General features: G+C 42.9%; 1 protein-coding gene across 1 annotated transcript; it reads right to left on the bottom strand.

Annotated features, from left to right (window-relative positions):
* Nucleotides 1-24084: 24084 nt before the first annotated feature.
* Nucleotides 24085-64481, bottom strand: YPEL2 (yippee-like 2 (Drosophila)). Its single transcript, XM_004684429.2, has 4 exons — nucleotides 64173-64481; nucleotides 34061-34104; nucleotides 32997-33105; nucleotides 24085-28704 (listed from the first exon to the last, which is right to left on the bottom strand). The coding sequence occupies exons 1-4, from the start codon at nucleotides 64287-64289 to the stop codon at nucleotides 28615-28617; spliced, it is 360 nt and encodes a 119-aa protein (XP_004684486.1). The 5' UTR covers nucleotides 64290-64481; the 3' UTR covers nucleotides 24085-28614.
* Between the last annotated feature and the right edge of the window lie 7608 nt (nucleotides 64482-72089).

The following is a 72089-nucleotide window of genomic DNA, read 5'->3' as shown; positions in this document are numbered from 1 at the left end:
ATATGTACATATGGAGGGACATTATTTAGCCTTCAGGAGGAAGAAAATTCAGAAACATGCTACATTATGGAGGGACTTTGAAGATACTATGTTACAGAAAAAAAGCATTACAGCAGCGGGTAATCTCCATTTTAAAAGGGAGGCTCCCTGTTCCACTTTATGAAAGGTGGGGCTGAGGGTGAGGGGAAGCTAGAGAAGACTCTGAAGAGAAGACATGGAAGGAGACACAGAGGAGAGGACTTGGAGGAGGCATAGGAGGCAGAGAAACAGGTGCTAAAGTCCCACTTACCTCCCACTGCATTTGCACAGGGACTTGGGGACATGGAAGGTGACCCATGGCAATATGTAGAGACACTTGGAAGTGAGGAGAGACCACTGGGAAGGCTAATATTATCAGCTGTTACTTTAATTTTGTATCTTGATTTTGTTCCTTTCATCCCAGACTTGCCTGCCCTCTTGGGTCCCTTTCTGAAGGTTCCCTGCTAGAAGGTGCTTTAGACTTGTGGCAAGCTTTTGGGGCTCAGCAGTCCTGTTTTAGCCCAATCCTGTCTGGCTGGGCATTTACCCACAGGGGATGGGTAACTTTGGATGTTTCATTAGGAAACCATTATCCTTTCTTCTCTTCTCTATGTTCACTGTCCTACTGAAGTTCTTTCACACTAAGAGTATCATTTGTCTTTATGCAGCAATGGCAGAGCCTCTATAGAGAACACATGTTCGGGGGTCTTGGAGGGGGTGCTCTCAGTTCTGTACACTCACAATTGTGAATGAAACAAACCAGTCACAAAAGGACAAATACTATACGATTCCACTAACGTGACATACTTAGAGAGTTAAGTTCATAATTGCCAGGCACTGACGGAAAGGATATGGGAGTCAAATGGATACAGAGCTTCAATATGGGAAGATGACGAAATGTAGATTTAAAAATGATTAAGATGGTAAATTTATACTATATTGTGTTTATTTTACCAGAATAGGAAAAGGAAAAGAATGATGTGTTTGCCATTCCGACAGAGAACAGCCCTCTATTTAAAGGATGTCAACATTATTGGCTCCAAGGAGATTTCTTGGAGATGCTTAGTAGAGCTCAAAAGGCTTAACTCCTGATTAAGTTTACTTTTGGACATGAATTCATAATTATAGAGATTGACAAACTAATTACATATTAATCAGCCATGCAATACAACATAAATTGCAACATAAGGTTTACCAGCTGAACAGTTTTCCTCCTTTGTAGACCAAGACTTGAATATGTATGGAATTACCCAGGCATCTTGTTAATAATGTAGATTCTCATTTAGTAGGTTTGGGGTGTTATTTGAGATTCTATTTGTCTAACCTGCTCTCAGGTGGTGTTGATTCTGCTGAACCTCATTTTAAGTAGCAAAGGGTAGACCTCTTTTAAGATTCGTGTCCACACCCTGGAGATAACAAACCCTTGATTAAAACTGAACACAACCATCTAGTTAAAGTATAAAGGGAGTCTGTGAGCAATATGAATGATTTCTTGAATCCTCTCACTTGGCTTCTTACTTGCATCAGAAGTCAGGTCTCTAGTAACGTCTATAACTCCTTTTTCTCTAGCCCAAGTATGGGCAAAGCATAAGTAAATCTCTTGCCTGGCCTTTTATATGTAGGCCAGATCAGCTACAATTTCCAAAAGAATGCTTATCGGAAGAAAGGTGGGAGAGGAGAAAGAGAAGTGGAAATAAGTATGTATCTTAAATATCGTCTTAATAAGAATCCGTCAACTTATGAGCTTTCAAGATAAAAGTCAGACTTTTAGTCTCCCAGCTGAACTAAATGCTATTCCCTGCCACACGTTCTGTGTTGAGTCATGATGAAATCTAGTCTTCATTCCTTTACAGTTGCTCTTCTCTAAACCTGGAACCTCATCTCCTTCTTGTATCATCATCTCCTTATATCACTGTCTCTTCTGGAAAGACTTCTCCAACCATGTGCCCACCCTCATTTCTTCCACTCTGTGTTGGTGTGTCCATCCCTGTCTTCAATTGAACAAGCGCCTACCTACATCATCCTATTGCACAATACACATTATTTTATTCCTTGGTCTGTGTCCAGCACTGGATTGTGTTGAGAGATATAAAGATGTCTTTTGTCCCTAGGACAATGCTTACAACATATGAAGCGCTCAAACTTTTGTTGAAAGAAAGAGCAAATGCAAAAGAACTGTGTCATTGTGTGACATTTTTAGATGACATTGATTAGTTCCTATAACAGCATGAAGTTTCCCTTGGAATGACTTTTCTAAAGGTCAAATACATTTACTCTAATTTCTGTGTTCCAGCAACCACAACTGAACTCCCTTATTCTGATAAACTGTATTTCCCCCCAGCTTCTTCATTTTTGTAGTATTCATCATATATCTTCTCTGGAAGATCGAATGCAAAGAAACACAAGATAAGAACTATAGTTTTTAAAGGGAGCAGGGAGAATAGAGCCTCCTTGAAGTTAAGCATGCTAGTGATACTCTTCTTATCGCTAATTTGACCCTAAAATAAGTCTATAAAATTGTGGTGGCTGAAAATTTAAGGTCTCTGGGCCTCTATTACTATCAATCTCCAATGTATATTTGTATGTGTATAAATACAATATAATATATAAATTTATATGTGTATAAGTATATTTATATATGTATAAATATAGCATATAGCTTGGTACATGCTTGACACATCTAGGTAGTGCCTACTTAATCAAAAAGCTGTGCAAGGACTGTGGGGATTATCAAGTTCCTCCTTTCAGAAGCTTTGTCTGAGAGTGGTCTGTTCTGTGCTATTAATTCCCTGACTTCAGCACCTACCTGTCTCCCGAAGAGCCTCTAGCCTGCATTTCTCTAGATAGCTATTTCTAACAGCTGGTTAAGCTTACCCACTTGAATGTCATGTGGGCACCTTAAATGCAGCATACTATTATCTTTTCTTACCTACTATGGTTAATGGAACCTCATTTTCTTAGCTGCTATCAATTTCCTTAACTTTTTCCTTTCTCCATCATCTCCCATTATTCATTTCCCAAGTCTAGTATATTCTCTCAATTTTTCCTTGAAGCCATTCTACCCTCTCCCCTTTTAATCAAGACATTATCACTTCTCACCTAGATTACTGAAATAATCTTGTTTCTTTCTTTCCCTCCAATCTCTTTCCACTAAAACTTTGTTCATAGTACCATCAGAATGTTTAAAGCCCAACCCCAATATTATCCCTACTCTGTTAAAAATCCCTTTATCTATAAAATAAAGTCCAAAGCCCACAGAGGTTCGTGTGACTTACCTTTGGTCACAGTCTTTCAACATCCTCTTCTGATACTCTCCCTACAAACCTTAGGATCACTCCAGTTGAAATTCCGTATCATTTCCTCAGTACATAGGCTGGCTCTTTCTTTAGAGACTTTCCAGATACTTTGGAATTTCAGCCTAGAAAACACCTGTTATCTTCAAGATCCGCTCAAATGTTACCTTTTTGTGATGATTTCACCTGTAAGTACTCAACATGTGCTTCTATTATAGCACCTTTCATGCTCTATAAAAATTTTTATATGCCTCTTTACCCCGTGGACTGAGCTTCTTGAATGTTTTGTAGCCTGACCTGTGACCCAGTACTGTGTATGTCTAGTCCTATGAGAGACTGACCAAATAATTGAATGAATAAATACATGACTGTTATCCATGTCAGAATAAGAGCAATAAAAAAGGTGCAAGCAAACTAGTACTGTAGGGTGTTCAGAGGACCAAGTCATATTTTTTTTGGGAGACCAGAAAGGACTGCAATTAATTCCTTACAGTCCCTTACTGTAGCCTTAGGTATTTATTGATGCCTTAATGCAAGATTCACTCAGCTCCAGGCACGGACACTCCTCCAACTTCCACTCCAAAATGAAATTAGTATTATTTCTGTCTCTGGTATAATAGTATATCTTTAGTTCATTTGAGCTTTGTACATAGTAATCTGGTTACTTAGTATAATCTGCCTATTTGTAAACAGAGATGCCTGTGTTTTCTAAAAAGGATTTAATTAGTTTCATAGCTGATTTTGTGTTCTTGCTATAGTTTCTTGCATAAAAGTTACCCAATAAATGTTTGTTGATTAAAGAAGTAAAGAATTGCTCAGGCCACACTGGTAATTTGAATAGCTTGCAAGGAGTATTAGCTCTTGAAAATTAGCTGTGGTTCTTAGCTGGAACATTCTCCTTACCCTCACAGTTGACTGTATTTCTGTATATTTTCAATTTATTTGGGTTATATCTTGTTTCACACAGATCTTTTGAACTTAGGACACCAAGGGCCTGTGTATCTTCATGGCTCATTGCTCCTGTAGTGCTGATCTGCACTGGTGCGGTTAATATTTAGCTCCAGGCTGAATGTCCTTAAATCTGAAAGAATAGCAAACACATACCAATGATCATGTGGGTTTATTTGGTGACAGGTACTTTATAAATATCACCTCAGTTATCTTTTCAACTTCCCTCTCAAGTACATATTATCTTCCTTTCCAAAAAGAGAAAAGGTATCACAAAGCAGGAGACCCCAAAAAAAGGCAACAGCAAGAGCAAGAGGCAACATCTACTAACTGCAGACTGTTCCTGCAGACTGTTCTGAATTTCTGGTTCCCAGTCCTGTGCTTGACTCACCAGGTAATAACCAGATGGGCACATTTCCTGTAGGCTGAATTGTTCCCTCAGAGCAGAATTATCATTTTATTTATTATCTTATCCATCCATCAGGACACTTACTGATTGCTCCACCTCTCTCTTCCTAATAGACAAATTGTTGTGTTATATAAAAAGAATGCACTTTTCTTCATCCAAGGATGAAACCCCAGTGGGTTTAAACCCATCAGCATATTCCATTACACTGAGCTCAGTCCTTGCTTTAGGGCGGGCTGTGACTTAAGATGGTCTAATCAGTAGTTCGCAGGGAGCAGCCTGGTAAGTGTCTGTGTCTGCTGCAGCCATAGTGGGAAGCTAGCAGTTGCCAGGAGATAGGAGGTTTGTATCATGAATTCCAACCAGAGGAAACAGAACTAAGAAATGGATTCCTGGTGCTTACGTACTGGATCAAATTGTCCCCGGATCCTGAATGAACACATACATTCTCTTTATTGCTTTGACTTGGAGTTGTTTGATTTCCCTTGGAATGTTAACTTTTCTCGAAGATACTCCCTAAATTAGATTATAAATAGTGCGACAGCAGAGACTGAGTTTATTTTGCGCACCATTGTACCCTCTCCACATAGTAGGCATTCAGCAAATATACTGTGAAGGGGTCATTTTAGCTTGAAGAACACTCTCCTTTAGTCTCTTGACAACAAAGTAAACTGGCATTGTATAGGAAAGCATGATGTGGATTGGAAGGCATACTCTCACCCTAACATAAGGCTTTTTTCTAACCTCCAGAAAGTCTCCCAGTAAATATGTTGGGGTCTTTGAAGAGGCTCAAGAATAGCAGTACCCCCGCCTTCTCTGTGTCTTGAACTGAATCAGAATATAGCAAGCAGTAAGCTAGATGAGAATTATCTGTGACTAATTAATAAAGCTTTATTAACTTTGTTACTAATTTGTTTTATTTATTACTAATCAATTATTATCTTATAGCTGATATTATTCCTAATATTATTACTAACATATCCCAATGTCAGCTTAGAGCTTAGAAAATGCAGCTTAGCCCATCAGACAAATGAGCTTCCCAATACTCAAACTCAGAATTAGAGTTGGCCATTCACGGACAGGAGCTGAGCCAGGAGGGCCTCCCCTGCCCCGCAGGCAGCAGAGCTGGTTTCCAAGTGGAAACCAAGAGAAGGCACAGTCTCAACTTCCAAACTCACACCGGTCCCATTAAACCACTCCTCCTTCCCAGGAGACACTGAGTAGCCAGGAGTGTGATTTGGGCTTCTTTCAGAAGGAAGAAAACATAAGACTGGGGAAACCCACTCTACCTAACTCACAAGTTGGCCAGTTGATTCTGCATCATTTGTAATCAAAATGGGTTATTTGTCAAAATCGTGGAATTTGTTTTCTGTGTCAAACATCATCCTCCATGGAATAATTCACATACCATGGTAATATCAAAGTCCCCCCAAAGTTGAAGATCTTTATTAAAGTCATGCAAAATTCAAGGGAGGAAACAAGAATTCACGACAAAATTACACAATCAGGGGCACTAGGTGGCAATAACCCTCATACTCACTCACCATACCCATCAAAGGCATTTCAAGAGCACTGAAATCTCACACGCTTCCCACGCCGACTGTCAGTTTCTTTCTCGCTGATCTCAGAGCCACCCGGTGCCTATTAGTCACCCAGAGAGCAGAGCCAAAGTTTAACTCCTTGGTGGCACAGGAGAAATGACATTGAATTAGAGTCCAGGAAATCTAGGGGAATAATAGAGTAGAAGTCTGGTACCATGTTCCCACTATCCCCGATGTCAAGGCTGGAAGCCACTTTCAAAACAAATTGCCAGTCCAACTATGTAACTGTCTGCTACATGCTTTTGGTTTTATTCATCAGGGCACTTTTTCCTGCTTCAGTTTTGTTTTGTTTTGTTTTGTTTTTAAGGAAAGCCTTTCAGGAATTTCCCCCCACCCCCACCCCCCCCAAAAAACAAAAAACCCAAAAACAAAAACATTATTCATTTGAAATTTGGTGGACAAAATAATGACCAGATCAACTGGACACTAACAACCCCATATTAGCCAACAGCACTTTAAAATTCCAGACTGAAAATGGTGGCTGCTGTTTAATGTGACTCTGAGCATGGCCACAGTATGCCCTGACCTCAAGGTGGCTCTTACCTGGTCTGGCTGCTAAGACAAAGCTTTGATCTAACCTGCCCCGCTCCCTGGTAGACTTCTGCTGCCAGTCACTAGGCAGGCTTAGTTGGCCAGGCCTGAAAGAGAACCCAGGCTAACCACAGAAACTCACAACTGAGCAGATGGAGACAATGTGTTCCCATTCTCTCTTCTCAAATGCAAAACTATTTTCTCATCTGTAACCTTCCTCTGCTCTTATGGTCAGAAGCTCTCCAGTGCCATTTTAGCTATCAATAATTGGCAGTGAGTATTGCATTTGCAGCTGTCCAGAACCAATTCCAGGGAACTGTACCAAAACCACTTCCAAAAAAGAAGATTTGGGGATTACTCAGCTCTTTACCTGTCCTCCAATCATTTTCTTACCCTACACGTCATCTGAGGGGAAAACCTGGAAACTTGAACCCTGTGCCTAAATGCCCAGTGCTGAGTATGTGATAAGACAGTCAAGAAATATTCTGATCGATGGGTGACTTATTGATGTGTACCTAGAGGAAAGGGATGGTCAGTCCCGTGGAATTATTGTGCAATTCCTGATGAAGAGAGTTTTGCTGACTCCTAACTCCTTTTTTACTTCAAGCCAAAGACCCCAGGGAAAGATCTGGGTAAGAACTGAGCCTCAGGGAAAAAAAATCACTGAAGTCTGTTTCTCCCAGAAGATTAGCAAAGGGAACCGCCAACTGTGATGGACACATCTCAGACTTTGCTGGTTTAATCTCATGCATCAAAAGGACCAAGGAGGGCCCTCTGAAGATGAGCTGCCCCCTCATTCCAGCCAGTAGGAGGCCAGACCTGAGGCTGTGGTGAACTTCTCACAGCTTCTGCTCATCTATGCCATGGAGTGAGCCAGTTTGCTCACTATGACCGCTGACCTCTGACCCCTAGCCATTGCCAATAGACAAGACCAATTACTTGAGAGCCAGGAGATATATATTTTTAGAGACATGGTGTGATCTGGGCAGTCTTGAGGGTTTTGTTTTGTTTTGTTTTGCTTTGTTTTGTTTTCCTCAGCTCCTGACCTGGTAAGTCTGGGGCAAGAAACCCTCCAAGAGCCACAACCTTGGAAGCTTGCTTGCTAGGACCAGAGGGAGGGCAAGGAGAACAGCCAGCTGGAGCTTAGAGCTACTCAAGCTTCTGGAAGCCTCCGAGTGCTCCGGCAGAGATTTATGGGCCTGCCTTTCCCTCGTGAGTCCACATTGTGTGTCTTTAAATCAGCCTCCACCGAGCAGCTATCCCGGGGCCTGGTGTTTACAGCAGAGGCAGAGATAACAGAGCCATGGAGATGCTACCCCTGTTTGTATACTGACCCAGTGGTCAGGGAATCATCTCCTGGGCCCAAGGGCAAGCTTTGTTCTGTCTCCTCTGTGCAAAATGCCAGCATGCCTCTGCCTCGAAGAGGTCGACTCTGTTGTCAGCTGTGGGAAAAAACAGCCAGAGTTGCTATTTACACCCTGAACTGCAAGCTGGGTAAAAATAGCACTAGCAGCTTGGTCCAGCTTCAAACCCCAGTGCAGAAAGAGATTATTTTTGGAAGAGAAGCTTTTCTTCCCCCCAAGATCTGAAAACGGTCACCTCCCCAGAGGAAGGGAGACAACCCCATGCAGAGGTGAAGCATATCCCTTTCTCCACCCACTGCCCAAGACAGCACAGCAAGAGTTGGATTCGTATCCACCCCCCGCCCCCCCCCAGCCAGGTCACCCCAAGCACAGGCCTGCAGGCGACCTAGTTCAAGGTAGAGAGGGAATTAATTAACTTTGACTACAGTGAGGAGGCTGCTGTCTGAATCTCCATGCTGCCACTATCCTGTTATTGCTGCTTGGTTGTTTGTTTGCCTTGGAAAAGGAAGAAAAAAAGAATTGGCCATAAGACCCAAAAATAATAGTCTAGATTATCTGCTTCCTGAGGGCTTGGAAAATACTCCCCAGCCTTTGCAGGACTGTTCAGCAATGTGACTATAACATGAATGAATCTCCATAGCTTGGCTGGTCCCCCAGGTGTTTGAGGCCTTCTAACAGCTGGGGGCTGAAACTCTGATGGACTTGCTAGAACTTAGGGCTTGCTGTTTAAAAGATCCTGGATCTCTTAAGGTTCAGGGAGTGACCCATATGACATCCAGTGGAAGGAAAGTCACATGTCACTTGTTTCTTTTCTGTGAAAAGATATTGGATAGATGCATAGGTTTTGGTACCTGGATAACTCAGCAATTACATTCATCTGGGCACTTCTTATTTCATGGGCATGTGTTAAGCTCATATGGAAAATAACAGAAAAATATCAGCTCACTACCCAGGCCACCTGATGCTAGCCCAGTAGGTGTTTAATAAAGATTTTTAGGAAGGAAGGGGGATATCTCCCAAGCCCAATCTCTACCTGAACCTCCTTTTTTCAGAGATCCAGAAACCAAAACTAATCTTCCACTTTGTGGAAAAGTTCCCAGGTAGCCACCAACTAAAACAAAGGTGAGAACATCCAGCCTGTCACCTCCTAACTTGCTCAGCACCTCCCAGCAGTGCACCCAGATCTCAGTGTGGGTGCTGGATTAGCAGTGAGGGGGGGGACAGCAGGTCCAGGAAGAACAGACACGCCTCAGGTACAAAGGCAGTTCATTGACTTGCCACTGGCCTCAAAAGACCCAGGTTTTGGTCCTACCTATCTTTGTCTAGTTATGTGACCAGGGCACTTTACCTTTTGGACCACATTTTTCCCCTCTGAGAAGAGAGTGGGTAATACTGCAGGGGCTGGTGAGGACTCAACGTGTGTTCAGGGACTGGCACAGAATAAGAAACCGTGAACCCTGTATACAGAAGCAGGTCTCTAGCTTTCCTGCAGCTCATGGGCCTGATACTGGAATCTAGTCTGCTTCCAGCAGCCAGATGCTGGTGAACAGTCTTAACTCCCTGAGAAAAGCACTGCATTTACAAAAATGACTGAACTTTCACCCACATTCTCAGGCCTTTCTGCATCATGTCCTTAATTTTCTGGGGACCTTCACCTCTCTGCTTCCACCTTTCTGTAACACCACTTCCTCAGCATTATCAAGAAGCCAGAAATAGAATCTCCCAACTCAGACGTCTCTGCTAAGGGGAGCTCTGTCCAGCTGAGGGCTGGGTCAGCACTGGCTCCTCTGTTGAGGGAGGTCACAGATATGTCCCGGAGTCCTGACTGTTGTCGAATTAACTGGTGACATTGAGAGGGAAGAGCTGCTATTCTGCTGAATGACAGCTGTTTAAACTGTTTGCATTCTGGGCCTTTTGACTTCCAAAAGACTTGGGAAATGCAGCTATGTGTCCTTTTAATCAGGACTGCTTCAGTTTCCTATTTCCAAAGTTGAGAAATTCTGAAAATGCCCACTCTGATCCAGGGACCAAATGAGCAAATAATTGAGCTCAGGCCTGGCCCCCACACCCACAGCTCTTGTCTAGGATTGTAGGCCAAGGTGGCCCGTCTCTCCCCTTCAGCCTAAATCAGCTTCTCCCTGAGTCAGCTTTCTTCACCTGTCTATAAATAGTCACTGCTTTGGCGGAGTTCACTCACAATATGATTACAGTTTAATAATACATCTCAGATAAGAGAGCAGCAAACTTCCTGGAGCTGGGCTGCTGAGGGGTGCTGGAGCTCAGGCTCCATCCCAGCGGGCAGGAGCTGGGACTGTTTTTATGCAGAAGGAGCAGTTAGATAGAGATGGGGGTGACTAAGTCATTGGCCTATGAGACAAGTCACTGGTTTAGGGTTTCTGTCCTGCTGAGCTGTCCCTGGTTTAGTCTGGAGGCTGATTTTCATTTTATTGGAGTATTTATTCTTACTGATATTCCTGGGCAGAACTAAAAATGTAGGTGACGCCTACCCACTGAGAGCTACTCTGGATCAAAGTTCTGGTCCAAGTTAGGGTTCGTGGCTACCACGGTCACTTTCCACACAGCAGTGACAGGTGCCCTACCAAGGAGGCTTGGATTGCCTGGAGGGGACAGAGTGTCAGAAACAATTGAACCCCAGCAAGTTTTTTTTCATACTATCTCCCCCTCTTTGACTCTTCAGGTAAAAGCAGATGCACTATAAATCTTTAGTTACACTCATACTGATAAGCAGTGTTGTTTTGATCACCTGTAATCTGTTCCAACATTGTTGTTCCTCCCTAGGTAGGAAGAATACACAAATTAGGAGCCAGACATCCCAAGTTTGAGTTCTGTTTTGAGCCTTTTTGATGAAATGGCGTAGTAAAGTCATTCTAGTTTTCTGACCATCCATGTTCTCATGTATATAAAAGGAATAGTCCATTCCAAAATGGTTCTACCGCATGAAATTTGACAACTTTGGGGAATATGCCTCGTACAGTGCCGGGAATCCAGGTTGTTATCAATAAGCTGTCCTAATTTGCTTTCCAGAAAATAAAAGGCAGGGAATTGTGAGAGAATATCAAGGTCATTTAAGCCCCTGACACTAGAGGGGAAATGACTTGTATTTCTAAGTGTGCAGACCCATGACATAAACAGCTCTGATATAAGTAGAGATGGGATCAAGTAGAATTTTTGATCCCCTTCTCCAGATTCATACCATTTATAATAGAGATCCCTAGGAGAGCCCCAATCTGGACTGTGACACATTTTACTATAGTCACACTCCTGGCTCCATTTATCTTCCCTAAGACATTTACCAGAACTCTACTAGAAGCTAGCCTCAAGAAGAATGGGGAGTGACGGGTAGAGAACGGCATTCTCCTCTGTTCCACCACTGTGTGCTTATCTACATCTCAAGGTCCCCTTAAAAAAAAAAGTCAATTAGGCCTTGAGTGAACTCTGCTATCAGCAAGGCCAAAGAAGAAACCAAATATCATGCATACCCTGCTTTTCAACCTGCTGAGAAATAATCTGCCCCCCAAACACCTGCTTATTAGATGGCAAATAATGGTCTCTTTTAACCCAGTACTAGCTGGCCTCCCTTCCTCAACTACTTCAAACCTGGAGGGTGGGGAACTCTGTTCCTGCTACAGCTTGCTTCCTTCTGCTTGCCAACAGCCGGCATATATCTGATGGGAGCCAGCCAGAGCTCCTGGCTGCACAAAGTGGGGCAAGCCCCAGCATGACCTGCTCCCCACCGGGCACCGGCTGAGGTCTGGGGCAGGGGGAGGAGAGAATTGGAATTAAACTGACTGAGGATCATTTTCATAAAAGCAACCCAGGATTCCTTTGCTTCAGTAGCCGAGGGGCAGGACCTTCCCTGCCACTCTTGCGGACGTATTTCCGTTTGGATGTATCCTTGGTATTAGGTATAACCTGATTGTATCTGTATGTAAATGTATGCAAATTAAGCACACTCTAATGTAATTATATGCCACAAAGACCACTACCTAAATTAAGGATCAGCCACAGGGACATGGTTCCCCCCATTGGCCCCTCAACAAGTAGCTTTTGATTATTTACCTCTTTCCCAGCACTGTTCTAGATTTTGAATACATACTGGTGAGTAAAATAAAGATGCTCTCTACCCTCAGGGGAGAGCCAGAAGGTGAATTTGAAGATGAAATAAGAAGCATGTTATTACAATCTGGGACATGTTCTCAAGAGAAGTGCTCAGGTATAGTAACAGAATAATGGTGACGATGGCACATCTGACATGAGAAAGCAGGGAAGGCTTCTCTGAGGAGGCGACATTTAAGGACGTGCTGGGTTTCAGAGGCAGTTATCAGTGAAGATCTCCCCTCATGGTTCAGTTAGGTTCCCTTTTACCCTAATGAAAATCTCTAAGAAGGATGAAAGGACACCTCAGTCAGGGTGGCAGTGAAGAATATTCAGAAAGAAGGAAATTTTCCCAAATTTCTTGCAGTGGTTACATTTTCTTCTCTCCCCTGACTTCCTTCCTCTGCCCCCCACTTATATGCCTTCTGCCCAGGACCTTTCCGCCACACTTATTTTCCTACAACTCTCCGTGTTACTGTACCTAAGTATGTTCTCTCACTGTGAGAATAGTGCCCACCCTGGGGCACCCCAGAAAAACTCTTCATGGGCTCATTGTTTTTGAAAATATTTTTGTCCTCAAGGCCTCTCTACAATCCTGCCCTTGAATCTCTGGAAGACAAACAGTTTCAACCTGCAGGGGATAAAACTTACCATTCCTGCTGTGCCAGCGCCTAATTACAGTCTTCTTTCTATACATCTTTATCTCAGAATTGTTTACCTAAATTACAATTAGTTGGGTTGATATCACTGCCATCCACCCCTAGATAAGGTGTGGGACCTTTAAGCTGCGGGGGAACCAGCCCAGACATCTGTGGAGCCAGGCAGACCTGGGTTTGTCTTCCTCTGTGACCAATTTTGTGACCTCGCGTAAGTCGGGCATCTTCTCTGGGCCTCTCTGGGTTTCTTACATGCATGATGAGGAGGAGGATACCTGCTCTGCTGAGATGGTATAAGAACTAGCCAAGATGTATGCACAGTAGGTGCATGTGAATGGAAGTCAGTATTATTACTATATCAGCTATGAAATAACCGGAGTAGAATTTTGGCAGTGCCTATTTTTAGGAAGGCAATTGATGGTTCTGTGAAAGATGGTGGCCAGATGTCCACTTCACCAACCCCTTGGCCATACTAGTTCTTTACTCTGGGTATCGCCGAGAACCAGGTGAAAAGGAAGATACATGAAGGCATGGACCCAGAATCTCAGATTGGAAGTAATTCTAAGCAAATTCTAGTCCAAGTCTTCGCTATCAGATAGGGCTGAATTTAAATCTCAGACAGAGGAAAATCATTTCTAATATAAATTTAAGTAGTTGTCACCAACGCTGCCCCAGTGGACGGCTTCTATGATCACATACACTTTTTTGCAATTACTTCACTCCTCAGTCATTCAGTCAGTAATGAAGGGAATACATGGTTACCAGGATAGAGAGCCAGGGTAGGGGCAGGGGTCACGAGACGAAGAGAAAGGCCTCTCAAGGATATGACACTCAAGCAGACACCTGATGGAGGAGAGGGAATCGGATATGGGAGGGACGGGAAGAATGTGCTAAGCAGAGGAGACCTCAGAGCAAAGTCCCAACAGCAGAAACAAGCACTCGAAGCACAAAAAGAATGTCCATGGAGTTGAAGGTGGTGAATCTGCACGTGCCAGTGTATGCAGGGCCTTGAGGGTTAAATTTTATTCTATTGCAGTATTTTAAGCAGAGACCAGCGAGGTCTGATTTATGCTTTGAAAAGTTCCTGTGTTTATTCTTGGAAACGTACTTTTCAGGGAATGAATGAATGTTAAGGAAGTTGTTGCAGGAATTCAGGTAAGGATGGGCAGATGGTGGTTTGAGCCAGGTCAAGCACAGCAGATGGTGAAAACTGGTGAACTGAGATCTCTTTTGGGCGTTGAACTAACAGGACTTGCCTGTGGATTAGCTGTAAGGGTGAGGTTGACAGAAAGAGAGGAATCAAAGTTGACTTCTAGATTCTGAATTTAATCAACTGGGAGGATCCTAGTGCCACTTAGTGAGATGAGACTATTTGGGAGAAATCCCCCTAAATCATGTAGAGTATTGTAAACCAATGTTACCTCCATAGTAATTAAAAAGTAAAATAAAAGATTATCACAACTTATTCCAAGCAGTCTTCTTCTAGACCACAAGTTCCATGAAGGCCTCTTAACTCTTCTATTCACTGCTGTATGCTCAGTGCCTGGCACACCCATCCTATGGAATAATAAAAGCAGTTACAAATGATTGCATTAGGTATTTAGTACATATCCTCACATTGTGTTCCACCCTTTATTTTGTTTCATTTAATCCTCCCAAGGTAGCTGTCAGAAAATAATGTGTTTGAATTCTCATTTTACAAACAAGGAATGAGGTTCAGAGTGTTATATGACAGGCTCAAGAAGGATGAAGTTTTATTAAGTATGTAAAACTTGCCTGGCTCCAAATTTCACCATCATAGTATGAGGTCAAGTAGTCTGGGTGGGTAAATGACCCGTGGACCAGTGGAGGATGAAGGGATGGAGGGATGGGTGGATGGATGGAAGGCAACATCGCCTGCTGGAAATCATTTGTAACACAGTCTCTGAAAAGAGCAAGCTTCAAATGGAAAGAGTTCAGAAAGGAAAAAAAATAGAAAAGTCAAGGATAAATTCCCATCAGGGTTATTCCCAGGAATTCCAAGGGGTAAAGAAGTCCCTTGGAGGTGAAACAAAAATGTTCTAAAAAGACTTGGTTAAATTTTTTAAAACCTTGAAAATTTAAAGGTTTTCTTTTTAGGGAGCATTTCCTGGTGCTTTTCTCAATGATCTGGGATTACTTTAAGAGCATTAGGATCACATGAAATATTTTTGATGTTTGAAAAATATCTTCTGGGAACCTTGATCCAAATAAAGGCAGAAAATGTTGCCTTGAGCTGGACAGACCAGACCCTGGAGCTCCTTAGGAGTGTCACTTAATACTTCCACAGATGAAAAAGCACATCAAATCTTTGGCCCAGCCATTTAAGATAATTTCGTTGATCTCTAGTGGGAGTTCTGTGGAACTGCAGTATTCCTGCGGAAGGCATCTGCAGCCAGTCACAATACCATGGTCTGGGATCAAGAACCTAGGCTCAACCAGGATCTCACACTCTTACTGAAATGACGAAAGCAAAAAGTTTGTTAAGCACTTACTGTGCCAGACACATTTCTAAAACATTCATTTATTTATGCATATAAGAGCTGAGGCATAGCTCTGGGGGGTGGTGGTGGGGGTGAAAGGATTTTGACTGAGTGGGGAGCAGAACAGGCAAGCTGACTGAAATACACTGCTGAGAGGGGGCAGCAGGTGGGACTCAAGCCTACTGGCTGGTGATCGTTTGCTAGTGCTGAGACTTAACCCCTGCGCCACCAAGGAGGCCTGCCAGACACTTTCCTAAACACCTGGGTCACATCTGCCCTTTACCACACCTCTATGCTGTAAATACTGCGATCACCCCCACTTTGCAAATGAGGAGACCAGGGCTGATGGATTAAGTAACTTGGCCAAGTCACACTGACAGGGAATGTATGGATCCAATGTGGTCTGGAATCACTGCTTATGCAATTTAACCACTCAGAGTGAAACGATCTTCAAATCCCACACTTTCTGCCCTTTATTGATGGAGGGGGGATAAATACATAGGTTTTTCCCTTACCATTTATTTTATTTTGATACACCACTAGTCACTTTTGTACAATATCTGATTTCTCCCCGCAGGTGAACTCTGCCTTCTTCATCATACTCTCACTTGCCTCACCCTCTGTCCCTGTGAGCCTCGACTGCCCTGAGTTAGGGCTGCAGCCTTTCTCGTCTGCAATATTGCTACATCTTCCTCCATTACTTCCCTGCTCCCATCTTGCCTTTCTGCCTTGCTCCTGCCATAACTGCCCACCTTGGAATTTGATGCCCATCTGCCACCAAATCCTTTGGTGACTTCTTGTTGCCTGTGAGTTAGAGCTGAATTCCTTACAAGGTCCGATGAGACCTGGCTTTGCCCTTCATGGCCAACGTCATTCTCCTCTCTGCTATTTCTCTTGAGTCTGTGTTCCCGGATTTAACACACGTGTTCCTTCATATTTGAGTACTGAGTCTGCCCAGAATGCTTCTTCCTTTTCTCCTCTGTGCAGCAACCCCACACCCCAGCCACTGCACGTGTGCCTATCAGTGCACTTGCACACACACGTGCTCACCTCATCCACTCAGTGATTCCTCTTTATTCTTTCACACTCAGCTCCTGCGATGCCATCTCTATAAATCTCTCACAATCAGATTTAGGTGCTGCTTCCTCCTCTCTGGCACCGCCTTTTCATACTTGTGAAGAAACACATCTTTTTTTAATTGGGATTTTCTCTTTGCAAAATATCTTTCAGATGGTAAGGTCCACAAGGCAGGAAACAGTTATTTTGCTACTGTTGCATCCTAGATTCTGTAGAAATTCATAAATCTTTGTTAAGTGAATAAGTGAATGGCTTATTGAAATGAATCGCCTTTCAAAGTAGATTTCACAGTCTGGGAAACATTTTGTCCTCATTTCTTCCCACTGTGAGAGTCATCTACCTAGAGATTTGTGCTGCAATGGCGCATTAGTGGGAGGCAGACTCTATGGTAGTTAATAATGAAGACTCTGGAGTCATAGTTCCTGGGTTTAAAACTAATCGTTGCTAAGTAAAATAAAGCTAAGCTTTGCCATCTGCTAGCAGAGGATCCTTAGGAAGTCATCATCTCACTAAGCCATAGGCTTCTGTACAATAAGCTGAGTTCACAACAACCTTATAGGGTTAATGTGAATAACGAAATAAAGTACATGTGGAGCCTTTGATGGCTGGCACAGAGCCAGTGTTCACTCCGCATGAGCTATTATTAGTAGCTATTTTCCTGACAGCTTCATTTGACCCCAATGTGTCACCATTACTTTTTAAACCAAATGTCTGGAGTCTGGTTCTCAAATGCGGGTACTCAATCTCAGCAGGTTTTGCTTGTGCCTCATTAGTGGGTCACCCTGGATACAGGGCCTTGGGGATTGTGGAAGCACCGGGTGTCTAAAACCAGAAGTAGCCCTTTGGCTTGTAAATCATAATTTGTTGCCTAGAAACCACAAGTAAACATTACCAACAAGCTGGCTGGCAGATTATTGAATTCTTCAAAATTCTCACCCTCTCCATTGCATTTGGTAGAAGGGGTGATCGGTGTGGGCAGTTTGGATCCACAGAGCCTTTCCTTGGAGGAAAGGAAGTGGGATGGAAAACTTGGGGAAGGTTGTGGGGTGTTTTGTTCCTGCTGTTGACTGCACAAAAGTACAGAAGAAGCAATCTCAAGTAAAAACCAGATCTCCATGTCCCACATAGGCTGAAAGAAATGCCTTCCTTTCAACTGTCATGCACAATAAGAGGGTTGTAATCTTTATTTCAGACTTGAGTTTTCTAGATCTGGATCTAAGCAGCTCCTTTTCAAGGTCTTATACCAGCCTTGAACTAAATGGGCAACATTATACATGACAAGATTACCCTCCAAATGTGTGTGCCAATGAAAGTAATGAGGAGTGACATGGAAAAGAACAAGGTGATTCTTCAAAAAGATGCAAAGGCTCATATGAAATCACTTTCTAAAGAATTAAGAAATAACATAATTTTGGGGGCAAAGGTGAGATCTTCTTTTGAATGGAGAATCAATCATAATTATTCCGCATATGGCTGTTTTAGTGTTTTATCATCCTGACCACCCTTCTTGTTTAAAGGAATGAGGTGACAACAGTTATTAACAAAAAGTCTTGTTTTAAAACTCAGCCCTCGCATCTACTGATGAGCAGTGTGATATATGCCAAAAGCAGAAAGTACACTAATTCCAAGTGGATTAGGCAGAAAAATTTGCCAAGACTGTGTTTCCTACATAGGTGGGTGACAAAAGGAGGCATCTGAGAAAGGTTGGAGTACCACACCTCAACTTGCTGTCACTTCATTTTTTAAATTCTTGCTTTTATGTTTTCTTATGAAGTAAAAAAATGTTTGCTTAATATATAGTCATTCTTAAATTTCCTCTTGACTGGTCAGATAGGATTTTCTGTACACTTATCCCAAGGGAGACATCAGGAAAAAAAGAATATCCCTATATGTCCAGAGTGAGTGCCTACATTGCAAAGCAAACAATTCCTGTTGCTGGCAAGCATGTGGAACTGTTAGAGTTCCACATATAAAAGAGAGGTTCCATATTCCTTGTCCCACCTACTGAAAGGAGAGGAACAAAGAGAGGACTCAGAGGCAACAGGAGGAAAAGAGACAAATGAAGAAGTCCTGCTTGCTTCTCAGCTTTGATCTCATACCAGGATCTTGGGGGACACAGGAGACACACAGAAACATGTGGAGACACTTAGAAGAAACGTGGTGAGAGACCCATGGGGAGGCTGATAATGGCAGCCACTATCTTGATTTGTGCTTTTTGTTCCTTTCATTCCAGACTTGTCTGACCTCTTCATCCCCTTTCCCCCGATTCCCTGCCCAAAGGTGCCTTAGACTTGTGGCAAGTTTTCAGGCCTCAGCAGTCCAGCATTAGGCCAATCCTATTTGGTTGGACAGTTATGCATGAGGGGGGTGGGTAACTTTGGATGCTTTACTGGAAAATTATTTTTTTAAGATTTACTTTGTTTATGCATACAATAACTGGTGTGTAGGCGGAGGTGTGTGTGTGTATGTGCGTGCGTGCGTGTGTGTGTGTGTGTGTGTGTGTAAGAGAGAGAGAGAGAGAGAATTCACCAGAGACACAGTGGGGAGCAGAACAGGCAGATATCCTGAAATACACTGCTGAAGGGAGCAGTGGGCAAGACAGGAGAGGTCTGCTCCTCCATGTGGGCCACCTCCCTGGCCAGGAATGAAACTCCTGCTACAGTGTGTGCTTCAGTGGCTGCCAATAACTTCATAGCATGGAGACTTAACCCCTTGTGCCACCAGGCAGGCCCCCCATTTTTAAACAAGCATTCCCTGAGAGGTCTGAGAAAACTCCTTCAGGGCAGAGACCTTGTCTGTTTACCCCTAGCCCAATGCTTGGTTCATAAAGACATTTTGAAAAATGTGAGGTTATCTTTGGATCTATTTAACATTTGCTAAATTCCCTGGAAAGAAACATGAAATGTTAAGAAAGTGCATACAAGGTAAAGGATAGTTATGATCCATCCTACAAATAAACATCCTCATTTGCTACAAAGTTACATGCATTTTATTATTTTGAATAACAAATATCCATGCCTTGCCTTCACCATCACTGCAACAACATTAATCAAAGTTCTTTAGCTCTGTGGTTCAGGATCTGGGCACTTGGTGTGAATTATCTCACTTAGTCCTCACAACAACCCAGCCTTCTTTTATTGATGATGAAACTGTGTCAAATAGGTCACCAGAGCCTGGAAGTCTGTTATAACCTCTATAGGTCTGTCAGTTTCTGGCCCACAATCTTGAAAGATCTTATTAAGTATTCCTAAGTGGAGAACATCCTGTTTTATCAACTCTGGCTTTTCAAGCGCAACTCCCTCAAGCTAAACTTGGGTCTACCTAAGGCAAGATAGATTAGTTGATGTTGGACACCACCGGTCTAAACCAGTTCTCTGACCTTTTATTTACAAGATGACTACCCATTCCTCCAGGTTAAAAAAGATTCCCTCTGTCCCTCTTCAAGTGAGAGCCTCAGAGGGTCAAGGCTGCCCCTTTCCTCCGTCTTCTCCCTACAGATGGCTGGCATTCTCACTGGCAAGCTATTTCTTCATAATATTATTGAAATATAAAGTGAATTGAAACCTGAACCTTGGGTATGACTTGTCACCATGGAAACAACTTCAAGCCTGAGTGCCTCCAGGAGCTGTCGAGCTTTTCTTCCAAAGGATCTGGAAACATGGGACTAGAAGCTGGAGAAAGCTAAAACAAGCTCCCATTAGGTTAGTGGCAGTTTTCCTAATAAATACAGAATGCTTAACATTGGATTATGTCATCAGCAGCCCTATCAAACTATAGTCTCAATTTTCAGTGGTGCACTGGCTTAGTGCAGAACTACCAGTCAAGTGAATGATAGCAAGTCCCCCTACTCTTGGGAGGGTCATTTAAAACTCCATTAAGGTGGTTCAAAGAATGTGGTAGGGAAAAAGTACAAACAGTAATAAATTTCAAGAACATTCTGTAGAAGCATTTTTTTGCTCCTGGGAATGGGAAACCAAGATTTTTCCCAAGAGACTCCATTATTAAAGCCATAAATAAAACATCCCTGATTTGACTCTTTGGTTTCTGTACTTCGGAGAAGTGGCTCAGAGGTGGAGGCAGTGGTCCAGGGAGGTTGCAGGGGGAGTGAGGCTGAGGCCATTCTGCTTCCTCTGCCATTTGTTGCCTGCAGAGGAGACCACAATATGAGGATAATGCAAATATTTTACTTTGCTGAAGATCAGCAAAGAGGGTTACTCTAAACATTTCAAGCAGGATCCTAAAATTCAAGGATGTTTTTCTAGCTGACGCCCTTCCTTTTTTCTTTCTGTAAATGCACACTCTAGAAGGTAAAGCAAGCAGGGGATGTAAGGCCAGTAGTCTGACTGCGTAGGTGGCCTGAGCTCCAGGTCCACGTTGGTAAATTATGTGGCTCATGACCAAGAGTTGGTCATTAACCTCCCAGTGTCAGTCTCCTAGTAAAGGTGGGTTAGAGGGATGAATGTTGGATACCGAATACCCTATGTATGTCATCTACTCACTCAGCAAAAATGGATGTAATGTTACTCGCGAACGTCTATTTGATCTGGACATTGGACTAGGAGGATTATGTGAACATCATAATCTGTGTGGTTGCTGGTATCCACACTTCACAAATGATAGAAACTAGTCCTGAGAATTGAGTTCCTCAAAGTGATCAGTGTGTAAGCATGCAATTAGCCTCAAATACCCATCTATCCAAGTATAAAGACAACTTTCTTTCCACTTGACCTTGTTAATTTCTGAGCTTGAGATAAATCATTGACAAGATTTTAATTTGAAATAAATATAGGCTAAGTTCTAATAGAATGCACTAATACCTTGTAAAGTTCAATTTCTAAGTATCCCTTTACTTATTAAATGATCCCACATCACTTGGGAATTGGAAGTATCTTCATGTGACATGAAGCCAGGAGTTACCCCCACTGGCTCCATAGAGATATTGCCATGTTTAGTTACTAATATTGTGGGCAATTTTAAAAATCAGTCTGAACTAAAAATAATATTTTTTCCCTTTAAAAGTAATATGCAATCATAGTACAAGCAATCAACAGGCCTGAAATCTTGTAAAATAGTTACAATTTTAAAAGTTACAACAACTTTTCTCAGTTCTAAGCTTGTAGGTTGCAATGGAAAAGCCAGGATTTCCATTTCATGAAAAAAGAATAAAACATGAGAGAATAAAATAACCATGGCATTTTGGGTGTGTGCTTAGTCAGATCTGCCAGAAAATTTCCTCTTTAGTAGTTATTCCTGTTTCCTGAGTGGCCGGCTGGGGCCACAGATAGGGTTGTGAATTTCGGAATCAGAACAAAGGTTTAAAAATCCCCATCTCTTCCATGGTTATATTATGCATTCTGAACCTCACTTTCCTTTTCTGTAAAATGGGGTTTTTTGCTTCACATGACTGTTGGTGAAATTTAAAAATTTATGTACATATAGCGAATATAATAGTCCACTCCACTTCCAGTTCAAGATCTGAGCAAATGTATAATAATCACTCCTTGTCGTGTGCCAAGCTCTGGGCTAGGCTCTTTCAAAGATGATCTTTTTATGAAGCACTAGGATTTTAAACCACTGCTCTATCTGCAGTTTGCCCTGCTTTAGACACGAGCCATTGATTGGGTTCAGATTAAAGGATTTATGAGCAGTTCCTTCTGCAGGAAACAGCTGCCTGTGAGGGTCAGGGCTGATGTGGCAGTGTATTTGGCTAACAGAAATGTGGGCCATCTATAACGCTTTGTTCTCCCATTGGGCACAATTAATACCACCCATTTTTTTTTTCCTCCCTAGTGTTAAGTTCCTGAGTAAGCTAGGCTCATAATAGATGTCCAAAAAGTACCTGTTACAAAAATAATAAACTGATCACTCATGATGTAGCCACTTACCTTATGTAGAAGACATTTTCTGCTAACCTCTACTACATTCTACTCTTAGGGATTATAATACAGGAAACGGTTTTTTAATTGTTAGTACTTCCACCATCCACATTTATTCCATGTCTACCGAGCATTATTAAACAATTGTCTACTACTGAGGCAAGGAATAATTGTATGTATAACCCACTAGAGTATTAAAAAGCAAAAGAAGTCCAATGTATATTCATGTATGGAATCCATCATTTTCAGGCAGCACTCTTTGTGGCTTTATATTGATTTTCTATTTTGCATCCCCTGAATCCTTACTAATTAAGCAGTCAAGGAGTTGGTGCTTTCCTTTCATTTCCCCGGGCCTAGTCCATCTGGAAAGCTACTGTGGGGCCTAAGAGCTTGAAAGGATGGGCATCCCTAGATTGCTGGTTTGAAAGTAGTAGTCTCCAACAGGAGTTATCTATTCTCTCCTCCCTGTCTGCCAAAGGCAAACAATGAATTAACAGGCATATCCACTGATGCTAAGCAGATCAGGGGAAGAAAATATACTCAAGGACAAATAAAAGTCAACATCAGCTTGGCCCCAAACAGACAAGTAAAAATTCATGGGAAATAGAAAGTATTTTACAGGGAATGGGCTTTGAAAATACCACCTATGTGAAAATACAAATACACGTCACTTGTATGGTTTCCTTATCATTTTTCTTTGCTGTCTAAGCTGCCTACACATGATAGAGGCAAGTCTTTATAAAAAGTACTTAATATTGTATAAAATGATGTCTAGGGCCCTCCCTGGTGGTGAAACAGGTTAAAGCACAGCACTATGAAGCTAGCTGCAGCCACTGCAACACAAGTTCGACCTCTGGCCAGGGAGGTGACCCACATGGCATAGCAGACCTCTCCTGTCTGGCCTGCTGCTCCCCTCAACAGTGTATTTCACTAGATCTTCCTGTTCTGCTTTCCACTCTCTCTGGTGAATCCTTTCACCCCCACACCTCTGGTCTGTACCCCATTTCTTGAATGCATCAATAAATATAGCTTTAAAAAATGATGATGATGCAAAAATGTTTAGCTGTGAAATAAATGAAAGCACCAGAATATAAACTTCACTTCTGTGACTGGCTACACAAGACTGCACAAGGACAAAAGTAAAGTTCATTTACTGAGACTGATTGCCTCTCCCAGTACCTGGAACCTAGTAGATATTCAGTAAGTTTTTGTGAGAGAAGACTTGACTGTCCATATACTAAAATGGAATGTATGTCTCCCTTCTTCCTTGTTAGCTATTATCCAAGATAATGCTGCTCACAGCTCTTTCCGACAGTCGTTTTAATTTTCTCCTTCCCTTAGTGTACTCCTATTTTCACCAGAGAAATTAGTGCAAGCTCAAGCTCCCTTAGTCTAATAATATGGAACACATTAGGTAGAAGCCAGAAATGTCACTCATACATTCTGATATTTAAAGCCAGAAGACAGGTTTGTAGATTAAAGTAGGAGAGCTGGCTTTTACTCATCAATTGGCCAAGTCCTCAGAGAAAATAACCTGTAGGGTCTCAGCTGACAGATCTGAAAATGATATACAGATGACCACCTGTATGCCTCTCAGTTAAATGTTGAAATGTCAAGATGAAACATGCTAGATCAATCAAGAGAAGAGCCTTCCAAAGAATATTTGAAAACTTTATTTTCTCAAATGAGCACCAACACAGATTGGAAATATGACAGAAACAATGTACTTTTCTCTAATACTGAATTACTATATACAAATATAGGAAAAAAATGAAAACAAATTACTTGAAAATAATTATCTTTGTTATTGAAGCAAAGTGACCTGAAAAATGCCACCCTCCCCCAACAAAGTAAAATAAAATAACAAAACCCAAACCCAACAAATAAGTTTGTAAACACAAGCATAAACAGACAGATTCTGTATTGAAAGATAGTCTCTGCAGGTTGGGAAAGGGGAACCAACTCTCACTTTAACCAAAATGTTAAGAGAAAAACATAGGGGGCAGCTAGAATTTGGTAACATGAGAATAATTTGTTTCTTCTTGGTGTTACCTTTCACTGCTGACGGACTTCATGACTTTAATTTTTAAAATTACATCTGTCTTTCCTCTACCTAGGCCACTAGCATGTTTTCTCATCTAAGGCAGATACTTTTAAAATGCTGATTGTGTTCAAGATTTGATTTCACAGCCCCTTCCTGAACCTGGGAAAATCTGATTCTCAAAAAAAAAAAGCTGTAACTTGTTTTACACCTATAAGGTATGCGTATCACTTTTATTCATCTTTTTAAAATCCAAACCAGTTGATTTTTAACATGATGTAATAGCTATAATAGCTGGAGGCTGGGGTGTACATTCACATTTCAGAAACGTAATTTGACTCCGCTTGATCTTTACGAACAACAGATTTCCATATGGTCTGCAGAAGTTGAGCACACAAAGAAAAAGGAACAAACTGGCAACAGTTCCATGCGCAAGAAAACAATAATTGTGGTTTATGCTGTTGGTCCGCTCAGAAGCAAAACAGCCAGAGAGAAAGAAGAAAAACTTATGTGCCCAAGGTGTAAACTGTAGGTAGAGTGTCCCCAAAAAGAAAAACAAAACTAAACAAAATAGGAGGCACAATTCAAGATGCTATACACACATACACACGCGCTCTTAAAAAAAATAAAGTTCTAATTTGTTGGACGTTCTTCCAACAAAAGGAATCTAAATTGTCACTAAATTTGACTTTAGTGAATATATTTTCTAGCCAATACTGGTGCCAGAAAATATTTCAATTTTCATCTTGGTTAGGTACTGCAGAGTCTGTTTCATGGGGGAAAAAAGTGCAGGGAGGCATTGCTTTATAGTCTCCATCCAGACTAAAATTATACAGATCTTCTTTAAAAAAGAGTATATTGGTGATCACTGTTTCCCTTAAAGTATACTTCAAGAAATGCAGAGGAAACCATAGCATTTAAAAATCAAAATAAAAAGTGCTCTCAGGAGATCTGAGAAAACAGCACCAAATATATTATTTAAAAAATTAAATATTATTTACAAAAGTATATTTCACAAGCAATTGTTTCTTTTATATATTTCCACTTGAAAATCTTTTTATAAAGGGGACACCTTTGTCACACACTGAAACACCAGTAAGATGGACTCTACCCTGTCTGCATGTTCCTACTGTCACAGGTGTTGGGGTAGCACTCAGTCAAGTCCAAATGACACCCTGTGGGGCACCACATTTGGCTGCATTTGATTCAAGTCAAGTCAACCCATCAGCAGACCAAGATGAATATCCTGGGGGGTCGGGTGTAATCCAGGGCAGCCAAGGGCATATGGCCGAGGGTGGCACAGGAGAGATGAAACTAGGGAGTCTGCCAGCTGGACTTCAGTTAAAAATGAAGGCAGCTACTGGCTGAGGTATAGAACTTCACGCCTTTCCCTTTCTCATTTCTCCCTTTCCCCTTCTGTACTCCCCACACCCTGCCTAAATTCTACCATCAAACTCAATTCTGTGAACCTATGGGGGAAGTGGGGTGAGGTCTTTGGTTATGCTCTGAGTCAATAATTTGGTGAGGAAATTAAAGAATGATCTGACTGAGGACAGGAATTCCCATCGAGCAGCTGTGGTCTCTCTATACCGCGAGACATCAGACAAGCCATAAATGAAGCTTAGGTTGTAAGGAGCACTTTTGGTTTCACTGACACAATGGGAAAGCCTAATGAGTCTTCTATTTTCCTTACAGTTATGGAAAAACCAATGCTTTACTGAGATCCCTTGCACCGAGTGTGGTGCCAGGCACCCACTGGACGCTCGGTGGACAGTAACTGAAAAGTAACAGAACCAGGGTCTAACTGATAGGTGCTCTCGTCCATGCACTGCTCAGAGAGGTCCCACTCCCAAAGAACAGTGGCACATTAGTTTCCTCTGCCCTTGAAAATTCTAGAGCACCCCATGTCTGGTTTCTGTGTTACCACAGTTTAAAGACAAAACACCAACCCGTGTTTAGCAATAGCCAGGACGTACCCTGAGCAAAGGGGCTAATCAAGATGAAATCAAATGAAAGCCACTACCTTCTGGGTGAGAGAAGAAAATCCATGATTTCCGTGCTAGCAAACCAACATAGGAATGTTAAAGTTGAAAATGTTTTGCTGTTTTGTTATCTATCTATCTATCTATCTAGATATCTTGGGTCTGGGAGTCAGAGGAACTGTTTCTCTGGGAGCAAAAATGAAATACTTCTGAACCTCATTTCACTTTTTAGTCATGCAGAGGGGATTTTTTTTTCTCCCTGGGCTACTAAAGCACCAAAGATGTGGGCAAGAAGCCGTTGGGAACCAGCCCTGATCTCTAAGACTCAGTCTGTCTCACAGAGGCAGCTACTGCTAAACCTGCAGCTACCCACTTTCTGTCGGTCTTGCTGTCCTCCCACCACTGGCAGGGAAGGACCTTGTCCATTTCGAGCCCTCCAATTTTCAGTGAGGGCCCAGAGACACAAAAAGCAAAAAGGAATTTCCATCCTGGATTCATTGAACTTAGTTCAATTCTGAGGATGTCCTAGTTTTGCTACTTCAATCTTGGTTAACCAATTTTACAGATTCTTTTCTCTATGGACTTTTTGGGTGACTTTTCCTATAGGATCAGACTATTTGGAGAATGAGATGCTGAGAATTATCTAATGTATCCTACATACATCTTAACAATAGTAATATATTTAGTCTAAGCAGTGAAATGAACTCAGTTCAATGATTTTGGGTCATGCACCATAAACTGGCTGAACTGCTCTATGTAGAACAGACTTCACAGTGTTGATTAAATGTAACAAACTCCTCTCTCATGAACCTTACCAGGGATTTGTTTTCCAATTCCCTAATAAGATGAACTTTAGATGGGAACACAGGGTGTGGAGGGAGGTCAATACTGGAATTCGTGACTTTAAGTTTGATATCAAACCGATCCCTCACTTCATTTCCAGGACCACACTAACAGATTTCTTTCCACACAAAGCATTTAAGCCCAAAGAGAACAGCTAGGGACATGAGGAGCCTATCTGCCAGGTTACCACTAAGCTCAAAACCTTGTGACTTTGTTTTCCACAATCTATAAAGAAATAACTGGAGAAAATGTACAGAGAATCGCTGATCACTGCATACGAAGGAGGAATGATGCACCTGGTCTGTAATGGTTCAAAACTAAACTAATCCCAGCATCACCCCACCCACCCCCTTCCTTGCCACACAATGTTCTCCTCTTATTAAGAGTCATTTTTTTAAGGGCATAATTATTGGCATTGTTAACTGCTTCTGCTTTTCTTTTTTCCTGGCCCAACGTCTGTGCCATTTCTACAGACTCCCAAACTGCAGCACCCTTTGCTCCCTGTTCTCCTCACTTACTGATTTTACTTAGTTGTTGGTCAAAGCCTTTGGGATGCTTGGATACTGTACCCATTGCAAATGACAGTCCCCTCTCCTCTCACCTACAGTGGCCAGAGAGGCAAAGATCACTCAGAGGGGCAGGGAGGCATCAGAGTGATCGAAACCCATTTGGAGCTTTTCTAAGTCACTCATTGCGACCAGGACACTCCCCAACTCAGTAAAGGAGAAGCAGGCTCCTGTCCCACCAGCTACTAGGGTCACTTCTTGTGCTCATTTGCTAACCTGGCACATGTGGTGCCAGGAACAGAAACTTCTGATCAGAGAGAAGGCAGTCATGAGGTATATTTTTCTCTTTGTCCTTTTAGACAAGTCGATTATTTCAAGCCTAAGTTACCAGGTTTCCAGGAGCAGCACAATTTTGTTCCTCCTCTACCTTCCCATCCCTGCCCACCCCGGGACCCTTAAGGTTCCCCCCTTCCCCTCTTCTTCACACCCCTGTGCTGTGCCACTGCTCTCCTGACAGGAGGTCTTCAAGCAGCTCTTGCATGGGGCCTGAGCCCTATCAAGGTAGGCTACTGCCATGCGGTCAGGCATCTGTTCCTTTTGTTGTTTTGTTTTCAGCCAACACAAGAACAGAGAGAGAAGCCAGGATCAACTCACAAACGGATACAAAGCAAAGAGACAGAGAGACGGCGATTTAGAGGCCGGTCACCAGAAAGATGGTGTCAGGGTGGGAAAATGCCCAGATGGCAAGGCCCCTAAATGGATGGAACCGAGTGTTCAGTCACTCTCTCACGCTTGGGTAGAATGTTCAGTTGGATGGTGTTCACATAGACACTGGGCTGGGCGGGTGTTCTCCAATCAGTCCCAGCCATTGTCCTTGATCATGTGTGCTAGCTCAATGATGTATTTGCCTTCTTTATATTTCTGGCTGCTCTCAAAGGCATGCTCCTAGGAAACAATGAAAGAGAAAAAGACACTTAATGGCCAGAGATAAGCAGGCGACTGCAGCACAGGAACAGGGGGAGGAAGGGCACCACTGAGGTCCTCACCCAGCTTCACCCAGACACTGAGAATTCCCGCCACTGAAGCCCACTGTGCCCCCAGCTTTACTACAGCACCAAGGCAATACCAGGACTTTCTCAATCTTTATAGTGGTATATAAATGTCTCTAAATTTAAATATTATGAATATTTTCCCAATATTTAGAATCAGTTTCTTCAGAATCTTTCCTCATTCCATTCTTTTCTCCCCCACACCCTCTTCTCTCTCTTTTGGCTTTTTCTTCATTTCAATCTGCCCAAACATTGCCATCTCAGTAAGGTCTTTCCTGGCTACTCCACATGAAATTTCAATTTCTACTGCCATCCTCCCGCCTCCATCCTCTTTTCCTGTTCTCTCCGCAGCACTTATCACTACAAACATCATACCTTGCTTATCTATTTTGTTTATTATTTGCCTTCCACTACTAAGTTATGATCCTCATGGAAGGCAGAGATTTTCATTTGATTTCTTCACTGCTGTATCTCCAGACCCTAGAAGACTATTTGGCAAACAACAGGTCTTTATCATAACTGATGAATGCATGAATGTGTATGTACACACACACAGAGTCTCTTAGGGGAACTTGGTTTCTGACACTAACCAGAACCTGCCCTGTGGATGTATCTGTGAAGTCTGTGTGCCATTTCTGCTTATTTCCAGGAATGCAGGTAAGTCTGATAATACTAAATAATATTTTGTAAGGCATATATAAGGAAAAAGAAAAATATCAGATTTCCCTTAGAGATGGAATATAGGGGAACCAAATAAGGGATCAGGACAACAAAAACAACAAAATTATCAGACAACCTACCTCAGAGACAGTCTATAAGGTAGGGAGATGGCAAGGGATCAAAACCGGGGAGAGAAAAATCACAAGGGACTATGGGGACAGTTCATAGCTGAATTGGTTGTGGGAATTTTATAGGGATCACACCTAAGAAGAGAAAGCATACAAGCATACATTGTATAAAAATGAATAATGATGTAAAAGATATAGATAAAATATTTTGTTAGGCTTAGAGAAAAGACACTTGGTGAGAGAAATAAAGTATTCTGAGACCAAATAGGTTTCCCTTTTATTCCATTTATCTTGCTCTCTTTATGTCAGATGTGGTAAGTCTGTTTTTCCTTCATTGCTGGTCTCCAGGGAAGAGTGTCTGAACAATCCGGATGGCTATGGTCCCACCCAGCTATCACCCCTCCGAGGGGAAACGCACTTGGCAGGTTACCCTCTAACCCCAGCACGGTGAGCAGCCCCAGCTCAGCAGCCCACCAAGTCCTGCACGGCACAGGATCAAAAGGTCATTTTATCTATGGACACAGATACACGAACTTATGTTGGTCAATCTCCTGAAAAATACTGGTGTCTGATGGCTGGGCTTGATGTGCAGCAGAGGGCATCCGCCCTTTCTCCTGAGTCTACCACATCAGTGAGCACCTAAATCCAGCTGGCAATGTGTGCTAGGCAGCCCCTGCACGAACCCTATCTTCTGTTCTAGAGCTCGGGGATTTTAGGTTTCAGAACCACTATTCACAATTGAGTCTCCTGTTGAGAGAAGAATCACTCCCCAGAGCAGAGAGGGGAGGGCAGAGCAGGGGCATGGAGAGAGAATGCAAATGCTGCACTCACACAAGAGCTGTGGGCTCAGCAGTATTTTCCCAAACACTTCATTATTCCCCAGCTCTGCGTATATATGTTTACGTGAGGGAGGGAGAGAGGGGGAGAGAAACAGGAGGAGAGGGAGAGGGAGAGAGAGAGCAGAGGTACACTAGTATGTTTGTAACAGGGTGCTCCCCAGGAAAAGGGGTTTCATGTTCCCTGGCCCAACCAGGAGGGTGGACCTGAACACAGAGGAGAAGAATCTGGAGAGGAGACTGAGGAGGATGGAAGCAGGATGGAGAGCCAGGAGGAGGCCTGAGGGGGCCACATGGAGCAGAGAGACATGAGAGGAAACTGTGCTTGCCTCTTGGGCCTGGACTGGGTGAAATGACGTGGGAGAGAGACCCGTGTGGAGGAGGCTCACTATGGCAGCGTTTGTATTGACTCTGATTTTGCTCTTTTCCTCCCAGACTTGTCTGGCCATTCTGACCCTTTTCTATGGGTCAGGTGCTTTAGGCTTATGGGTGGCAGCTTTCAGGCCTTGCTTTGGGCCAATCCCTTTTGGGTGGACTTTCCCCCATGAGGGGACGGTTAACCTTGGGTGTTTGATTTAGAAACTATATTATTTATGTTTGCTGTATTGCACAGTGATTGTATTAAAGTTCCTTTCCATTAAAAGTCTTGTATGTTTTGTCTTGATGTGGTGGATGGCAGAACCTATTTAGAGCAGGCAGGTTTGGGGGTTCAGCTGTGTCCCTATGACTGCTTTGTAACATGTTCAGGGTAGGGGAGAGGGGAGTGCGGGAAAAAAAATATTAGAAAGGCAGAGGGGAAAATTCAACAGCCCCCAAGTCACAGGACACCTGCAATATGCACAGTTTGACTCCAGGGAACAGAGCACTGACGCTTGAGTCTACAGAAAAAACCCAGATTGGTTCCCACTTCTACTGCTTCCCAGCGTCAGAAGCAGCACTTTCCATTTAATCATGTACAAAACTGAGACAATTATACCTACTTCAGGTTCACAGTGAGGGATGGGAGTGAGAAGGCAGCACTTGGCCTGTCGTATGAGGCGACCCGTCGCTGCGTGGGGTGTAGCTCCGTGCTCTGCTCATGCCGCTATACGTGCCCAGCTTTCCTCTCCCTGCACTTGCATCTTTCCTCCCTGGTATTACTGTACACACCCTGGAGGCAAGGACAGCTCTCCCTCACTTCTGGACCCCACGTAAAGGCTTTGAATAAAACTTTGTGAAAGAGTTTTATCAGTAAGAAGCAAAACCATAGGAAAAGATAACCAAGGGGCAGAGAAAGAGAAAGGGCAGCCATTTCTGGAGAAGCAAAAGCGGGTTCTGGTGTCCAGGCCGACAGAGAGGCCAGTGGCTGTTACAGGGGGGCTGAAAGGCCAGTTTTACCCAGAAGGAAATAACCGAGGCAGCCAGAGGAAGCTTTCTAAACCCTGCTGGCTTCGCAAAACAGAGTCTTGTGCTTTCTTTCTCATCCTGAACATTCTAAGGGACACGTGAAAAATGGAATCTAAATACAGTGCTGCTCTACTGCAGACCACCTGCAGGACTTAGGATTTGCACATTTCCCCAAAATTTAGAACCATACTTGTGCTCTATTCAACACATTTTTTTTTGTTCAACATCTTTTCTTAAATAGATTTCATATTTTTAGAGCAGTTTTAGGTTCACTGCAAAAAGGGCTGGAGATATGGAGATTTCCTATGTACACCCTGCTCCCACATACACACAACCTACCCCATTATCAGAATTCTGGAGTGATGCATTTGTTACAGTTAGTTTGTTACCTACAATGACACATTTTTATCACTCTGTGGGCAGTTTTCACTACTCCTCCAGCTCCTTCCAAAGCTAGCTAGAGGCAGCTGACAAGACAGGGAATTTGAGGATCTTTGCAAGAATAAACTGCCCTCCCCACAACAGGATATTTCTGACATTGCTGTAATGTTGCAGGTGGGTAGAGAAAAGAACTGTGCCGTGTACATGCATGCACACACGTCTGCCATTAACAACAATAATTCAGGTTCACTTTGCATTGAATGCTTATCCCTCCTCTCACCCTGGCAAAAGACGACTCACTCTCCAAAGCCCAAAAGTAGATTACTACCACCTGGATTTCTGTCCTGGTTTGCCATAAAATGGCTAGATAACATTGGCTGAGCCATTCTGCTCCTGAAGCCCCATTTTCCTCATGCATAAAATAAAGATTAAAATGACCTCCCCACTGGAGATGCCATGGAGAGTGAGTAAAATAATGCATGGCTGAACACAGTAAGTTGTCAAAGTTATGGTATTAATTACTACTGTGGTGGTAGTGGTGGTGCTTTGTTAAAAGAAAGGTAGCGGTGTGTGCGTATCTTAGAACAGCTGTGAAGGAAAGAGGAGGAAGCAGGGGGTATCAGGAAAACGAAGAATGAGTGGCAGCGGATGAGCGTGCCAGGAATCACTCCTTGAGCTGAATTTCTAGCCTGGTCCGAGACAAGCCACAAGTGCAGGGAACCAAGGAGAAAGCTTCCTCTTGACTTGAGGCTGCCATCCCCGCCTTCTCCCCGCCAACCAAATGCCTCTGTACTTACATATTTCCAGCCCAGAGTGGTTTTGCAGTTCTCACAGTAGATGTCTGCCACTGCATGCAGTCCTGTGAGTAGCACTCGCTCTTCTGCAGGCCCACAGCCCACGTTAACACTGCGCCAAGAGGTAGAGAGAGAGAGAGTGGGCATTAGCCCCATGTCGCCATCAGTCACGGGAGCTGAGCTTCCAGCAAAATATTCACTGAGATCAGCTGCCTCAAGTGATGCCAAGAGAGAAAATGGCATCGTTTGTGGTAACAATCCTCAAGAGGTGGCAAGGAAATATCTCTACTGAACTGAATTTCAGATTTGCAGGTTTTGATTCACTAAGACTAGTGACTTATGGCTGGGACTAGGTATTTTTCTTACAAATGCTTTTAATTTTTGTGATTTGAGATGGCAACTGACAGCCACTCTGAGAAATCCATCGCACAGGTCCTCAGAGTTTACTGGGGACAGAATCTGAATGCAGCCAAAGACATCACACATCATGAGACAGTCTTGTACTGCGCAAGCCCTGGATGTCAAATACACCATCCTCCTCCTCAGAGTGTATATCATCGTCTTAAGTTGAACATGCGAGCTCTCCATTTTCACAGTTCAGCAGGCCTGTGTGAGCTCTGCCTTCCTTTCCCAGGGTAGAGGTTACAGATGATATGCCCAGGGACAACAGAAGGTCATGCCCACTTGTCTTCAGGAGGGGGTGGAGACACTGCATGCACCAGCCTTCACTCTAGCCTTAGGCCCTTCAGCAGATCTTGGTGCTGTTCATCATCTTCTCTCTTTCCCAGTAACATATCTCAGATCTGGTTATAAGCCCTCCATGAAAAGGTTTTCTCAAAACACTCTGTCGTCTTCCTTGCACAACTGGAGCCCCCTGATGTTCCTTCTAGGGGTAATGGACATAGTATTTTTATCTAAGATACACCGCCCCCTAGCTCCCCAAAAAGAACTGGCTACCAGTTGTAGAGACCAATGTTCCACAGTGTTTTTACTATGGCATAGAGGGAAGGGTCTCTGAGTGTTGCTGGTCCCACCAAACAATGGATGTTCCATTCAGAGACACTCACACTGAGTTAAAGAGGTATGCTCGTCCTTGACTTCCTTGGAACGACTGAAATGTAAGAAAACAAATCAATAGTTAGAGATCCATTTTGCCCACCCATTCAGGAAACCAGTCTTAAATGACAATAATCATGACCCCCAGAATTGACACAGCAAAAAGGGCGCAGTGAACCAGTGAAGAGTCCAGCTGGCAGATGGCATGGGGGTGTGGGCAAGAGAAGGCAGAATAAACAGAGCTACAGGGTTCAGGCCCGCCCGTTTGGATTGTTATCACCAGGCCAGGTGAAAAATGATAGGGAAAAGCCAAATTCTACAATATCATTTAAATCTCCTTCGCTTTTTACATCATCTGATGTAACTTATTTATCTCAGATAATCGATCCTCATTTGGCTTTTCATTTTCTGCCATCTGTGCTGGTCACAGCGTTTCTCATGGAAACTAGTACAAACACCTTTGCTTGTCTTTTTGGCTCAGCTCTGCAGAAGACAGCTAAGGACCTCCAGCATAAGAATAAATTGGCAGACTCACATTTCTCACTTGTCTGGTAGATCCTAATTACTTCTTGTAGATCCTGATTTCAGTAGGTCCTCTGAAAGGGGAGCATGGCATCTCCCATTTAGAGATGTAAGCAATGTGACCTCTAACTCATCAGGATACTTATTAAGCAGTAATCCCATTTTTACTTCTAGCTTAAACATGAGCTTCTTTCCTTGGCTGGAGAGTGGCAAGAAGCAGGAGAAACAGGAGCCAGGGCTTGCCATGCAGGCGTCCACCTCCATTAACTTGGGCCCTATCTGTGTTTTCCTCCTCTGGTTACACTGAAACGCCTTAATGACATGAGTCAGTCATGTTCTGCATTGCTGCCTGCATTTTTAATGTGGCATGACAATAGAACCCTGAAGTAAATGTCCTACTCTGCTCTGGAGGAAAAAAAAAAAAAACGACTCTAAAAACAAACAAGGGACTCTCCAATGACCTGTGCTACTCAGTGACCAAGAAGTGTGGGGGCGACTGGTTAACAGTTGACCAAGAGGGTCGGTGAGAACCAGACAAGTTCTCAGAACCAGACAGGACACAGATCATTACACATGAAGCAGTCACTGTTAGAAGCTCAGAGTTTTCAGTATGAGGGCCTCCAGCTGGAGAGAAAGGCAAAATTCTTCACTTGTAGAAACATTGTTTTTGGAACAGCTATATTGTTGGTTGATTCCAACAGTCAAATACACTAGACACTGTCACTCCCTGTGTGGCTCCAAGAAAGAAGCAGATATTCCTCAGCTGCTGCTCAGCCGCGTACCCCAATTCTTGCATTCATTTGGGGTTTGAAACACCCTTGGATAACATGGGAACTCCCAGACTCGAAATGAGCACCCTGGCTCTGTGATGCTATGAGTGTTGAAGCCTTTAATCTTGGAACCCGTGTTTAGGTGCGACAATGTCCCAGTTCCTAGGTTTAGCCAAGGAAGGCCATGGTGGCAAAAGCTTCACAATGTAGCCCCACCAACCACGAGTAATCCCTTCACTTGCTACTTTTCCACTGTGTCCTTTGCTCTAGTCCTAGTCAGGTGGAGCCACATGAAGTTCCTGGAACTTGCATTTCACAACTTTGCCCATGAAGTTCCCCCTGATGGGGAGGCTCTTTCTCCTGGCCAATCATAAGGCTTGGCTCAGCCGCCTCTCTTTCGTAAGGCTTTCTCTGATCTACACAGGAAGAGACACCCATTGGCACCTACGTTCTGGATTCCTCTGGCTCCCTATTTCTTTTCCTTAGCACTTAGCATACTGGAGTGAAATTGTCCAATTATCTAACTCCCTTACTGAGCTGTGCTCCCAGAAGGAATGGACCAAATCTTTAATCTTGCTGTACATAGCACAACAATCGGGCATACAGTAGGCCTGCATTAAATATTAATTCTCTTAGTTGGAATCCTCTAGGAATTGTCCATAATTTCCTCACTCACATTTAGGATAGTTTTATAATTGTCTGTATTTCAAGTGTATACAATTTTTTGATGAGTTTTGACATCTATATAGGCCTGTGAAACCATCAAGGTTATGGACTAATATATACCATATCCCAAAGTTTCCTCATGCCCTCTTAATCCAACCTGCATTTTGTCCAAATACCCTTTTCACTCAAAGATAGTTACTGCCTAATTACATACTGTCACTATAGTTACATTTTCTATAACTTTTAATCTATAACATCATTCAGTATATGCAGTGCTTCTTGTCTGGCTTCTTTTCTGTAGAGTAATTCTACAAGATTCACTCTTGCTGCATATGTCATTAAGCACATTCGGTTGACTCATATTCCATTCTATGCATTTACCAGTTCACTTATTCTGGGTCTGACTTTAATAATGAGTTTGGACAAGTTGACCTCCAAGTCCCCTTTCAGTTCGAAAATCATATCCTCTTATGAATCCGTGGTCCTACATTATAGATAATGGGGATTGTCATCTTCTAAGAAACATTTATCAAAACCTTCAAGTTTTGTACTTAGGAGGAGGTGATTGTAAGGAAAATTCTAGAAGGAAGCAGAGAGGAAAATGCAACATAAAGCTTCATCATTTATTTCTCAAACACTCAGATCATGGTAAGCAATCAGGCATGAGTTGGAAATGCATGGAGAGAAGCTGCATTGTAAGGTATTCCAGGACAGTGGTATCCCCAAAAGGTACATAAGAAACCCCCAGTATAGGGTACAAATACTAGAAATGTTATCTATTTTCACTTAATTTTTGTTTTAACTTAACAGTCCTGATATACAAATTGTCAGTGGGACCCTTCTCGGGTCTTCTATGTAGAGGACATACAGGGAGGCTGGGCCATGGTGTCCTCTACCACTGCTTCTAACATGCCATGGATACTGTTATTTTGAGCTGCAGGATGTCAATAAGGCCGACATATAAAAGTAGGATCCTCAAACAGCATGATCCTTGCAATTCTTTGTAGAATACTACAAAGAAGTTCATTTACAGCAAAGCACTTTAAAATATAAAGGTATGCTGTGTATTTTTCTTTTGCAAAAAGATAAACATTCAAAACTAGCAACTTTTTGTGGCAAAAGTAAATGACAGCAGTATGCTACACTACAATTTCCAAAAAATAAAACACACTAAATCTGTCCCTTAGAGTAAAGGGGCATTATAACCGGGAATGTGAATGTAACTCATTTTAAAAAGAATTAATGCTTTGCAGAGAATTGGCATTTGGCAATGTTTTCATATTTCTGTGATGAATGATATTTAGAAGAAAACATAGGAGGAAAATCTTTGTGACCAGTATTAGAAAAGCTATCTTAGCGACTATACCAGAAACATAGTTTATGAAAGGGAGGGAGAGAGAAGGAAGTCTGCTTAGTAGAACTTCATAAATAAATCTTAAAAAACACACACACTAACTTCATGAAAATTTTCAAGTTTTGGTCTGAAAAGGACACTCTTAAAGGGAATGAAAAGATAAACCATTGTTAAAAAAAAACAAAAACATAAGCCATTGTCTGGGAGAAAATATCTGTAAACAAACCACACATATCAGGTATAGGGTTTCAGAGCCCTATGAAGAACTCTTATGAATGCTAGGCCTCTTAGTGATAAGAAATAAGAGAACAAATGAAATTTAAAAGAATTCTGAAATGGGCAAAAAGACTGAAATAGATTTCAAGACAGATGTAAATAGGCACATGAAAAAATGTTCAGGGCCTTCCTGGTGGCACAACCGGTTAAAGCACAGCACTGTGAAGCTCTTTGCAGCTGCTACAGCACCAGTTCCACCCCGGCCAGGGAGCTGCCCATCTGGCGCAGCAGACCTCTCCTGACCCACACACTGCTCCCCTCAACAGTGTATTTCAGTCAATCTGCCTGTTCTGCACCCTACTCTGTCTCTGGGGAATCTTCTCAGCCCCCACATTTCTGGCCTGTACCCCAATTCTATAGGCATAATAAATAAAAAAAAATCAAAAAAAGAAAAATGTACAACATCACTACTTATTTAAAAGCACAATTAAATCTCTACACAGCTATTAAAAGTTTATAAATATTTTTTAGCTGAAAAAACCAAGTGCTTTCAAGAATGTGTGGCCACTGAAATTCTCATACACTGCAAAATGGGACTGTTACCTTGGATAAGGTTTACCAAAGCTAAATAAAAACCGATGTTCACACAAAACCTGGATGAAATTGTTTGTAGCAGTTCTGTTCATAATCATACCAGACTGTTAACAATTTAAATGACTCCCAATTGGTAAACAGACCGTATACCCATATGATGGTACTCTGCGACAGAAACAGAGCTGACACGACCATGTGCACAGACAGGCAATGCATGCGGCCAGGGGACCAGCAGTGGCAGGTGATCAGTGAGGGAGAATTTCACTAAAAACAGGTAACAGAGACACAGCTTTTCTATTTCCTCTATTCTAGCAGACTTTGTATTTTTCAAAATGCATAGGATTACACAGAGTGAATTTTACTATGTGTAAATTAAAAATAACTTAAAGTCTGATAAAATGTTATCAAGGAGTATTCTCTAAAATTTTCTTTATCTGTGCACTGTATTCTAATACAGGGGGTCATGGAGATTGTTTCATTTATGAGAGAAAAAAGACAAATAACTCAGTGGGTGCTGAATGACAGTTATCTGAGGACCTGGTTTCATTATAGTTTCTTTGACTTAAAGGTTCTTCCCAAAAACCTGTCAATGAAGTGGAGACTCACTGAATTTGTTAAACTGTAGAAATTTGTAAAATTGTAAATAGTTTCTGAATCTATTTAAACATATTCCAAACAATGAGTGACAAACTGCAAAGTTCAGTATAATTTGATGTATGGTCTGGAAAAAGGGATCGTGATTTCCATAAGCTCGAAGTTGCTAATGCTTTATAGTTACTCTACCTTTCTAAGGAAGTTTTCAGCCAGGTAAACTGTTAAAATGAAGTACTCAGCCTTTATGATATCCTTTGAATTGCTATTTCAGAAAGCCAATTATTTTTTGAACAGCATGTTCCATCACATACACCATCAATAAAATAAGATTAAAACCAAATTTATGGTAAAATTTAGTTTTCCTTTCATCTTTTAACTTATATAAATTATTACAAATTTCTTTTTTTAATTCCCTCTTATAATGTACATGACAGCACACGTTATGTACTCATGTGAAGAGTACAGGCTCACATTTTACTGATAGGAATATGTGCATTAAAAAGTTTGGAGATGACTATTTTGGGGTCCCCAAAATAGTGTTGGTTTAGGGCAGGGCCAAAGAATAACTTTCTCTAGCCTGTCACATATGAAGAGTTCCTAGAAGTAAGGGGGGCAGGCTGTGCATGGCCCAGGCTAGAGGCCAGCCAGGCCTAGAGGTGTCTCGCAGGGCCACTACGGTTCCTGCAAGCACAGAGCTGGCAGAAGTTCACACTCTGCAAAGGGTGTCAAACCCGACCAGGGTTGTCTTGGTGGCAATACATACTCAGGTACCCCCAAGGGACAGTGTCTAAGAACCTGTTTCCTCTGTTTGGCACAGAGAACCAGCTGGGGTTCCTAGGGAAGGCCTCTGGAAGCTCCTCCACCATAACTTTCGCACGGGGTCCCTGCCAAGTCAACATTTATGATGGGAAAACAGGCTGTGAGAGCAACAGGCATCTTGCAAATAGACATCGACGAGAATAGCCCTGGCTGGGTCACTGTATCCTGTGGGGCCCAGGCCCAGCCAGCCCGATGTAACCAGGCACAGCCTGGCAGTCCCAAGAGTAAGGGTGGTACCAAGGTGGGGGACTGAAAGGAAGTCAAGGAAGCAATTAGAATGTAACAAGCAGACTTCAGACCAGGAGATCCCAAGCAGGCTGTCAGAACACATTTGTTTGCTGTCATTACTCCCAGGCAACAAGGCAGTTCTTTTCCGTGTTGTGTATCAACCAAGGCTGGTAATTCAGGACTCCAGGAAAGGTTTTTTTTTTTTTTAAATAAATTATACAAAAACTTTTCTTCTGCTCTTTAAAGTAATAGTTCCAGGCCCAGCCTTTCCAACCAGCTCAAAGGAACGGAAAGGGCTTTGAGTTTCCTGTTCAGTAGCCAAAACCACTGATTTCTGGCCCCTTTGAAAGTTTGGAAGGCAGCAATTCCTTTTAAAAGAAAGACCACTGAGAGATGAATACTTCGGGGGTGGGGAAGTAGCAACAGAGGAGCCATCTGAGTTCCTTCACCTCAGTGACAGGCACAGACGGTCTTGGAATCCTGCACATCTGTGAGACATGGGCAGGGCCTTACAGATTTAGGTGTCTGCCCTCCCCCTGCCACCACCCCCACTCATTGGGATGGCCAACCAGAATCAGCTGAGGCATACAGAAGGCACACGCAGAGTTTGGGGGTAGGGGGGTGGCAGAATCTGTCAACTGAGCTATGACATCTGGAAGCTAGACAAACCTTTGCATATCTGCACAGGGTAAGAGGATCTACACAGGGTAAGAGGATCTAGTATTGGCATCAACAATTCAGAAGTGAGCCCTGGTTTTACAACTTCAACTGACCAGCTACTTCACCTTAGGAGAATTACTTGCTTTGGTGACTTTGCTTTTCTCTTTTCTGACAATAGGCAAAGCTTTCCCTCTGCAACTCAGGGTCTCCCTAAAGAGTGGTGGGACCAAAATTCCCTGTGATCCTTTCTCGTTACACTATTCCAAGAATCTGTTTTTTAAAGCACTCGGTGTGTGTGCTTTTGCAACCCACAGTCCTCTTAAGTACAGTGTAAATTACAGGGGTTCCAAAGAGGCAGACTACCAGAGTTTAAGTCCCAGCTTTGTCCTAGTCAGTTACTAACCTCTGAGATTAACACTGTGAATGGAATTCACCCCCACCCCTGTGAGGGTGGTGAGATGATCAGTGAGATCATTCCACTGATGCGATCTCATGCACTGAAGACCATCCACGCCAGCACGCCATGGACCTGGCCTCCTGAAGACGCGAGCACTGCTGGGGAGCAGGTGGAGCTTAGTGGTCAGGCTGGTCTAAAACACTGCGCCTGCTCTCTTGCTTTCTGGCTTTGTCTCTCTTCCTGGTCTCAGCTCAGACAGTGCTGCTAACAGGACAGATGGCATTTAGTCACACGCTTGCCAATTAATATCTCCCTCTCCCTCCCTTTCTTTTTACTCTTTCCTCTCAGTCCCCTTATATATAAACACACCCCCCTTTTTTTTTAAGATTTATTTATTCATACAGAACTGGGGGACAGCCGAAAGGTGCAGGCTTGATGAGAGGATTCACCAGGGACAGAGTGGGGAGCAGAACAGGCAGATGGAGTGAAATACACTGCTGGGGGAGGCAGGAGAGGTCTGCCGCGTGCCATGTGGGTTAGCTCCTGGGCCAGGCATAGAACTCGCACTGAAGGGGCAGCAGCTCACTTGCAGAGCTTCACCTTAACCCGCTGTGCCACCAGGGAGGGCCCTTAACCTTTTTTAAAAAAATACCTTCTCTCTGCATGTCTGTGTTTAGGCCTTATCCATTGTTCTTTAAGGATTTATTTATGCATATAATAATTGGGGTGTAGGCCAGAGGTGTAGGAGGTGAGAGGATTCACCAGAGTGGGGAATAGAACAGGCAGATCTACCGAAATACGCTATTGTGGGAGCAGTGGCCAGACAGCGGAGGTCTGCTGCACCATGTGGGTCAGCTCCCTGGCAGGCCCTGAGATAGAACTTAGCTGCTGTGGCTGGAGATAGCTTGAGAGTGCTGTCTTTAACCCCTGAGTCACCAGGGGAGGCCCCTAGAGTTTTTTTAAAAATTGAAATGTAGCTTGCATTACCATAAAAAATCACCTTTTAAGCCTACTATTTTGTGGTTCTCGGTCCATTCACAATGTTGTACAACCAAAAACCTATCTAACTTTTCACATCCCAAAAGTAACTGCTTATCTTTACTGCTCACCTTCCCTTTTCCTTACCCAGGCCCCTTGGCAACCACAATTCTACTTTCTGTCTCTATGGATGCACTCAAGGCACTCACTATCTTTTACCAAAGATGGCTGTAAAGATTTCTTTCTCAAATACTCTCAGGGAGCTCAATGGGAAAAGTAGCCCAAGTTCTAGATAGATCCACAGAGCAGGATCAGTAAGGCCCCTTCCTTTGGGATACTGGCTAAATGCCTCAACAGACTTGACATTAGACAGGGAAGGATCAGATCAGTTTCCTTTCCTTTCTCTTTCTTTTCTCCATCCATGGTTAGGCCTGGTGGAGTTTTCTGATTAGGGTCAAAGTAAGCCATGGGATTCACTCCAAAGAGATGAAACACAGCATACTGGATCCTGTTTGGATTTCTACCCTTGAGGAGCATATGGAGAAAGTACGAAAGGTGATATAATAAGGAACAATGAAAATGATGAAAACTTCCAGAGTTAGAAACTGAATGTAACTTAAAGAAACGGGATATTTAGCTGGAAGGGAAGAAGATTAAAGGGGATTTCTTCCATCTTATTTGGAAGTCCCATAGTGTCAGGAAATTCTTCCCTATAATTAACCTAAGTCCCTCTTATTTCCATTTTAAGTCCATTTCCTCCTGAGTCTGTGGAACTTTCAGGCCAGGATACATGTCATGAGGAAAGACTAGGGAAAAAACAAAGCCATTTATATGTGTTTATAGTTCACAGAAAGTTTTCATACATCCATTGCTACAGTTTGATGGAGATGGGTAAAAAGACACTCGTGCTGCTGGGGGCAGAGGTGGATTCCCACAGCCCCCCTCCAGAGCTCTGGGATGGTCTATCTCCAATTCACCCTCACACCCCCTAAACGGAGGGAGGGGCAGGGAAAGGACTGGCTGGAAGGAGGAAATATCTGCTGTATGGAGTCATAAAATTCCAAGGGCATGGGAGCATACACTCAGCAAGGAACTAAGGAACAGCAAAAACAAGAAAGTAGTGAGGGCCCGGATGCCACCTCTGCTGAAAGAGGAGAAGTCTGGGTCGCAAGCTTCTGAATGAGTAGTCCTTCCAGAACATCTGCTTTTGGGAACAGACGTGGAGGAAAGACTAGAGTGAGACCCTGCAAGGTCTGCTCCCTCGTGGTGTGATGTCTACCTGTTGTTCAGGGGAAAGGTCACAGGATGCAGAGGGAGGCAGGACTTGGGCCCAGCCCTTACTAAGTTGTAGCCAGTCCTTATTAGGGCTGTTTGTAACCTTGGGCAAGTCACTTTATCTTTCTGAGCTTCAGGGTCCCATTTATAACAGGAAGAACATGCCTATTCTATAAAGCCTTGTTTGAGAGGGATGTTGCATTAAATGTGTTCATAAAGCCCTATGCTCAGCTCATAAAAAGTGTTTAATAAATGTCTGTTTCCTTCACACCACCACAGAATCAGGATTTAAAATGGGAGCTGTGTCTGGCGGGGCTGAGTTCTCCTACCAAATTTGCCCAGACTCTTCCAAACCTCCTTATAACTGAAGACTCCACAGGTCTTTTCCCCTCCCCTTTCCTAGCTGTCCTAGAGGAATCAATCCTTTGTGGCATGAGGCTGTGTGGTTGTTCTCTGCTGAGCCAAGAGCAGAATAAAGCTCTCTAGTCTGTGGCATAGTTAAAACAGTAGATGCCAATGTAAACATGCAGCCAGTGGGAAAACAGATGCTGTCAGCTCTCAACATACTACATTCCCTCCTTGTTCTCCAGAGTGAGAGAGGCATGGAAAATATGTATTCTCCACAAGGATAAAGGACAGAGCATGCCCATAATCAGACAAGCCTCATCTTCTATGGAAAAAACACTGGATGTCACTCCCTTTTGGTCTGCTCAGGAAGGCAAGCTTCTGAGTTAGAGACTAGAAGTAGTGAAATCTGGTATAACAGCAGTCGACCATTCATGGCCGGGGCCTTAGCAGTTAAAATATAGAACCAAAACTTTAAGGGGGGGGGGGGGGTGAAACGATGAAGCTCAAAATTCCTCTCAAAACTATCAGGCTTAAGAAAACACTTCACTATGTTTAAAGTTAAAAAGATAACTAGACGATAAAGCCAAAGTTAAAAAGATAATGCATGTTAATATACCAAGGAAGAGCAACATCGATTCCTGGCTTTATATTTTAATCTACACCTCTGTTCCCAAGGCCACCTGGGGACACTGGCAAATGAAAGTGTCCTTACACTACAAAGGACGTCTCAAGTCTGGCAACCATGCCTCTGGCTGGGCAACTGCAGACTTTCAAGGTAAGTCCTCCCCTGCAACCAGTCCAGGCAAAATTTCCCTCCAAGTCTTAAGTCACATTACAGTGAGGATTGTTTCTCTGAAATATTTTCTAGCAAGCTATCACATATTGAAATTGTAGTTTATGAGACTGAAATAAATTTGGATATTGTGAAATAAGTTCACAGTTGAAGAGTATGTATAAAGGCAAACAGGATTCAAAGTGTTCTAAAATTTCAGCAATCAATGAAGTAGAGAGAATCATCATCCTCCTTTTATAGATAAGGAAAGTAAGAGAGAATGGTTATGATGATATACCCAAGATCAAACAACCAGGACGTGAAAAGACCCAGGCAATTTGAATCCAAAATAAGAGAAAATGAAGATGTGGTAAAAGAGTGTGGTGCCATTGACTTACTTTAAGAAAGGAGCCTAACAGAACTAGATACAGATATATAGGATTTCACAATGTACAAAGTACATGCTATTCTAATGATTTACCTAGTTTCACACAGCTTATAAACTCAAGGTCAGAATTTAAACCTATAGTTTTTCTAGAATATCAAGATTTTCTAGAGCATACTCACTTGGGAAAAATCTGTCTCTTTGAAGAAGGATGGCTAGCACTGTTAGAAGGATTATCTGTTCAACCATAAATTAATGGATTAAAATTCTGTTCAATCAATTAGTTTCCTGTGAGTTTGCCTAAATTACTTCACCAGAGCTTAGTCACCCTTGGTTATTGGATATAATTAAATTTGTAGACCTGGGACTCCTAATAATGCTAAGGACCACCATGGGAATATTCTCTACTATCCAGCCTGAAAATAGTCACCCAGTTGACTACAGAATGAATGATTCTCATTTTACAGCCCATGAATAAAATAATTAAAACCATTGAAAGCTCTTAAAAAATCTTTTCTTTCTTTAACACCTGGACTTCATGGCAAGAGAGCCTGGAAAATTAAAAACAACAACAACAACAAAGTACTTAACTAATTGCAATCTGCAGATATCTCATACACTGGTTTGCAATTTGAGACATCAGAACATCTTCAAAACAAAACAAAATGTATGTGACTTAACTTTATAGACCACTGGGATCTGAAAGAACCCCACAGATAAACCACTCACCTGATGAATGGTTCTTGGCTATCCATTTCTACCAAACTTCAACTTAGATGTTTTCAACGATAGGAAAATCACTACCATCAAAATTCTACCTCCCATAGTTCTGACATATCAACATTCCTTATGGAGCTGAACTCTGTCTCCCGAGAGCTTCCTGAATCCCCTATCTTTATGTCCTTTGGCACCAAATAACATTTCAAGCTTAAACCTTTAGGGTTTAACTTGATGTGTTATCTCATCCATATCACAATTTCATTCCATGACCTAAACCTATATCAGTTTAATAGCATGGTAGTTGGATGAAATGATTATGTAGTTGGATTAACTACCTTTCTGTTTCCTAGTTCTGGCACTTTCTCTACTGTGTGCTCTGGATATGTTCGCCTTGTTGATCTCAAGTTCATCACCCAAATAGAATAATAATGCTCACATCATAGAGAATAGCACATCTGGCATCTATCAGACATGCAATAAACAGCACTCATCCTCCCACGAGTTCATTTAAGTTTTCTGGTGATACATAGTTTTATCCTCACCACATTTACCAGTCACCTACACCTACCTTCAAAGCTTCCTTCTCCAGCAAAAGTTAATCAAAGCACAATCTCTTACTTAAAGAATTGGGCCTTAGGTTGCACATATGCAACTAAAACAGGTTCTTCCCTACCGTGGCAGTTGTCCAGTATTGGGCTTGTCTCCATCACGCATATTACCATATATCTACACTCAGCCTCTGTGTTTGTATGCTCTTGGGGACTAGGTTTAGGCATGGAGTTAGATGAAATAATTGTAAAGAAATAGACTATGTTATTTAAAAGGGTCATGGTGGGGCTTGAAATTACAGCCAAAAAGTTCTTATTAAAGAGACATAAACACATATATGCTAGAAAGATTTGCGCATACAGTGCTTACCAAAGCACAAAAGCTGGGTTCAGGTGACTGTCCGTATTCCTTCTACAAACAGAACATGACTGGGTCAGAATAACCAGCCCACTCCACCCTGTCAGGCAAAGCCAGATCCTCTGCCTCCAACCAGCATGACAGCCCTGGGCAGATCCCTGATCCTCTCAACTGGGAGTTGCATCATCTGTGAAATGAGGGGGTTGAGTGAAGTCTCTTACAAGGGTGAACATTCTGTGAGTCCATATTCTCAAGAGAATAGACGCCTTCCACATAAAACGAACACTTCTGACTCAGAGCTAGGCCTCTTCTGTCATGTTTCAAACTTCCTGTTTATCTACAGGAAAGTGCTCACTGGCAGGGGTGACCTACCTTATCTGACAATTCCTTGCTTAAGATTCATCCTCACATAGATTTCTGCTTGACCTTCTTTCCTGGCCAAAGTAAAAGCTGCAAGCACATTGTGAAACATCTGGCACTGGAAATCATCTCCAGGCAAAAGTTCTGTATTATTCTAAAGTAATCTATAATTGTAAAAAAAAAATTTTTTTAAATAAAAAATTGGGGGGGATGGGGTGGTGAAAGGAAAAATCTAAATATCCCATAATACGCATATATCTCAGAGCCTCCCGAGTGGCGTAAGGGGTTAAGTCTTAACACCACAAACCTATCAGCACGAGTCTGATCCCCCAACCAGGGAGGTGACCCACATAGCAGAGCAGACCTCTCCTGTCTCGCATGCTGCTTCCCTCAGCAGTGTATTTCAGTCTGTCTGCCACTCTTGTCTCTGGTGCATCCTTCCACCCCCTGCACCTCTGTTTGGGTCTGCCGTGATGTTGCTTACAATTTAGCTAACTAGGAAGAGGGACAAAAATATATAAAATGCATGTCACTGTAACACATTATAGAGGTTAAAGGAGTTTTGGGAATGTGGACTGGACTGGAGAGAATAAGAACATTCTAGGTGGACTGATTACAATTGAGTATTTTCCTTGAACATCAAGTAAGGTAAAGCAATCAGGAAGCCTTAGCACAGCCTCACTGCCGACTATCTACATCATCTTCTCTGTCCGAGAGATAATATCCTAGCATAATAACTCTGAGTAAGTCAGCAGTGGTCCCTCTATGTTTGCAACACATAACAAAAACAATATATCATCCATCGTTTGAAATCACCTGGGGCATTGTCACAAGTACTATCCAGATTTTATTAGTAAAGAAGAACAACAGCCAAAAGACTTTTAGGAGCTCGTCCTAAAAGTCAAATCTCAAGAAGCCTCCGCCTCTTGGGTACCTAATTTGTTTTGAAGCGTGTCTGAGCACTGTTTATTGTGTACACGCCTACACACAGAGTATTCTTGTCACTCCTCTATTCACTGATTTTTTCCTTATTGATGGGGGTGGAGAGGGTGTGGGATCCTTAACAGCACTGGGCAGCAAATCTGAAAGCGAACTTGTTAGTTTTTAAACAAGGACCAGCCAGTTGGATCACAGAGTGGGTGTTTCCAGGCAAATTCCACCACTTTCAAGTTGTTCCATGAACAGAGCCCAGCCAGGACAGCAAGCAGCCAGCCTTTGATTAGGTCTAGAAGGACTCAATTAGCATCATGGAAACACAGAGCAGATTTCATAAAGGAAAGGTCAGCTTCAAGCCCTAGCATTTGCTATCTGCCATCTGCCAAGCAGGAAGCACTACTCAGATCTATTTTTAATCATCTTCCCTAGGCGAGGGCTCCTGAGAGAATGTAGAGGCCAGGCTTATTCCAAGATAAACATCTAATTGCTACCTTTCTGTACACATTCTTAAATAGTCTCTGGATACTCAAGACCAACACATACATAAGGGCTCAGTTCTGGGGTTCTATCACACTAGCAGCCACCTAATAGATAACCTTTGGGGGCCACGGTTGGGGACATAACAATCCCTACAATAAGGTTCCAGGTAATCTGCTTTACTTGGAAGTGATAGGGAAGACAGAAGAGATGGGAGTTTAATTCCAAACATATTTATTTCTCAAAGTATTTAACACTGGCTAAGATAACTGTGCAAACTTCCCAATCACTCCCACTTTTATTTTAAGCACATCCATCACTTTCAGAAAGGTAAATTAAAACCAGTTTATGCAGCAGTAACTTGTGTGTTACTCAAGATACGCATTGGCTGAAGGAAAGACCTCAATTCCCAGAGGCCTGGTCTGGGCTATGGCTGGCCCGTGCAAGCACGAGAACATTCTGTCCACTGGCGTCTTCCCATCCTGACTCGCAGCAGCGCTCGTGTCTCTGTTCCACCCAATCCAAGGAATGAAACAACTCAGTGAGGTCCGGACAGGGCGTCTGGCACGGCCATGGCAGATTTTGCAGAAACAAAGCCTGGCTCAGGGGGGCCCTGCATTCTCCAGCCCGCACATTGAACAGAGTCTCCTTGTTTCTTGACACTTAAAAATGTTCCGCCTCCAATTTCTACCCTAAGGTAAAGTCTAGGCATATGTACAAATCTGTGCCTTAGCCAAGTCAAGATATCTGTCAATAAAGGACTGAGGCCAGGGAGCTAGCCACCTTCCAGAAATGGCCCCTTCAAACACAAAACTTAGGAAGCTACAGGATGCACTGTGTCTGGTAACAAAGTGTGTGTGTTTGGGCGGGGGTATTATCCACCAATCTACTCTTCTTTCCTCCTCTTAGGAGCTTATCAGTCAGTGAGTAGCCTGGCCCTGGGAAAGCTAAGCTGAAAGGGCACCTTGGCTGTGGGAGCTGTGCCTAGGGACGTGAAATAGTAGACTAGGTATTTGGGGCAACTTAACACCAGCAGGAGACCAGCCAGAGGACCAGGGAGGAAGGGACTGACAGGTAGCTATGTGCTTCAGAGAGATCTAATTCCCCTGGGGGGCTGGAATCCCTCCTCCACTCAGTGGCATGGAACTCTGCTCTAGTGAGCTGGGGCACACATGTCCCTGAAAGAAAAAAAAAAGGCACCACTACACAGGGTCACCCACCTGACCCAGTTGGACTACAAATTAATTAGGACTTCTGGGTCCTGCTGACTCTTTGAGTTCCTCTTCTTGTCTGGTTTCAGAAACAAGGGGAGTAAAATACCATAAAAATGAACAATTTTTTTTTAAGCACCTGAGGTGGGCAAGAAAGATGAATTTTTCTGTCCTTACTGAGGATCACCCGGACTCTTCCTCCACCCCTCTCCTATTTGCCAAGGCTCTATGAATCAGGAAAACCCATGTTAAAAAAAGAACACAGAAGAAACCTGACTGCTCTGGTTGGTCCAAGTTCAAGACCCCAGGAACAGTAGGTGACCTGGAGTTTTCGGAGGCAGACTGAGTAGAACAAAGAGAGTAGGCTATGATGCATTTTTCTGCTAATTCAAAAAAGAAATAGGCTGTGTTTAGAGCACTTAAGTAGTAGGGACTGGAAGTCATCAGACCTAAATTCCAATTCTGCCTCTGTCATTTCATCTCCTAGCTGGGTTCCTCTGGAGAACTAATTGCTTAAGCCTTACTTTTGTCATCTGAAAATGGAGCAGTCACATTTTCCTCACTGGGTTGATGAGACAAAAGATAGCCATGACATTAAGAGGCTGGCACTCGGTGAACACTCATTAAAATGACATCTGTCGTCACGATTGGAAACCTTCAGATTTTTTACTTTTCCAAGAGCGTTAGTCAAAAACACCCTGTGGGCTTTCTGGGAGTCCTGAGTGGAAAGAGCTAGACTTGGGTAGCATCAACTGCATCTGTACAAGTGTAGCTTTTTTCAAGTACTTAGAGCAGTGGCTCCCAAGTATTAGTACTAGCTAGACTGGAGTCTCACAGCAGGAGAAGAGAAATGCATGTCAAAGATTTCCCAGGGTCTCGCTGGTGGCACAGGGGTTAAAGTCTCAGCACTATAAAGCTATCTATTGCCAGCCACTGAAGCATGAGTACAAGTCCCCAATTTCTGATCTCCAGCCAGGGAGGTGACCCCCATGGCGCAGCAGAACTCCCCTGTCTCACCTGCAGTCCCCTCAGCAGTGTTCTGCCCCCCACTATGTTTCTGATGAATCCTCGTACCCTCCCGCCTTCTGCACCTCTGGTCTATATCCCAGTTTCTCTTCTCCTGCTGTGAGACTCCAGTCTAGCTAGTACTAATACTTGGGAGCCACTGCTCTAAGCACTTGAAAAAAGCTATACTTGTACAGATGCAGTTGATGCTACCCAAGTCTAGCTCTTTCCACTCAGGACTCCCAGAAAGCCCACAGGGTGTTTTTGACTAACGCTCTTGGAAAAGTAAAAAATATGTATGTATAAATAAATAATCATAGACTTAAAAAAAAATACAGATTCCCACTAGGTCTGGGACCAGGGTGCAGCGAGTCAGAAAGCTACACAACATTTAAGGAAGTATCACTCTGATCTGCTGCCCCTATACATGCCCTTATACAACCTGAGAATGAGGGACTCCTTAAATCTTTAATTCTTTGTTACTAATAAGTCCTCTACCAAGCTAGGGCCCCATTCCTAGTCCCACTCAGACCTATAGAATTAGGAATCTCTGACAGTGGCTGGAGAACAGGTTATTCTTTTTTTTTTTTTTTAAAAAAAGATTTATTTATTTTGCACATACAGAAGTGGGGTACAGGTCAGAGGCTCAGGGGCAGCGAGAGGCTTCACCAGAGACAGAGTGGGGAGCAGAACAGGCAGATCGACGAAGTACACTGCTGAGGGGAGCAGGAGAGGTCTGCCACACCATGTGGTCACCTCCGGGGCAGGCGGGGATCGAACTCATGCTCAAGTGGCTTTTGCTTCTTAGTGCTGTGCTTTAACCCGCTGCGCCACCACGGAGGGCCAGAACATGTTATTCTTATGTGTTATCACACTTGGGAATTCCTGCCCAAGAATTCCCATTTTCTTTTTATTTTTTTAAAGATTTATTTATTCATGAATACAAGAATCAGGTACAGGGGGTGAGAGGATCCACCAGAGACAGACTGGAGAGCAGAATAGGTACACAGACTAAATTACACTGCTGAGGGGAGCAGCAGGCAAGACAGGAGAGTTCTGCTGTCCCATGTGGGTCAACTCCCTGGCTGGGGATTGAACTCATGCTGCAGTAGTTGTGGACAGCTTCACAGTGATGCACTTTAAGCCACTGGCCCACCAGGGAGGCCCCAAGAATTCCCATTTTCTAAAGTCAGTTTCAACTACTCTTAGACAAACCCTAAAATAAACAAGCACTGCAGAAACCACTTATTTCCTACTTCATCTTGTCCAAACTGGCTAATTCCACCAAAAGTACTTATGAATTGCACATCTCCATTCTCCTACAGAAATAGCAAACTCATAAATGTGGGGTTTCAACTGGGGATCTACAATCACACTGGGTGCCTCAAAAAGCAGAAGTCATATGAGAAAGTATCTGGCTGATGAAAGAAGAGAACCCAGACCCCAGAGACCTTTGAAAGGCTCTCTCAGTTTAGAGTGCTTGGTCTTTGCCAATGATTTATCTGGTTGTTGTTTAGCTGAAGGCATCACTGTGTAGGACTGAGCATGGTTACTAATTATAGTTACTGACTCAATTATTGGTGCTTATTAACTATACAATGCCAACATTCCTACTCACAATAATCTTGTGGGTATACAATTTATGGAAACTGCTAAGAAGTTGATTTTCCAAAATAGGCAATGCTCTAATATTCCAGTCCGATCACAAATCAAATGCTATCACTCCCTTGCATAAAACATTTTAGTGGCTCACCATTGCATACTTGACAATACTAAACTCCTTTGCTGGATCCTCTGGGCCCTTCCTGATCCAACCTACTTCCTCCCATGCACATAACCTTATTAGTCTGTCACCTGTGGCTCCTTGGGGTTGCTCTCCCCTAGAATGTGCTGATTTGGATTCCTCCAGAATTCACATAGTCATTTCTCCCACACCCATTTCAATCATGTACCTCAGGGGTCAGCAAACAATGCAGAAGGGTAATGGGCCATGCCCATTTGCTTATTTATTCTCTATGGTTGCTGAGTCGAGTACCATAAACCATTCAGTTGAGACCATATAACCAGCAAAGTTTAAAATGTTACTATTTGATTTTTACAGGAAATGTTTTGTCAGCCCCAGATGTAGCCCAAGGAACAGGAAAAAAATACTCCAAACAGTCCTTCACCAAGAGACTGGCTGCCCCTATGCTGAAAGTTAGACCAACTGGCTTTTGCATGATGTCATTTCTCTTTTTAGCACTGGTTATAGGCCCATGATCCAGGATGAGATCTGCCCTCTCAGAAACAAGAGGGGCCTAAAATACCTAGCATATGGCCTGGTATATAATAGTGCTCAAGATACGCTTACTGACAAAGGCAGGCGGCAGTCAGCCAGTCTGTGCCCTGAACAAAAGTCCATCCCCCTCCTGTTAGTTTCAAGGTGACCAGTCACACAGGTGCCTGCCAGCAGCCTGCTGACCTAGATTTGTCAGGCCTTATCTTATCGGCTTTCCTTCTCCTTCCTCATGTATTTACTCAGCAGCTACCCCCACAGTGCAGACTTGCCTGTTGTTTTAAAAAGAGGGACACAGGCTGGGAGGAGCCTCCTCCCCATACATATACTTTGCTTATTTTCTTTCCTTCTTCTGAGGGCAGGATTAAAAAACTTAAGGATTTGGAGCTTAAAAGAAAGCTCCGGGAAGTCTGGTTTCTAGCTTTTTCTCTCTCCTTAGGTTTCCTGGGTGAATGTTTGGAGTCAACCTTAAAGGAGCAGATAGAACCCTGTCATTTAGACATTTCCATAACAAAAGGGAGTGGCCAGCTGTGGTCTTGTCCCCAGAACAAACATTCCCTCCAAAGACAGTTGAGGGCAGTGGGTCTCATTCACTGGCCAGTGCTGCTGGCAGTTTTACTAAGCTGAGCTAACTGGGGCTCACACTGAGGGGAGAACAGGGACAGTAGGGGTGGGGGAACTCTGAACATTTAGGTATCTCATGAAAATCAGGCAAATTGGATGGAAAACAATATGGAAATGTTGGCTCCTCAGCTGTTCCACACAACCCTGCAAACCAGGCTCAGGGCAGAGATGCCCACTTCCAGCTGTCACTACTCCACCAGGCAGTGTGCTTTCCAACGACGAAAGGCTGCTGGGTACAAATTTGAAGAGGGCAACATAGTCAATGGTTTGCCACTGTATTCCCAGTATATAACATGTAAGAAAAGCTCAAGGAATGTGGAAGAAATGGTAGGACTTAGCATAGGGCCTAGTACATGGGTTTCACTCTGGAATCTTTTGTTTTGGCAAGGAAATGCTTTTTGCTTCCCTCACTTTATTTGTTGGAAAGCTGAGGTTACAACTATTCTTGGTATGAGTAGCCCTAGACGAGTAGAACAGGAGTTTCTATGTCCCCAAAGGTTGATTTTTTTCCATTTGACAATCAAAAAAGTTGCCCCTTCAATGATCTAAAAGTGTTGGTGCCTAGAGTGAGGCGAGAGCCAGAGCCACCTGCTCTACTGCCTATCACCATTATTGTCTAGAGGGGAGAGAATTTATGGACCAATTATGTAATGGGCCCCAGGGAAAGGGAGGTTCCAGTTCCCTCCCCAACACAAGGGAAGGAGATGGGCAGGGAGAAGAAACTGAAGAGGAGACTGGGGAAGGAAGGAAGCAGGATGAAGAGCCAGAAGACCAGAGGAGGCACATGGAGCAGAGATATGTGAAGAAACTGCCCTTGCTTCTTGGTCCTGGACTGGGTGAAACTGGGTTAGAAACTGATGTGACTGTTACCAATGGCAGCATTTATCTTGATTTTGCTCCTTTTTCCCAATGTGCTAGGTCTCCTCTACCCCTTTCCTATGGTTCCCCCATCAGAAGGTGTCTTACACTTGCTTTAGGCTTTTAAGGCCTCAGTGGTCCTGCTTTGGGCCAACCCTGTCTGTCTGGACATTTACTCTCGAGGAGATGGGTAATTATAGGTTCTTGATGTCTTCTCTTTGTTGCACACTAGCTGTATTAAAGGTCCCTTCCATTGAAGGTCTTACACACTAGAATATGTTTTGTCTTGATGCAGCAGATGGCAGAAACTATTTAAAACCAGCAGGTTTGGGGGTTCTGGGGTGCCTCCTCCTTGCCCTGTAACAATTAGAACTTCTTGTTTCTCGCAGCAGCAATTTACTCCAAGTCACTGTTCAGCCATGGGCAGCAGACAAGGGGAAAAGGGGCAAGGTTAAAGTTCTCCTTGGCTGGGCAGCCCCTGATCCCAGAGATAATACTTGGTCACAGGGTCAAATCTTCCCCTCTCCCCTTCAGGAGCCAGTTGAGTGCACTGGACATTAGAGATTCTTTTGGTTTTAGGTTTTCAAAAGATAAGGAAAATGGCTCCTTTCAAAGAATCTCACCCTACTCCCACATTGAACACTAACACTCAGACCCAGATTTCTCTTCCAGAAGCCTGGAGATCTCTGTTACTGGTTGATCATAGTCCTGTGGGACCACCATTTGGCAGACAAGAAGGGAAGGGGGACTTTCCCATTTAAATTCTAGGGAGGTCCCACAGCTACTTGTAGGTACACACCCCACCCCCCACCAGCCTAACAGACATAAGCAGAGTGGATGCTGCTTATGTTATCTAATTAGATCTGGAGACCTGCTGTTCCCTTTGGAATAATAATGTAAGGAATAAGAGACTCAATGATTACAGAGGCCTCAGAAGATCATTGAGGGCAACTGTGTAGTTTAAGGAGAATAACTGAAACACATAAAAGGGAAGGCACAAATATACTTGGGTGGCAGAAGCTAGATGTTTAGGTGTCAGTTTTTGTTTGGTTTTGCTTGATGAATATTCACTGATTATAATTATTAACACTGAGTATTTACCATATGTCAGGCGCTGTGACAAGTACTTCATTCTGACTACCTCACAGGTATCTACTATTGGTTTTTTCCAATGAAAGCCTTAAGACCCAGAGATTATCTAACTTGCATAACTATTAAGTGACAGTAATGTGGGCTGTAATAAACTACACCATTGAGTTAAGTTACCAGGCATCTGTTGCTGCTGCATTAGAATCAGATGGTCGAGGTGGAAGGAGCCTTTACCAACAGTCTAACTAATGCCTCATTGGAGGGCAGTTTCATCCAAGATTGACAAGCCTATTCTCCTAGACTGCCAGGCCTCTCCCCAGGGCTGTCTTCAACACTTACAAGCAAGGCTGTGTGACAGGGAGGAGGTGGCAAAGTACAAAGTCAAGAGGCACTCAGTGTCTCTGGGCCTTGCTTTTCTAATCTGTAAAATGAGGAGTTAAATTAGAACACGCAGGTTCCAAGGCCCCTCTCTGGCTCTGACATTATGAGACTCTACAACACCAGGTCATTTGGAATCTTGTTAACAAAACAAATTACACACAAAATGCAGGTAATCACCGTAATACAGTACTATTTTTCTATATCAGCATAGAAAAGCCATTATTAATTGCCGTGAGAGTACTAAGAAGTGCATTCTACAGGTATTCAGTGAAAAGAATTCCATACGCCAGGAAGATATATTAGAAAATATGTTAAAGTCGGTCTCAGTTGTAAGAAGATGAAACCTTGCTTGCCATTTGTGGCAACATGGATGGAACTATAAGGGATTATGCTAAGCACAATTAAGTCGGAGGGAAAGACAAATAACAGATTTCATTCTTATGTGTAATATAGAGAAACAAAACACAGGAACAGAAATATTAAACCCAAACAAACCTAGGAATCTGACTGTAGAACTGAAACTACCAGAGAACAAAGGAGGGAGGGTAGCCCATGGCACTAGGGTAGACTGTGGTGCTTGTGGTGTGGCGCAGTAACATACCTCTGAAGTGTGGCCCTCTGCCCCTACATCATATACGATGTTGTAAAACACTGCTACCTCGATAAACAGACCACAACAAAGAAGTAAAGCTAATACCTGATTTGAAGAATTAAAGTATGGGTAGAAAATGAACAGAGGAAGATTAAAAAAAAAAAAAAAGAATTTCCAGATAAGGGAAATGACAGAATGGAATAGATACACTGGATAGAATTTAGATGAGTCTTTCTGAGAGGCCAGATATGGTCAATGCCGAAAGGGGCTACCGAAGTGGTGGCTGCCAACCCGTGATCAAACAAGTACAGACTATCTAGGTCTGAGTCTCATCTGGCTTCTCACTTAGGCAATTCACCTGATCCTCACTTTCAGGGAATGTTGTAAAGTCAGCAGAGTAAGGAAATGACTGAAGGAGTCCTCAGCACAGAACACATGTTCAATAAATAGTGACTAATAAGAGCACTGCCAATTTTACATTCCAAGTTCCCCAAAGATCACAAGCTAAGCACAGGAATCACCCTAGTTTCATGTCTCTAGCCCTAAAGCCCAGCCCTAGGATGAGGTATGCTGTCTGAAATACACATACAATATTACCGACCCTAACAATCAGTGTATGGCAGGGACTCTGGTCAGGCCCCAAATTCAAATGGTCAAATCATCAGCATGGCTTTACCACTCCAGATGCCAGTGCTCAAACAAAAAATTGAGGGAGGCAGCAAGTCCTACCCCTTTTCTTGGATCCAGGGAAAACACTGGGCCCACTGAGAAGTAGTTTCTTGGGGTTTTGACTAGAACACAATCTTACAAACAGCAGCACCCTTGTTGCATGCTGAAGTTAGTATACAAATCTGATGAATGGAATGCTACAGACATGTGCAAACCAGAGAGTTAATTTTCAGGGTATGCCTCATAACTCAGGTCAATGTTTCCTCTTGGTATTTAAAGCAACCACACAGAAAGAATCACATTTGAGCAGATTTGTGCTCCAGTTGACTGCAATCTGCAGCAAAAAACACAAATGATTCACCAGACTTGGTCTTTGGCAGCTCCCTTGATAATAAATTGGTGAACAATTTTGCTTGTACCCAGATCATTAATTTGCACAGGAAGCAGCCATGGCTGTGGAACAGGTCTGCTTCTCATCCAAAGCTGAGTCGGTTCCTGAACTCAATTCCTCTTTTCATGGCTATAATGGCTTTTCATGATTTAAGAATTTTTTAAGACCCTAGAATGACTTTATTTCTTCCCCCAGCAATGGTCAGTTAAGTACCTACTGAATTATGACCAAGTTCACACACCTTCAGGCCCCTGCAGTGCATATACACTCCATTTACAGCCTCTTGTTAAGCATGTCGCCCACATACCATCACGACATTTGCCATCTCAGGGCAAAGCCTCAGTCATGCCATTACTTCCTTGTAAGTATTCAGTAGCAACCAACTGCCAGCAGGACAAAGTTCAAACTTCTAGTCTTCCAACAATCTGGTTTCAACCTACTCTTTCAATCTGTTTTTAAACAGTTCCTCGAGAACCAACCCAAAGAATGGCTGCTCCCCCTGCATGCTTCTGGCCTCCACTTCTTTGTTGAGGCTGTTCTTTTTACCAGTCCCTTCCCATCCATTTCTATAAGTCTAGGTTATTGCTTCAAAGCACATCTCAATGTCACTGTCCACCAAAACTTCTCACAAATTCAGTTTCTAGGCAAATGGATCTTAATGGTTTTTTTGACCAACAACCCCTTTGGACCCTGATGAAAGCTATGGATAGAATCCAACCTTGAAAATTATACAATGTTAGGGATACCTTGCAGCTAACTCATGGACCCAGACCCCTGAGGTCTCGATCTTAAGATTACTACAGTTACTCACTCAAATGTTCAGAACAAAAGTCTATAAAGAAGCTGTTCTAGGGATACAAAGACAACATGAAAATCAAGTGGCTCACGGTTAATGGGAGACATACACTGTTACATATGCTAACTGCTTTAAGAAAAACATGACAATTTTGAAGTGATGACTTATGAACCTATTTTTGCCAAATGGAATCAAAGTTCCTTGAAAATAAAATCCTTGAGTAGTTACCTAAGACCCAGCATACTGCTGTATCTCTCTCTCTCTTTCTCTCTCTCACACACACACACTACATGTCTACTATGTACACAATGACAGAAAGGAAGCAAATGAGACAAAAGAACAAAGACAGGCACACTTTCCATTGCCATCACCTACACACCCGAGGCTTATGAAATCCAGTTAAGGTGGTCCCATCTTGGAAAATTATGGTATAGCGATTATCCCAGTCTAAATTAAGGTTTATCTCACCCCAAAATGATTCAATCTCTGTTCCCCTGGGGCTAGGGAATGTAGTTCCATATGTATTTCATAAGCATCACAAGATTTCTTTTCACTAAGGAATACATCCCTTTGGAAATATTCTACATTAATTTGATTCTCCTGTCACCCTTTCCTGGCTTCTCTTACATAGTTCTGGAAGAAGTCAAAGGAACTAACACTTCATTAGGCTTTCAGTCAAATAATTCAGGAAAAGAAGTATAAATGAATTTCTTTATACAAGCTAAACTGGTTGAATGTGTTTTGAAAATGGGCATTCTGGGCTATGCTGGAAATCTTCCATAATGTAGCACTTCTGCCTCTGCTGCGCTTCAGAAATGCTTAAGAAACTCAAACATTCAACAATGCTTTGCAAATATTGCAAAAGGAGAAATGGTCCCCACTATGTTTGCAAAGGAAGCAAAAATACCCACCATGATATGGGTGATACAGTGTGGTTGTTCTCAACCTTTTGTTCATTTAAAGCCCTCAATCACTCTAGTAAAGGGCCAGGGTCTTCTATTTTAGCAATAAAACAAAAAACTTCCTTTTTGTTAAAAAAGCTTACTTTTAATGGGATAGACATAAGTTTATGCGCAAACTTTCTCCCCCTCCTGCTAGGATAGAAATAGATGTTACTGGTTTAGGTTTTTCATAAAAATCGTTGTTATATATCCACTGAGTACCAAAATTCTCTCAATGAATAAAGTTAGAATTCAACATGGGGCCCTCCCTAGTGGTGCAACGGGTTAAAGCGCGCACTGCAAAGCTACCAGCAGCCACTTCTGCATGAGTTTGATCCCTGATTGGCCAGGGAGCTGAACCACATGGTGCAGCAGACCTCTCCTGAACTGCCCACTGCTCCCCTCAGCAGTGTATTTCAGTTGGTCTGCCTGTTCTGCTCCCCACTCTATCTCTGGTGAATCCTCTTACCACCCCTACACCTCTGGCCTATACCCCAGTTCTGTATACATAAATAAATCTTTTTTTAAAAAAAGAATTCAACATATACTTTGTAAGTTAGATAAGCTCACAGAATTATCCTCAAGAAGCGTATCTTATTGTGCTTGTTCTTTATGGATCATGATGCTTCATGTGACATAGCAGCCACTAACATTACTAATATAATCCAATGTTCACTGTAATGTTCTCCAGTGCACTTAGAGAAAAGGAAATTAGTGGGTTTTAGAAATCTGTCCCTCTATTTTTTTTTTACATGATATTTTCAGGACGTAATTTATATTAATATTTTTGAGTTGTTCTTATCACACATTAAAGACAAGCTGGTGAGCAGTGGGAGTTAAGAGAAACAAATTTCTGATGGGTAAAGTAGACAGGCTGGGACAGAGCGCTCTATCTCCAAAATGGCACATTCCTGAAATGCACCACCTCTAAGTCATTGTGTTAGGCTATAAGTCTTTTTAAAGAATCACTGTTGCAGAACACTAGTGTTCAGAGCACAGGTGGGATGCCAAAGGCCAAGTGGACCTCTTGGCAACCACTAGATCAACACAGAGCTTTAGAACCTCTTGCTCCCTGCTATGCTTCTCAAAATGTTGCATCTGAAATGCAGGCAGGAAAGGAAAACCCAAATGTCACTACTAACAGCTCTGGAAGGAACAAAAAGAATCTGCCTCCTACATCTCGCAGCCTCAGGAATGCCCCCACTTCAATCAACCCAAGTCAGAGTTCCTTACAGAAGGCACAGTGGAAGGTTGTGAGGTATAGGCTGTGTACCCGCAAGGTGGTCAGTGAGTTGCCCAAGGACTGTTTTCTCATGAAAAGAGGCTGGGCTAGAAGCTTCGTAATTCTGGAAATTCTATATTTGTCACCAGAAGATAATCTGACCTGAAGATATGACATGGTAAGAAATACGAAAAATTATTTTAATGGAAAGCTAAAAAGTTCTTCCTTCCACCTGCACTGTCACTCTACTGCCTCCTATAACACCTCCCTCCCAAGGATCTAGTGCAAGAAAGCAACCTGTCCCTGAGCCTGAAGCTCTGTCCTCCAAGTGGGTTCATGAGAGATTAATCCAATTTACTTTTCCTAAGTAATCTGCTCCGCAATGCCATTAAGGGCTAGCTTGGTGGCGGCAAAGGGGAGTGGGTGGTTGTCTCCTGACAAGACAGCTTCATAGAAAATCTCTCCGAAGACGCAGGTTTTCATGACAGTATCCACTGAAATGAACAATTAGATTGCTCTTCACTTGGGACAACTAACTGTTCCAACCAAAGTATATTTTTATACTGGTGCTTGCACCATTAAGAAACAACAGCATGAGCACTGCTTCAAGCCAACTCAAAATACTTCTGCGGGCAAACACTCCAGAATTTAGACCACAACACCCCCTATGAAAGACATTGTAGGTTGCCTCAGCACATTCCCTAGATAGTTCTGTCATCAATTCAAAGAATCACTGCTCCCCCCCAACCCCATCCTACAGAACAAATGCTGTGTTACCTTCTGCAAACAAATGCAACTTTGCTGTGGTTTTACTGTGCTTAATCTTATATCCCATCCTATGTTCTAGGTTCTAAATTGAAACTCTCTTGGTTAAATTTGCTTGATGTCAGAGAGCAACAATTCCCCCACCCTTCACCTTTTTCTTTCTTTCTTTTTTTTTTTTGACAGCAAAGCCCAGAGAAGCAAAGGCACTGCTTTATATTTGCATGGAGCTTTGTGATTTGCAAGCCACCCACACATCCATGATCTCAGCCACTCTCATAATAACCCAATGAGGTAAACCTGCCTCCACTCCCCCCCCCCACACTCAATAAAGGTATGCCCACCTCATGGCACTAGCATGGCAACGGCACACAGAGAGGGGTACTAGCTAGCTGCCATTAAACACAAAATAATATTTGGCTCATTTTAGTACTGAGAAACAGATTCATAGGTTAGAAGGTTGATCCCAGCAACTAGGCCTCTTAGGTATCTGGAGCAAGCTGGAAGGAGAAAGCCCAGGACAGGGTTCCTTCCATCAGCATATCAAATGTATGCCCTATTTGTTTAAAACTTGACAGCTTCGCATTTCCAAGAAAGGTTTAGCTATGCTGACAAGAAGGGGGCCTGGAGTCTGGATTCTGTTCCCAGTTCTCCACTAGTCACACACTCAGAGCTTTTGTTCTTTGGACCTTTGTGTTGCCTTCTCCATCATGAAGGCAGACTTACTATTTTTTTTTTAAAACCAAACAACAGAATGTCAAGCCCAGATGAAAGGCTCTATTACAAGTACAAAGTATCATTTAATTACACTGAAGCTCTAGTTATCTGCTTCCCAGCCCCTAACTCCCACTGGGTGGATTCTGAAACCACATAGGAGATTATGTCAAGAGAGGAGAACAGGAGAGACATTCTCTCCCTGAACTTTCTTAAATGGGAGAGAAAAGCAAAATGAAAAGAAAGACTCATTTTACAAGGAGGGGGCAGGAGCAACGATCTCTCCATGAAGCAGACCTGCATAAGAATCTATAGATTATTTAGTGCCGGGGGTGGTTGTGGTGTGCAATAAAGGAATCTTTGTGCAATGCCAGCCACGGTTCCCTCACTCCCCACAGCCAGGCATTTAACCCAACTCTCAATCACCAAGCTCTAATGCACCCCATCTGTGCACCAGTTGTAGCCAGTGAAACTAAAGCCTGTGCTGACTTTGGCCTGCACTTGTGAATGAGTTTTTCTGCCCCCAAAACGGGCAGGAGGGAGTACAGAAGGCCAGCAAAGTCTTTTTTTTGCTCATCGCTGTTTCTCCCAAGCCCCATCCATCTGTTTATTTCCTCGTGTACTGAACTCCTGCCAAAGACAGAAAGAGCGCTGAGAGGACAGGCCCCGGGCGGAAAAGGATGTACAGGAGCTCCCGTGGGAGAAGGGGCAGGTGAGGTGCAGGAGCTGCCCATGGTGAGGCACCGGAGCCTGAAATGCCTGCCCGCATGTTCGGGGGATGCTGTTTAGTTCTGAGTGGCTGGCAGGTAAAACAAGGAGCTGGAGACCTAACTCACAGCTGGGCTCTGCCACCCATCTGAGGCCTGGTGCAACAGGCTGCAAAGATACAGCATCAAATTTGATAGTCTTGGCATTTCCACATATTTGATTCTTCCCTTGTAAGGCCCAGCTCTAACAACTCCTCTTCCAGAAATCCCTGAGTAAACTCAAAGTAATTGTTCTCTGACATTTATGAGTCTCAACTTTTCCAACTACATTAAAATATAACCATCTGGAAAGCAGCTGAAAGCCTTCTGAGGGTTAAATGAGATAATATTTATAAAATATCAAGCAGCAGTTTTTAGTATATAGAAGGTGCTAAAATACATTTTTATCGGTATCTTGATTTCTAGGATACACAGTATTTGTTCCCTGTATTCCACTTTCTCTGGAGACTTCCAGAAATAGGACCACTCACATTTTTCCTCCAGCTGGCTGGCCCCCTCCCAAAGTAAGGAAGTCTGACTCTCGTGCTTCACTGATATAGCCTCCCCACTTCCAACCTTCTAAATGAAGGGTTCTCAAAAATTTCAAGAGGATTGAGACAAGACGTATTTGCTGATAGAGGAAGCTGTGTAGGCCTTTAAAAGCTGTAAGCTGCTAAAGCATCAACAGCACAAAGGACAATATTCAGCAGCACATAAAAAAAGGAAGTAGGCCAGAAGACAGAGCACTGACAGCGTGAAGGTTTAATTCTGTGGCAACCTTAGATCCTGGAATAGGTCTAGAAAGAATTCAGTCCTCAGTCCTAATTCGTGAAGCTACACTACATGGTTGTTCAGACAGCCTTCTTCAACTTCCTGTGAAGTCAGCAAGCTGGGAAGGACTGGCCTAGAACTATAGATACTTTATTCTGTCTTGAGGCTAGCAAATCAGATGCAAAGGAAGTGAAGCCTCCTTTTCTAGCAGTTCTTATAAACAGATCAAGAACACTAAACCTCTAAAACTGTGCCTACCCCTCCCCCAGCACCCAATTTTAGGGGAATAAGGTACAGACCCTAAGGAAGGATGCTTTTGATCGGGGAAAATCCCCTATGATGTCTTTTCCTTTTTCATATATTCTAGTAAAACCTGTTTCTCCTACCCATGGAAATGTAGGACTAATGTATAATGTTGCCTGAAGGGGCCAGTTCCTGAAATGCACTACTGGGGTATTGGGTTCATTATTTATTACACAGACCCAACCTGAAGAAATATTTGCCAACTCTCTTCAGGAAAAATAGGATTCCATTCTTTCTTCTGATTGTGCTGGAATATCACACCCATTACCTCACACAGAAGCCCTAAAGATCCCAACATCAATAGCTCAGCTCTTCATCAGACCTCCTGAAAGACTACCTACTTAGTCATTCAACAGTCTCACAAGCCTACCTGGGGGCTTTGCAGGCAGCTTCTCTCACCTCAGCCATTAAGTCCCGCTTACAAGATATCTAGGTTTCACCACTTTTGTTAGAATTTATGTTCCAAGCAGGCAACACTGCACAAAGTTCATCTGGCAACCTAAGCAAAGCAAGCTGAATTAAAGTCTCCAGTCTCTTCTTAGCCCCTATCGCCTCCAGTCCATAAACCACCAGCCCCCAAAGACCCACTGACAGGGATGGCACTAATTTCCAAAATAAATCAAACAAGTACATTTTCCCTTTAACTCAGAGTTATTCCTCAGTTGAATGAGTCAGCCATGAGGTCAGCCCTCCCTGTAGGGCTCTGTGAGAGCTTGGAAGCCTCTACGGCTTTAGGGGTAGGAAGAGTCCTCCCTGGATGTGAAGGAAGGCAAGGGAGCCTGCGGGAGACATGTACCTTGGAAATGAGTTCATCGTGATTGGCCAAATGGGCTCTGCAGTGAATGCAGCTGTAGGTCCGATGGCAGGAGGGCAGATAAGCCTGGAAAGTCTTGGATCTTGTCATCTTCACCATTGGCGCTGTTGAGCGTGGAGTGAACTCCGGGGTGGCCCACGAGGCACTCCCACAGGATGGATCGCACGGGAAACACCGGAACACACAAGTAAAGGCCGTGGTTTGGCAGGGGGTGGGTGTGGGACAGGCTCCACACACTGGTGATGTCTTCAGAGGAAGGACCCTCAAGTAGAGGTCTAGGGCTGGTTCTCAGCAGCCTGCAAGGCCAACATAAGAGGAACGCCATTAGCGAATGGAGCTGGGCTTTCTGATTAGAAGTAGAATCCAACTTTGAGTAAGAGAGGTTGACACCTACGGGATAAAGTGATCCCCTTCTGTTTCTTGCACTATGCAAAGATACCCAATGAATGAGAAAGAAGGATCACTGGAGATCTCACTGCTTTTCTAGATTCAATACCCACTCAGGGGTCTCAGCAGTTACCCCAGCAAACTGCCATGACCACCATTCCTAGGGGGGCCTTTGAAAAGGTCAGGATGTCAACAGCCACATATAGATTTCTCATCCAAATGGCATGAGTTCCCCAACATCTGAGATCATGACCCTCAGACGCAACATATCTCTTAACACTTTAGCAGGGTCCATCATGCTCGTCAGCTTTTTAAGGAGAGGTGATTTTCTTTGCAATACTTGCCCAGAAACAATTGCTCAGTACTTTTTTTTCTAAGCAAGTGAATGAGTGAAACCACTGAAATAATCAGACTCCTATATATACAATGACAGTAAATTTACCAGAATTCCTCCTCAAATCTCAAACTTTCCATTATTCATTCTACAGCAGGAAATCTCTCCTACCTAACTCTTTTATTCTACATGGAACCAAGGACCCAGAAGAGATGGTGGTACTCCCAGAATAAGTCCAAGTCCTAAGGGATAGCCAAAGGTCTCAGACTCACTCTGCTTCTTGGTAGCTTACTACCTGAGGCTTCTAGATCTGCCTATTCCCTAGGCTTCACCAACAGGGTGGTGTTCCCACTTGCCTACCTCCCAGGAGAGTCAGAGTGTTAATTAACGTCTGCGTCATGCTTTGAAGATAAAATTACTTAGAGAGACGGGGGAGGAAGACAAACAAAATCAGATCTTCCTTGCTGGATCATGTCTGGGACCCATTTGGATGTTTAGGAAAAGTCTGCAAATCACAATTCTCCTTTTTCCTCTAAACCACAATGGAACCAAACCTTCCAAAAGGAAGCTACTGTCTCATCCTTCCCATTACAGTAGTTACCAAGTACCACTATATCCCTGGAACTCTGTCTTCCTGAGTTGCTCACACCACCGGTCAGCACTAAACTGGACAACGTGATCACTACCCCAATTCTGCAGCCCCCTACGCAGGCCTGAGTGAAACAGACTTGCCACTCATGGTAACTAATCACACGTGAGGTGCCCAAATGTTGAAGGTACTCAGAGCCGTGAGGTCCCCGAACAAGGTCTTCCCTGTTGAACCTTCCACCACTATTTTTCTAAAGATGCTACCTGGGTAAACTGAACAAAAAAATACTTGATGTGACATGGAATTACTTCCCAGACTTTGCCTAGGTCTGGTCATATTCTGATAGTGGGTAGATGAACTGGTCAGAATGAAGGACCATGGTAGAACAGTGTAATTAGGGGTTTATGCATTAAAGGAAGTAGAAAAAGCCAAGTATCCCCCTTGGGATTTCTTGGAATACCTTTGAATTTCCCAATATTCCTGTCCTACTCTCAGGAATACCAGCATCTCCAGGGAAAGCAGGGGGTGGTATGTCAGGGTGAGGAAGAGGAAGGACAGGCAGGCGTGAGCAAGTGGCTCACGTAGCCTATTTGCTCCTGAAGCCCACAGCCGCAGACGCCCAGTGGGGAGCACAAGGGAACACTGGATGGGTCTTATACAAACACTGAGGGAAGAAAAGGCAACAATGAGCCCCGCTGCCAGTCTGGGTTTATAGAGCAGCCACAGTGTCTGTTTGCTTATCCATACAGATGGTTTCTAAATTATGCATTTCCCCAGAGTAAGATTATTTCTTCTCTCACTTCCCTTCTGTATGAAACCCCCCACAAAAAGTTCACAGACAGGGATTCTGGGTTATATTCAGCTTCAAATCTGAATCCCAAAGCTTATTCAAAGTTACTTTCTGAGGAATAAGTATTTGTAGTCTGTATTAAATGTAAGTATGTCACATACAGAGACATACCCATGCACACACCATCATTGGACACCATAGCAACCACAGCACTAAACTTAGAAAGACTAGAGAAAAACAGACCAGATAAGCAGTATTCCCGGTTGCCTGGGGCTACAACAGCCCCAGAGAGCCTAGGCAGCAGATGCTGGACTTTGCTGGTCCTCTTGCTTTTTAATATTTACTGGCATCCAAACTTGTACTTCTTCCCTGAGAAGAAAGGGATGAAAAAGTGGCTTGAATAAAATTTGAGTTTTATTCAACTGGTACAGGGAAAACTAGAAGGAATGAGAAGAGTAAATATAAAACAAGATGAAGCTGGGTCAAGAGAGGTTTCTTATGCCTGAGGAGAAAGAAGAGAATAAGCTGGGGGGGGGGGAGATGAAAGGTAGGGACTGTAAAATATCTTGTTTTAATCTGTTTCTGTCCTCTTCTATCTTAAGGGGAAATTCTAAAGACTGCTTCTTTGAAAAGAAGATAATATATATATATATATCTTTTTTTTTTTAAGGAAGAAATTAAACTATAGTGTGGCTACAGAACTCACTATATTTTAACTGTTAAACTTTGGTACTTACTAATGGGGCCACAGGCTCATGACTCTAACTTGTTGAACATATTGAGCAGTCCAAATTGATTTCTAACAATAATCAAAATAAGCTTGATATTTAAAAGCCTTAGGGCTCATGTACAAATTAAACACCATTGTAAGTGAAGGAATAATCCATCACAGTGGAAATTAAGGAAGAGTTAGCTACTGCCCCCAGTTCACTCCTGCTGATCAGCATGGAAAGAAAAGATGTGAACTATCCTGACTAAAAAGAGACTTTAGATATACCACTCTGAGAGCCAAATGCACAGGGAACACACACCAAACCCGCTGCCCCCTGACAGACAGGCTCATTCCATTAGCCACGACTGCAGCTGGAACAAGAAGTGGAATCTTCTAAATGTGCCCAGACAGGAGAGTTAGGAGGTAAAAATTTCTCAGGTAAAGCACAAAGGAACCCAAAGAAATGTGTGCAAAGCACGCTGTGCTGACACACGCCGAGGCAGCAACGAGGAGGCAGAGCTCACTGGGAAGAAACCGTCCAGGCGCGGACGTGTGTGTGGTGCTGGTTTTGTGGGATACAGGTAGGCAACGGCTAACCAGGAAAAGAAACAGACCTTGAGCCACCAACCAGTTCTCTTTCCTAGTGGGATGGCCACTGTAAGGTACTCAATCACTCTGATTTTCAGCTTCCCCAACCTTAACTACCAAGCTGCACAGCGGTTATGAGGATTAAGTGAGAAGATATACGTGCATCTACAAGACCAGTAGGCAACGCATACCAGAATTGTATCATTCTGTATCTATCATTCTTTTTTGTGGTCATGATAAAAGATGTTGGTGTTTTTTGTTTTATTTTTTTTAAAGATTTATTTATTTGTACATACAGAACTGGGATACAGACCAGAGGCTCAGGAGCGGCGAGAGGCTTCACCAGAGACAGAGTGGGGAGCAAAACAGGCAAATCGACAAAGTACACTGCTGAGGGGAGCAGTGGGCAGGTCAGGAGAGGTCTGCCACGCCATGTGGTCACCTCCGGGGCAGGCGGGAATCAAACTCATGCAGAAGTGGCTTTAGCTTCTCAGTGCAGTGCTTTAACCTGCTGCGCCACCAGAGAGGGCCAAGATGTTGGTGTTTTAAGGAAAAAAAAAAAGGGAGGCCTGGAGCTTCTGAAACAGAAATAAAACTTGCCTGCCACTGCCAGGCAGTGTCTCCTAGCACTGCAGGATGATAAAAGTTCTCCAAACAGAGAATTCTCTTCTCTAGAACCAGATTCCTAGGTTTCAAATCCCAGTTCTATCATTAGCTGTGTAACTTTGGAAAAGTTACTTAACCTTTTTGGATCTCACTTTTACTCATCAAAAATAGGAATACTGGCCCTCCCTGGTGGCGCAGCGGGTTAAAGCACAGCACTGAGAATCTAAAGCCGGTTACGCATGAGTTCAATTCCCGCCTGCCCCAGAGGTGACCACATGGCGCGGCAGACCTCTCCTGACCCGCCCGCTGCTCCCCTCAGCAGTGTACTTCATCCATCTGCCTGTTCTGCTCCCCACTCTGTCTGTGGTGAAGCCTCTCGCCACCCCTGAGCCTCTGGCCTGTACCCCAGTTCTGTATACACAAATAAATAATAAATCTTAAAAAAAAAAAAATAGGAATACTACCTACCTCATGATTCTTGTGTGGATTAACTAAAATTAATACCTATAAATACAAATGTATACTCCTGATATCTATTTAACATGACATGTACGTAAACAACATATTCTAAGTGTGTGTTACAACCACCTACCACTGGCACCAACAAATGGCTTCAGAGTCATCTTCTCTCACCTCATACTCCATATTCCAAGAGCAGGGACTAAATTTTAGTCACTTTTGTACCACCAACATCAGTAAGACAGAGCATGCAGTAGAGGCTATTGTTGAATTGAATTCCCTCTGCTGCCCACTAGGCTGCTGACTAGACCAATCCACCCGTGGCGTGAGCGGCAGATATGACTAGCACCCCTCTCTCTCCCTATAATAAGGTAGGAAGCAAAGTTGCTGTGGGTCCGTCCTTACACTCCAAGAAACCCTAGTCTCCTCTCAGCTCCTGTCCTGGGTATTCAAAGACCTGTCGTTGTCATAAACACCCCATTCTTGGTATCTTTGTGCATGGGGGGGGTTGGGGGAGTGGTCTAGGTTTTAAGATAGATAAATAAATAGATGTAGATAGGGAAGAGGAGAGAGGACTGTCTACTGGGATAACCATTTTGCAGCTTGTTCATCTCTTACTACAGAAACTTAGAAAATCTGAAGAGGACTTGAGGGCAGGAGCATGACTGAGTAGTTTGTTCCAACATGGGTGAGGAAAGAGAAGCGCTGATTGGAAGCAATAAATAAGGAGTGGGAGTGGAAAAGAAATAAATAGCTGAGCCATTATTAGGACTGAGAGACAGAACAGACAGAAGTTGTGGAAGGCATTTGCCCCAAGAAGACTGTCCTTCCCATTCCTAACCTCTGCAGCATCCTGAACCTGAACCAAGGAGTAGGACCCAGATTCCCTCGCTGCCAAACAAAAGAAATGAGTGGCAGTGAGTCCACTAGTGAGGAGTAGAGGAGTTAAAAGCTGATGGACTTTGACGCAGTCTTGGTTCTTCTCATGAGCTGCATACTATTGGGCAAGATGCCTGAAAAGGAACAGCAACAGTGCAGACCTTTTGGAGAAGACAAAAGAATCAAATGAAAAGGTGCAAGTGAAGCATTCAGCATAGCACCTGGCACCTGGTTGGTATAGAATGACTTTGATGACCCACATGATGTTTGCATCTGTTAAAACATCTGCATAAAGAAGTTCCCCTTGAACATCATAAAATTTGCATGTAATTTACTAGACAGTAAATAGAAGTACCTATTGCTAGGTGGCTATGAAGTCATCAGATAGTTCTAAGGCTGTTCCTACAATTTCAGTCAAAACTAATATAAAAAGTCAAAATAATCTGAAGATTCATTACCAAGGACACTTGCCTAAGTTCACCAATGGTTTCCTACTTTTCCTTATAAGCTTCCCATTCCACAAGTGATTTAAGATAGCTTACAAAAAACATAAATACAATACTATTAAGAAATTAAGAAGATTCTGGAAATACTGGACTGCTACATGCAAAAAAAGGAAGCTAGACTACTTACCTCACAAAAAACAACTCAAAAATCATAAGAGATTTGGACATAAGACCTGAAACCATAAAATATATAGAAGAAAATACAGGCAAAACACTACATGACATGCATCTCAGTTACATCTTTAAATATATACCCCTCAAAGCAAAGAAAATGAAGGAAAAGATTAACAGCTAGGACTACCTCAATTAAAGAGCTTGGGGAAAAATTTCTGCACACACTACTACTGATGAGAGACTGATCACAAAGATCTACAAAGAGATGATAAGACTCAACAATAATGAAGTAAACAATCCAGACCAAAAATGGGCAGAAGAGCTAAAAGCACTTCTCCAAAGAAGAAATGTAAATGGCCAACAGGTGTATGAAAAAATCGTCAACATCCCTTACAATGAGGGAAATGTTAATCAAAACCACAATGAGGTACCACCTTACACAAAGAATGGACATATTAAAAAAAAAAAAAAAACAGGAAACAACAAATGTTGGCAAGAATGTGGGGGAAAAAAGCAACTCTACACTACTTGTGGGAGTGCAAACTGATCCAACCAATATGGAAAGCTGTATTGTAGGTTCCTCAAACTACTAAAAATGGAGCTTCCAAATGACCCAGCAATTCCACTCGTAGGAATCTACCCAAAGGACACAAAAACATTAATTCAAAAAGATACCTCCACATGTTTACAGCAGCACTATTTATAACAGGTAAGATATGGAAACAACCCAAATGCCCAAAAATAGATGAGTGGATCAAGATGTGGTATATATGTGTGTGTGTGTGTGTGTGTGTGTGTGTGTGTGTGTGTGTGTACACAATGGAATACTATTCAACAATCAAAAAGATAAACTCATGCCATTTGCAGCAACATGGATGTAGCTGGAAGGGGTCATGCTCAGTGAAATAAGCCAAAAAGAAGAAAATATTGGATGGTTTCATTTATAGGAGGAATGTAGGGAAGCCAAATAAGGGACAAGGGGAAAAAAATCATAATAAATTAAAAAACAAAATTAACAGGCAACAATTAATCACTCTGCAGAGAGGGGAGAGACAGCGATCAAAACAGGGAAGGGAAGAGCACAATGGACTATGGTGATGATGTACAGGAGAATTGGTGGTGGGAATTTTATGGACGCTAGACCTGAGTGGAGAAAGCATAAATTGGACAAAAAGAATGATGTTTAAAAATATATATGTATAAAATAAAATAAATTAAGAAAAAAGAAATTAAGAAAGATTAGAAATAAGGTAGGATGATTAAGTACAGCCAAAACATAGAAATACATGTTTTCTATATAAAATAAAGGCACCTGGATGGTTCAGGACACAGAAACAGGTTTCTTAAGACATTTCTCCTACAGGTGGCCATAGAGACAATGAATAACCCAGTGTACGTGATCCCTAACAAATGACAACAGTGCCTGACATGTAATCCTCTCACAATGCTGTTTCTTAAAGGCCTCTCCGTAAAAACAGATGACTTAACTAACACTAAAGGGCAGTTCAGTACAAGATTCTGCATGAGGTCAAAGGTGGCCTAAGAACATGGCTTTCAGATGGCCTGACTGCACCAATGATAGTGTCCCTCCAGAGGAGTGGAAGAGTTACATACTGTCTTCTGGCACTGCTCCATGAATTATCATTTATCACAAGCAGGCTTTTGAGCAATAAAAGTACAGGCAGCCTTCAACTTACCAAGTCTAAATACTAATACTTTTTAATGCTAACACCACTTGGCCCTGGTGTTACTCACTCTCTGTGGGCTGCTTTTCCTGAAACTCTTGCTTACAGGCCCCATCATGGCTCTCTTGGTTCTTCTATTGCTCCATGACAGAGCCTCAACCTCCCTGGCTGCTCTTCTTCACGCCCACTCCTCCCTGGAGGTACTACCACCAGGTGCCTGACAGCCTGCATTCTGCACCTACCCATCCAT

This window comes from Condylura cristata, unplaced genomic scaffold, assembly GCF_000260355.1.
Source record: "Condylura cristata isolate star-nosed mole 26May11 unplaced genomic scaffold, ConCri1.0 scaffold00017, whole genome shotgun sequence".
NCBI lineage: Eukaryota > Metazoa > Chordata > Mammalia > Eulipotyphla > Talpidae > Condylura > Condylura cristata.
The sequence above is the reverse complement of the archived record's forward strand: the minus strand, read 5'-3'. Positions and strand labels throughout refer to the sequence as shown.

Bases quoted from the DNA above. Each gene is read 5' to 3' on its own strand.
- YPEL2 (XM_004684429.2), bottom strand. From the start codon at position 64,289: ATGGTGAAGATGACAAGATCCAAGACTTTCCAGGCTTATCTGCCCTCC. The intron at 34,105-64,172 runs GTACATGTCTCC...CTTACATTTCAG, and splicing joins ACGATGAACTCATTTCCAAG to TCGTTCCAAGGAAGTCAAGG. The intron at 28,705-32,996 runs GTAAGTACAGAG...ATTGTTTCCTAG, and splicing joins CCACTCTGGGCTGGAAATAT to GAGCATGCCTTTGAGAGCAG.